Genomic DNA, 60,948 nt, shown 5'->3' with positions numbered 1-60,948 from the left:
GTTTAAAAAAAATAAACAAAAAGCCCCCCCACACCACAAGTTTTGTTTGCAATTTTGCATAGACACGCAGTCCATAAGAAACGAAAAAAAAACCAAAACCCATGAATATGTCAATAGCATTATAGGTTATGATGGGTACATGTTGTATCCATAAACAGAAAAAAAAAAACCATAACCAGATACAGCACGTATGTGCAACAAAGCCATCTGAATGAGGCCTAACAGAGCTGTGTCTACGCACCATATATGTACCTTACAATTTCTTTAATTTGAAAAAAAAAAAATAATAATTATATATATATATATATATATATATATATAAATAAATTATCAATCAATATCTATAAAAATATATATATATAAAAAAATCTGCATTTTGTCCATCTTCATTGTTTTATATTTTGAAATTAATCGCAAGAAGAGTTATGATATATACAAACCAGTGTAAAACATCTGTGACATACAGTATAAAGGATCATAGATGGATTGTATGTTGATGTGGGTGCATCTCATGAGCTGTGCATCAATAACTTAAAAATAAAAAAATCCAGTGAAAGGTCCCCTTTATTTAAACTGTGATTTTTACATGAAGGACTTTGGATCATCAGAAAGTAATAACCTCAAAGGGCTGCAGCATTTGTGGTTACAGTGAACCTTTTACTTAATTCTTAGCGGAGTACCTCCTCTAATATCTGCTGCCCCTAGCAAATAAAATAAAAAAAAAATTAACTTCAACTATCTAATTGTGTATCTTCTCTTTCTTTAACAGGGAACAGAACGTTGGAACAGAGGGACACAAAACAAACAACCCCCCCAAACTGTTCCAGAATTAGTTAAACAGAAGAAATTGGATTAGATACTCTGATTAAAAGGGATATTCCAATCTCCAAGATTCTATGTCAATATGTAGTAGGTGTAATATTATTATTATTATAAAAAATAATAATAATAATAATAATACCTCCAATTAAAAATTTAGTATAGTTCTCCTGATATAGCCATGTCTCTTACCTCATATATAGGGCATTACAGCTTAGGTAGTTGCTTGTGGTCGTAACCAGGGCTAACTATCACTATATGAATAGATGTAAACATGGATACCGTCAATGCCCGGCAGATGAGGTAAGCAGCAAAGCAAATCAGAAGAACTATACTATATTTCTAATTGGAGGCATTTGCAAACATTGTTATTATTACATATTGGAATAGGATCTTGCGGGATACCCCTTTAAATTTAAAAATTCAGGGAAAGGTCCTCTTGAACGACAAATGGTGCAGCCATCTGAGTTGATTCATTTCTAAAGATCCAAGGTCCTATGTGTAAAAAAAATTAAAATACTTTAATACCTTTTCTACAAAGAAAAGAGAAAACTTGTTTTTTTTTTTTAAAAGAAGGACTTTAACTATTTTCTAACACACAGAAAAAAAGGCAGCTATATACAATTTGTACAAAATTCACAATAAAGCCGCACGATCTTCACTTCACCCTGTACTTGTAGAAAGCGCAGAGCATGGCCGTGAAGTTCCATCCCAGAGCCAATGACAAGACATATAGCAATATCAAAGCTGCAAATGGATAAAGAAGCACAACGGTGTTTTTCAAAAACGGCAACGCTGAGGAGAGAAAACAGAAAAGTGTACTTATAGGGCAATTCTCACAATAAGCAATGGTCTTTCACTTTACATAATCTATCTATGCAGAATACCCTCAACCATAATAGATTACAGTGGAACCTTGGTTAACGATAACCAAGTTACTCGTTCAGCAAAGCAAGATTTCCCATAGGAAATCATTGCAATGCAGACAATTCCTTCCACAATTTGTTAAATGTCCCATCCTGGTCCCCTGTTGTGCCATTCTATACATAGGGATCACAGTAGGCAGGGAGCGTCGCTGCTGCAGGATGCCGGCTGCTGGAGAAACCACATGTGCCCGCTGCTTAAAGTCAGTGAATATTCATTAGCTGCTCCCTGCCCACCTCTCTCTGCAGTCAGTGACTAGAAGCGGGTGTGAGGAGCAGCTAATGAATACTTGTTTAATGTAAACAGCGGTCACACGTGGGAGCTCCAGCCCCCAGCTTCCTGCAGAGGCTGGGGAGACTGTGTGTCCGCTGTGTAGGAGGCAGGAGCAGGGGGCCGCTGCACGCATGTATGGCCCGGGGGGGGAAGTGCAGATCACTGCAGTGTCCGGGCCAGAGCACGGCATACCTTCACAGCACAGCCGCAGTCTGCTGAGGGCTCACATTACTTTCACTTTGCTCCTGCCTCTGCTCTAGAAACAGTCTCCCGTAGCTGACAAGGACCTACAGTGATGTAATGCAGAGGAGTGGGCCAGAGCAGCACAGAGCAGCACAGTGCCCTGCCTCTTCATTACATCGCTGCAGGTCCTTGAGATATGGGAGACTTTGTTTGTAATGCCAGGACCAAACTGAAGCATGGTGAGCATCACATCAGTAAAAGTAAGGCAATAAATTAGTATAGTATATAAAGGCATTACTGTACACCTGGATGGGGTTGGAATATATATATATATATATATATATATATATATATATATATATATATATATATATATATATATATATATATATATATATATATATATATATATATATATATATATATATCCTTACACACAAACACATACACGCGCACACACACTATGTGTAACTATATACACACAGACACACACACACATTATATACACACACACACACTATAACTATAACTATACACACACACACACACACACAATCCAGATTGGAGAATCACACACAATGATGGGGAACATACATATTCCACGATGGGGGCCATATATACCTGGAAGGTACCCAGAATGGAGGATATGAGGACAGAATTTGGGGATATTATTACCTCAGTAACACTGTCAGCAGTAAAATAACAGTGTGTCATGACCACATTCTTTTACTTTAATTTTATTTTTTTCTATTTTTTCCTCCTCTAAAACAAGGTGGCGTCTTATAGTCCGAAAAATACGGTACATACATACATACATACATAGATACATAATGCTCACCTTACCTTCCGTTCCATTGCCGGCCTCCTGGAACTTGCAGTTCGCCGGTACAGGCTGTGTATTGGGTAACCATCACGAAGAGGGAGGAACTTCCACTGCCAGAGCACTGACGTCAAAAGGCAGGAGCCGCTTGCCTCTGATTGGCCAGCACGCTGCCTTTGAGTAGCGTCTGACAGCGGAAGCTCTTTCCTCGTCGCGATGGTTGCCAACACACATCCTGTACCGGCGAACTACAAGAACCATGAGGCCGGCGATGGAACGGAAGGTAAGGTAGGCATAATATGTGTGTGCGCGTGTTTGTGTGTGCTTGTGTAGACTGCACGAGCGGGTTAACACGTGGTGGATGTACGGAACCGGAAGTGTGTGTGGTGAGTATTTTGCTCATACAGCAAAGCTTGCTCGTAAACTGAGTTACAAATTTACAGCAAGCTTTGCTCGTTAAGCGAAATACTCGCTAACTGGGTTACTCATTAAGCGAGGTACCACTGTATATATATTCATATTCAAGTTGAGGGCATTATGCTCTTTTGCAAACCTGGGCTATGCTGTATGGATTAAAGAGGTTATGCAGGACTATTGTCTTTTTTCCTATTGCCTTAATGTGTTTGAATGGCCCACTCAAAGTCCAGACCTAAATCCTATTGAGAATCTGTGATAATTGTTGAAAAATTGCTTTTCACAGATGCTCTCCAGAGCCATTTGCAAAGAAGAATGGGCAAAAATTTTCAGCCTCTGGATGTGCAAAGCTGGCAGAGACGTACCCCAAAAGAGTTGCAGCAGTAATTGCAGCAAAAGATGGTTCGATAAAGTAGTGACAGGGGAGGCTGAATACAAATGCACGTCATCATTTTCAGATTATATATCTGCCCTAAGGATCATACCCTATGGGAGCATACCTAGGTGAGTACAATCCCTGTGTTACTCTAGTAATTATCTTGTGCTGTATCTACGCTGTCTGAGTTTTCGGTGCCCAATATGATGTCAAACATGTAGTGACTTTATTACTAAGCTAGCCTTGTGGCACATACTGTACATCCTTGTATTTCTTGCATCCTTTGTATGGGGTTTTATATATGTACGCATTTAGCGCCTATAGTTTTTTCCACATAGACTATATAATTATCAATAATTTGCATGTATGCATCTATATTTTATTTGAATAACTTAAGTACCATTGAAGAGGTTCTTACGTATGCATTAACATATCCAGCATATTTATCAACAGTGGTGCCCGTGATATATGAGCTTTATTACCATGTATGAACAATAATTACGTGTACTCCCCCATTGATTTTTGTTAATATGACAACTATTTTTAATTGGTTTTAACACTAACTAATACTAAAAGAATAATTATTTGTATCACATTTTGTTCTTTGTAGTCATTTTTACAGATTTATATACTGAACTACTCTTTGTCTACGGGCCCTTTGGTGCTAACAGACACTCCTCTAATCTATAACATGGAAAATATGAGCGGCCACCAGACAAATCTATGCCAAAACGCTTAGGGCTGCACAGAAAGGCATCGAGGGCCGCATGTAGTCCTCAGGCCACAGGTTGTTAACTCCTGATCTAAAAGTGTAAGTTGGTTCACTGACAGACGATATTATGGGAGAGAGGATACCACCATTGGAATTTTAATGGTCAGTCCTTTTGTTCGTTGGGGACATAAGCTATTGCCGGGGGAGTCTGGCAGCAAATGTCTCAGAGAACACAGGAGCGCGCAGTCAAATATGCCTGTCTGATCATTACCATCTTTGACTATTGGCTGGCTGAAGCCAAAAAAGGGAATTTTGTTTACTTACCGTAAATTCCTTTTCTTCTAGCTCCTATTGGGAGACCCAGACAATTGGGTGTATAGCTTCTGCCTCTGGAGGCCACACAAAGTATTACACTTTAAAAAGTGTAACCCCTCCCCTCTGCCTATACACCCTCCCTTGGACCACGGGCTCCTCAGTTTTGGTGCAAAAGCAGGAAGGAGAAAACGTATAAATTGGTCTAGGGTAAATTCAATCCGAAGGATGTTCGGAGAACTGAAGACCATGAACCAAAAGAACAATTCAACATGAACAACATGTGTACACAAAAGAACAACTAGCCCGAAGGGCACAGGGGCGGGTGCTGGGTCTCCCAATAGGAGCTAGAAGAAAAGGAATTTACGGTAAGTAAACAAAATTCCCTTTTTCTTTGTCGCTCCATTGGGAGACCCAGACAATTGGGACGTCCAAGAGCAGTCCCTGGGTGGGTAAAAGAATACCTCGATAAAAAGAGCCGAAAACGGCCCCCTCTTACAGGTGGGCAACCGCCGCCTGAAGGACTCGCCTACCTAGACTGGCGTCTGCCAAAGCATAGGTATGCACTTGATAGTGTTTCGTGAAAGTGTGCAGACTAGACCACGTAGCTGCCTGACACACCTGCTGAGCCGTAGCCCGGTGCCGCAATGCCCAGGACGCACCCACGGCTCTGGTAGAATGGGCTTTCAGCCCTGAAGGGAGCGGAAGCCCGGAAAAACTGTAGGCCTCGAGAATCGGTTCCTTGATCCACCGAGCCAAGGTTGACTTGAAGGCCTGAGAGCCCTTACGCTGGCCAGCGACAAGGACAAAGAGCGCATCTGAACGGCGCAGGGGCGCCGTGCGAGACACGTAGAACCGGAGTGCTCTCACTAGATCCAAAGAGTGCAAATCCTTTTCACACTGGTGAATTGGATTAGGGCAAAAGGAAGGCAAGGAGATATCCTGATTTAGATGAAAAGGGGATACCACCTTAGGGAGAAATTCCAGGACAGGACGCAGAACCACCTTATCCTGGTGAAAAACCAGGAAGGGGGCTTTGCATGACAGCGCTGCGAGCTCAGACACTCTCCGAAGTGATGTGACTGCCACTAGGAAGGCCACCTTCTGCAAAAGACGTGAGAGAGAGACATCCCTCAGCGGCTCGAAAGGTGGTTTTTGAAGAGCCGACAGAACCCTGTTAAGATCCCAGGGTTCCAGCGGACGTTTGTAAGGTGGGACCATGTGGCAAACCCCCTGCAGGAACGTGCGGACCTGCGGAAGCCTGGCTAGACGCTTTTGAAAAAACACGGAGAGCGCCGATACTTGGCCCTTGAGAGAGCCGAGGGACAAACCCTTGTCCATTCCAGATTGAAGGAATGAAAGAAAAGTGGGTAAGGCAAACGGCCATGGAGGAAAACCGTTAACAGCGCACCATGATAGGAAGATTTGCCAAGACCTGTAATAGATCTTGGCGGACGTTGGCTTCCTGGCTTGTCTCATGGTGGCAATGACATCCTGAGATAACCCTGAAGACGCTAGGAGCCAGGACTCAATGGCCACACAGTCAGGTTGAGGGCCACAGAATTCAGATAGAAAAATGGGCCTTGTGACAGCAAGTCTGGGCTGTCTGGAAGTGCCCACGGTTGACCCACCGTGAGATGCCACAGATCCGGATACCACGACCGCCTCGGCCAGTCTGGAGCGACGAGAATGGCGCGACGGCAGTCGGACCTGATCTTGCGTAGTACTCTGGGCAGCATCGCCAGAGGGGGAAACACATAAGGCAGTCGAAACTGCGACCAATCCTGGACTAACGCGTCCGCCGCCAGAGCTCTGTGATCCTGAAACCGTGCCATGAAGGCCGGGACCTTGTTGTTGTGCCGTGACGCCATGAGATCGACGTCCGGCGTTCCCCAGCGGCGACAGATCTCTCGAAACACGTCTGGGTGCAGAGACCATTCCCCCGCGTCCATGCCCTGACGACTGAGAAAATCTGCTTCCCAGTTTTCTACGCCCGGGATGTGAACTGCGGAGATGGTGGAGCCTGTGGCTTCCACCCACTGCAGAATCCGTCGGACTTCCTGGAAGGCTTGACGACTGCGAGTGCCGCCTTGGTGGTTGATGTAGGCGACGGCAGTGGCGTTGTCCGACTGGATACGGATCTGCCTGCCCTCCAGCCACCGATGGAAAGCCAATAGGGCTAGATATACTGCCCTTATCTCCAGGATATTGATCTGAAGGGACGATTCTATCGGAGTCCAGGTTCCTTGAGCCCTGTGGTGGAGAAAAACCGCTCCCCAACCTGACAGGCTCGCGTCCGTGGTGACCACAGCCCAGGTTGGGGGTAGGAAGGATTTTCCCCGCGACAGAGATGTGGGTAGGAGCCACCACTGAAGTGATGTTTTGGTTGCAAGGGAAAGAGACGTTCTTGTCGAGAGAAGCCGCACTCTTGTCCCATTTGCGGAGAATGTCCCATTGGAGTGGCCGTAGATGGAATTGCGCGAACGGCACTGCCTCTATAGCTGCCACCATCTTCCCCAGGAAGTGCATGAGGCGCCTTAAGGGGTGTGACTGACTCCGAAGAAGTGATTGCACCCCTGCCTGCAGAGAAAGCTGTTTGTCGCTCGGTAGCTTGACTAACGCTTGCTGGGTATGAAACTCCATCCCGAGGTAAGTCAGTGATTGGGTCGGTGTCAACTTGGATTTCGGGAAGTTGATGATCCACCCGAACCGCTGGAGAGTCGCCAGAGCGACGATAAGGCTTTGTTGACACGCCACCCGAGAAGGGGCCCTGACTAGGAGATCGTCCAAGTAGGGGGATCACCGAGTGGCCCTGAGAGTGCAGGACCGCCACGACGGATGCCATGACTTTGGTGAAAACCCGTGGGGCTGTCGCCAGGCCGAAAGGCAATGCCACGAACTGAAGGTGTTCGCCCCCGATGGCGAAACGCAGGAAACGTTGATGTTCGGGTGCGATCGGTACATGGAGATAAGCATCCTTGATATCGATCGATGCTAGGAAGTCTCCTTGTGACATCGAGGCGATGACCGAGCGGAGAGATTCCATCCGAAACCGTCTGGTTCTCACATGTTTGTTGAGTAGCTTGAGGTCCAGAACGGGACGGAATGACCCGTCCTTTTTTGGCACCACGAACAAGTTGGAGTAAAATCCGCGACCACGTTCCTGAAGGGGAACGGGGATCACAACTCCTATCTTTAGAGCGTCCACTGCCTGAAAAAGTGTGTCGGCCTGAGCGGGGGGCGGAGAGGTTCTGAAGAAACGAACCGCAGGACGAGAGCTGAACTCTATCCTGTAACCATGAGACAGAATGTCTCTCACCCATCGGTCTTGAACATGTGGCCACCAGGCGTCGCCAAAGCGGGAGAGCCTGCCACCGACCGAGGATGCGGCTAGGGGAGGCCGAGAGTCATGAGGAGGCCGTCTTGGAGGCAGTGCCTCCTGCGGCCTTTTGGGGGCGTGACTTGGACCGCCACGCATAGGAGATCCTCTGGCCTTTCTCCGGCCTGTTGGACGAAGAGGATTGGGGCTTGGCGGAGGGAAGAAAGGACCGAAACCTTGATTGGATTTTTCTCTGCTGAGGTCTCTTAGGTTTGGACTGGGGTAAGGAGGAGTCCTTTCCTTTGGATTCCTTAATAATCTCATCCAATCCTTCGCCAAACAAACGGTCGCCAGAAAAAGGCAAACCAGTTAAGAACCTCTTGGAAGCCGAGTCTGCTTTCCATTCGCGCAGCCACATGGCCCTGCGGACTGCCACGGAGTTAGCAGATGCTACAGCCGTACGGCTAGTGGAGTCCAGGATGGCGTTCATGGCGTAGGACGAAAAGGCTGATGCCTGAGAGGTCAAAGATGAAACATGCGGAGCAGAATTCCGTGTGACAGCATTAATCTCAGTCAGACAAGCCGAGATTGCTTGGAGAGCCCACACGGCTGCAAAGGCTGGGGCGAAAGACGCGCCCGTGGCCTCATAGATGGACTTCACCAAGAGCTCTATCTGTCTGTCAGTGGCATCCTTCAGGGATGAGCCATCTGCAACAGACACAACGGACCTAGCAGCCAATCTGGAGACTGGAGGATCCACCTTGAGAGAGTGAGCCCAACCCTTAACGACTTCAGATGGAAAGGGGTAACGCGTGTCAGTGTGACGTTTAGCAAAGCGCTTGTCCGGGACCGCTCTGGGCTTCTGGACAGCATCCCTGAAGTTAGAGTGATCAAAAAACGTATTGCGCGTACGTTTGGGGAACCGAAACTGGTGTTTCTCCTGCTGAGACGCCGACTCCTCTACAGGAGGAGGCGGAGGTGAGAGATCCAACACCTGGTTGATGGACGAGATAAGATCATTTACTAAGGCGTCCCCCTCAGGTGTATCAAGGTTAAGGGCGAAGTCAGGGTCAGAGCCCTGAGCTCCTACGTCCGCCTCGTCTTCCTGAGAGTCCTCAAGCTGGGATCCCGAGCAGCGTGAGGAAGTCGGGGAAGAGTCCCAGCGAGACCGCTTAGCCGGCCTGGGACTGCGGTCCGGCCAGGAGTCCTCCGCCTGAGACCTAGGGGCCAACCTGGGAGCGCGCTGCGGCGCGGACCGAGAGGGGCCTGGAGGAGACAAGCTAACAGGGGCCGGGGCCTGTGGAAGGTCCGGTCTGGACTGCAATGCCTCAAGGAGTTTAGAAGACCATTTGTCCATAGACAGTGCAATGGATTGGGAAAGTGACTGAGAGAGTTTCTCAGCAAAAGAGGCCAACACCGGTGACTCTGTCCCTGCAGCCTTCTCAGGGGGAGCAGGGGGGTCTACATGAGCCGAGGGGCCCACCAGTGCCCGAGGCTCCGGCTGAGCAAGCGAGGCAGGGGTCGAGCATTGCTCACAGTGAGGGTAGGTGGAACCCGCAGGTAACATAGCCCCACAAGAGGTACAGGCCGCGAAAAAAACCTGTGCCTTAGTAGCTTTGCTCCTTGTGGACGACATGCTGTTGTGTCCTAGGAGAGTGACCACTGAGGGTATATGGGAAAAGGGTATACAGCCTGACCGAACAGATATATATATATATATAATAAATATATATATATATCTATATATATATCTCTATATATATCTATTCCGGCACCCTAGGGGGACCACCCGGCACCCTAGGGGGACCAGCACCGGGTGACTGGTGTGGCTTACCGACCGCTAACGAGCGGAGTGTGTCCTCCAGATTCCCTGTCGTGGATCCCCCGGAGCTGCAGAGCTGCTTCACTGAGAAGCATCCACCGGCAGAATGCCAGAAAATGGCCGCCGGAGCTCTCAGGGGAGGAGTGGGGCCGAGGGCGGCGCCAGCAAAGAGCGGGAATCTGGGGTCCCCACAGTGGTCAGTGAGGGGGGAGGAAGACATGCAGGATGCTCCAGCCCTCACATCCGACGTCATGTCGGTAATCCCGCCCTTACCCCTGACAGGCAGGCCCGGGGGCGGGATTTTCGCGACTAGGCCGCGGTGAAGCCAGGGACTAAATTTGAAGCCGCGCCCGACAAGCAGGCACGGTCGGCGCGGAAGTCCACCGGCCTCCTCAATTTCACAACTACCGCGGCTTCCGGGAAGAAGGTGCACTCACTGCACAGTCCCCTATGGGGACACAGAGTACCTTTAAGTTGCAGGGCCCGGTCCCTGAGGTTGAAGAGGCTCCGGTCTGGCAGGTTCCACCAGGGGCTGCGGATGGAGCACGGTCCCAGCAAATGGATGACCGCTCTGGATCCCACTTCTCCCAGAGCCGCATAAGGGATGGTGAAGGAGACGGCATGTGGCTCCAGCCTCCGTACCCGCAATGGGTACCTCAACCTTAACAACACCGCCGACATAGTGGGGTGAGAAGGGAACATGCCGGGGGCCCCTGGGGGCCCTCTTTTCTTCCAACCGACATAACTAAGTATGAGAATGCATGAGTGGATGTGTGCCTCCTTCCACACAAAGCATAAAACTGAGGAGCCCGTGGTCCACGGGAGGGTGTATAGGCAGAGGGGAGGGGTTACACTTTTTAAAGTGTAATACTTTGTGTGGCCTCCGGAGGCAGAAGCTATACACCCAATTGTCTGGGTCTCCCAATGGAGCGACAAAGAAAAGGTAGTGGAGGCTAGCAATCATTTCTATCCTACTCTACACATGGCAAAGCAGGGAGGCTTCTGCTGCAGCTAGTTGTCTAACAGCCAAACTCAGGACAAAAGAGAGGAGATGGCAAAGCTCAGTGTATATACATTAACGCATCAGTTTTAGTTTTTAGATAAAAAAAAACAACAAAAAAAACATTTTTTTCTCCCATGTCTATTTTACCTTACTGTTGCCTACATTTTTATTTCTCATCCCTTTAAAAAAAAATTGTTAGTAAACTGTCACATCTTTCTCTTTTTTTATCCACTGAAACTCAGCAATGGATCAAAAAAAGATGAAATATGGATGAAAAAGTGAAAAGATCTTCTGCTTTTAATAGATCCGCACAGACCTAAATGGCTAAATCTAACCCACAAAAGTGGATCAGAAAAGGCTATGCTCGGAGCCTCAAGGATCGGACACATGGATCGTTTTTGTCATGAAGGTGTAAATGCAACCTAAAAGAGAATTCTACACAACAACCACTTTAATATTGGCACAGCGGAAAACAAAAAAACAGCCCGTTACTTACCGCTATAGCCAAGGAATGTTATGTAGATGTAATAACCTATGGCAATCAACCAGAATGTGTTCCCAACAATATATCCAACAAACCATTCTGACAGGATCACATCTGCAAAATAAAGGAAATAATCCATGAACTAACAGGCCAGTATTATTACCCCTGGAAAATCCAATTAGAAAAAGAAATTAAGAAAATACTGTATATATATTTGTTTTTTTCTGAGATATCACTGATGTGCTCTACACAGCATGATTATCTCTTCATTCGGGAAAGTGTGTGTAACATCAATATAATAGATAGAAAATGCACATATTGCAGCAATTTCCTTACATTTGATAAAAAATAACTGGATAAAATGCAGAATGACCAACAGTGGGTAGAAGGCATTCAGATGGACATCAAAGGCATAGCCCCACTCCACATCATAATCCCGTCCCTGATGTTTCACCAGGTACTTGTTAGAAATAAACCTGAAAAAGAGAATACAACAAATAATGTTACGTGTATGGCAATCACACCTTCTATCCATAACTCTAGTTCTTTAATGATGGCTTAAAGTAGACCCCTAAAGAAAAAAAAAACCAAATTCATGTGATTTTACTTTCAAAGATGCATCATCTGCGATAGAGAAGGGGGCTAATTTAGGTAGTGGACATAGACAACCCCCTCCAAACACATCTCTGCTACAAATATAGAGGGCGCTCGACTTTGGACAACTATTTTAGACCCTTAAGGGGGCTTTACACGCTATGACATCGCTAATGTGAACTCGTTGGGGTCACGGAATTGGTGACGCACATCTGGCCACATTAGCGATGTTGCTGCGTGTGACACCGATGAGCGATTTTGCATCGTTGCAAAAACGTGCAAAATCGCTCATCAGTGACATGGGGGTCCATTCTCAAAAATCGTTTCTGCAGCAGTAACGAGGTTGTTCCTCGTTCCTGCGGCAGCACACATCGCTCCGTGTGACACCGCAGGAACGAGGAAGCTCTCCTTACCTGCCTCCCGGCCGCTATGCGGAAGGAAGGAGGTGGCGGGATGTTACGTCCCGCTCAGCTCCGCCCCTCCGCTGCTATTGGGCGGCCGCTCAGTGACGTCGCTGTGACGCCGCACGGACCGCCCCATTAGAAAGGAGGCGGTTCGCCGGTCACAGCGACGTCGCCGGGCAGGTAAGTATGTGTGACGGGTTTAGGCGATGTTGTGCGGTACGAGCAGCGATTTGCCCGTGTCGCGCAACAGATGGGGGCGGGTACCCACACTAGCGATTTTGGGACCGATATCGCAGTGTGTAAAGCCCGCTTTAGTCTTTATATTAAACATACATGTTAAAAGCATGATTTTAGGCATTTAATGTTAAGTATTACAGATTCTCCTCCTGCACTCTGTAGGCCATGTTCACACTGAGTACTTGAAGAGTTTTTTTTCTACCTCACTGGGAGTGGGACAATCCCACCAGCGATCCCGACCTGGCCGGGATCACTGGAAAGTCGCTGGGTAGCTGTCAAACAGGCAGATCTGGCCAACGACATGGCAGAGCCCGGCTTTCCTTCCTCATTCCTATACAGAGGCTCAACATAGCCCTTCCCTCACTTAGGAATCTAACCCTGTTACACATATACCATCGGGCCAGACCATCCCCACTACTATTTCCGTGTATAAGGACTCCCTGCAACTCTTGCTTCAGCCCTTGGGCCTCTAGCAACTTTGCAGTCTGCTGCAATTGACTGACGGTATATAGGAGCAGGTGGACCTATACACTTATTTATATGGTGACCCCACTCACCTTCACCTCTTCAGGTTCTACACTCCTTCATCCATATTGGATGTTATTCTGAGCCACCTGACCACCTTGGACACTGTCCAGTGATACACCAACCTCTCTTTGTCTTCTCTTGTTTATTCCTAAGGTATACTATAAACACGGCCTGATATTCATCCCGTGTGGATAATACATTGTGTACACGTACCTCATAGAACTATTGTCCTTGAGAAAGACCCCTGAAGGGTCGATACGTTGGACTTTTTCTTTTCATAAAAATACCTTATTAATAAACAACGTGAGTTACTGACCACAGAAGCTGTTCCAGCTTCTTTTCTGGTGTGCCAAAGCTATTTTTTGAGGATTTGTAGCGATCAGCGACCTCACAGCAGGGGCCAGGTCGCTGATGCGTGTCACACACTGCAATGTCGTTGTGGAGGTCGCTATTACATCACAAAACCGGTGACGTTACAGCGATATCGCTAACGATGTTGCAGTGTGTAAAGGGGCCTTAATAGAAACATGAGCACCACTTCTGTATTTATAACACACTACTGGTTTTGGCTTCCAAATATGGAGGTAAACCCTCCCCCCCCCAAAAAAAAACCCCTCACCAAACACAAGATGTGCACGTGGCCTTATAGGGAACCTGTTATTTGTAAAAACGCTATTAACCTGCAGATTTGGGGTTAACCTGCAGGTTAATAGTATTTGAAACCTGCCCACTGAAACCCGCTGCTGGGAGGAAAAGAACTTTAATCCTCCCGGCAGTGTTCAGTCACCGCTCTGTGTATGGAGAATGGCAGCTGTAAACCCAACCCCATGACTGACTGACAGCTGGTTCTTATGATGAGCGGCATGAAATGTATGAAGTATGAAAAGCAATAAAACTATGGAATGGTAAACAGCAAATGCTTCATCATCAGTTTATGAATAGGAAAGGCATATGTTCATACATACAGTAACTAAAATAAAAGATACTATGGGGGCAGAGGTCCAGGTTTGGGCATACAACTACCCAAAACTTATATGTATCAGCCTTCAAGCACAACTATCAAGATCACAGCGATAAACCAATGCAAAGCAAATAAAGAAGAAAAAAATTATATCTAACACTTCATTGTATAAGCATTCTAAACATATAACTACTAATTTAGTGGTGAAAAATACATGGGCTAGATGCAATACAAGAGTCAGGAATCAGAGAAGAGATGCAGGGACAACTGGATACATATACCTGATTTACCATATAATCAGTAATTTCTCCCACCAGCTTTAGGGCTCAGTGACTGATCTTGGGAGGCACCCTAGGAGGACAGGTTTCACATTTTGGTGATCTATTGCCATAATTAGCATCTCCTGTACGGTTGAGCTTACTTCTCTAGGAGTATATGCTTAGCTTGGGAGTTTGCTGCCCTCTACTGCCATCTTGTGGTACGTGATATATCTTGAAAGGATTTCTGATTCAAAAAATTATTTTGTGTCTTGCCCATTAATATTTTACTACTACATTTGTAATTGTTTTACATGATACAAGAAAGCATTTTCATGTTTTAGTTATTAGTTATATCATTATTTAGTATATTAGTGATATTAGCATCAGCACCGTGCACTGTTTAGGCCCGCTTGATTGAGCATAGCTTAAAAGGGGTTGTCCGGTCTAAAATGACAAGTCTGCAATCACTTTGTGTATCACTCTATGTGACTCCAGATTTATGAATCCTCAACACGCACACTGAGTCTCCCATAAGGTCTTAACAGATGCTTTATTTCAGTGTGGATTTCTCTTATAACTGGAACTGATATATTAACCTCAGGTAGAGGGAAAATCAGCCTCCTGCCGACAAAGCAGAGGCTCTTAAGCAGTAGCTCCTACTCCCTATACCTAGCAATCACATGATCACTGGAGAAGGAATCTTCATCAGCGCTTCCCAATTGGTATTCACAAGCAAATGTTCAGAGCAGTGCATACAACCATCGAAAGGGCAAACAAGGTAATAAGCCACGTTAGCCTTTTCTGTGGGGAGTCTGGCTGTGTCTGACGCCAGCTCCATGCCCCCACAGCTGCTCAATCACCTGCAAGCTGCTAAGTAGGGCTGAGTTCACATGTCCAGTAATCATCCCTTAAAATGGACACAGCAGCAATTCATTGGTAAAACGTTGTGCAAACACCTTTGTCTGTTTTGAAAATATTAATATATGCAGGATTCATTTACGGTATTTAACATTAGAGCCTATGGAAAACAGATCCGTTAACTGATTGCTATTTTGCTTTAAATTTTTGTTTCATTTGTAAAGAATATTTTTTTTGCTTACTGGATCAGTTCAAATGGAAGATAAATAGAAATCAGATCCAATTTTCATAGTCTCCAATGTTAAAAAAAAAAAAAACAAACAACAACAACAACAACAACAACAACAACAACAAAAAACATGGATCCTAAGAAAAATTTTTTTTTTTTTTATAAATTTACAAAAAAAAGTTGTGTAGAACTTTTTTGCCAATAGATTGCTGCTGGATCTGTTCTAACGGATGATTACTGGACATGCGAACTCAGTCTTAGGCCAGTGTCACTTGCGAGTGCCTCGTGAGTCTCGCAGTGTATCACCCGTCACGGACACACACATCTCTATGCATATATTTGCATTTATTTATGAAAAAAATAAATAAAACATTTTACCTTTAAACCAGAGTGTTATAGCACACAGAATTGTTACAAACTAACATCTACCACATGTCTACTTTACATCAGCATCTTTTCTTTTAACATGTTTTTCTGGTATGAAGTATGAAATTTGTTTTTTTTTTTTTTTTTTTAATGATCACATCATATTTGAAGTGACTTTGAGGGGTGCAGTTTTCACTTTTGGGTATTTTCTGTCAAATAGTTACAGTGCTCAAAACCACATTCAGGAAGTTTATTAAGCCTTTAAAGTGAACCTGTCAGGTCTAATATGCACGAGCAGTTCCATTTGCATATTGCTAAACCCTGCCTAACTGTCCCTGTATATACTAACAGATAAAGAGATCTTTAGAAAAAGTATTTCTAAAGATCTTTTATCGTATGCTAATGAGCGAGGGGACTAGTCCCAAGGGCGTTACTAACATGGTAATAGAGCAGACTAGCCAGGGGAAGTATGTCCCTGAGGGTGTGCTAACATGCTAATGAATGTGCAGTGTCAGAGGATGATCTCACTCACCTCTCCACCGCTATCGCGTCTGACGCTGGATTTCAGCTTCGTGTGTATGATCCCGGAGTTTCAGTCATGTGCACTACTTCCGTTTGAAGCCAGGACCCATACACCCGGCTTCCTAGTGTACATGCCCGAAACTCCAGGGTCATGCGCACTGAGCCGAAATCCAGTGTCGGAAGCAATGGTGGCGGAGAGGTGAGTGAGATCATCCTCTGACGCTGCGTATTCATTAGCATGTTAGCACGCCCACAGGGACGTACTTACATGCTAATGGAAGCGACTAGCCAATGGACCTAACGCCCAGGGGACTAGTCACTGGCCTCATTAGAAACAGTTTTTCTAAAAGATCTTTTACTGTATGCTAAAGATCTCTTTATCTATGCTAGTGTATATACAGGGACAGTTCAGCAGGGATTAGCAATATGCACCTACAACTGCTCGTGGTTCTGAATGCATATTGCACCTGACAGGTTTCCTTTAAGTTTTTCACACAAATTAAAACAATGTGGAATACATTTTTTTTTTACTTTTTTTACTCTCTCTCCCTCCACAAATATATTGTTTTAGCCCCATATTTTTAATTTTCCCAAGACTAACAGGAGAAAAAAAAAAAAAACAGTTTGTACATCAACACCCCATATGTGGAAAAATACTGTTTGTGTGCACGGTAGGGCTCGGAAGGGAAGGAACGCCATTTGACTTTTGAAGTTCAAAATTGTCTGGAATAGATAGCGGACGCCACATCGCGTTTGCAGAGCTCCTAATGTGCCTAAACAGTGGAAGCTCCCCCACAATTGACACCATTTTGGAAGCTACATCCCTCAAGGAAATTATCTTGATTTTTGTTGAGCACTTTGAACCCCCGGGGGCTTCCCAGAATCATATAAAGTTTAAACTATGAAAATAAAAAACAAAAAAAAAAATTCCCATAAAAATGTAGCTTTAGCCGCATTTTTTAAATTTACAAGGGTAACAGGAGAAATTGCACAACAAATCGTATGCTACATTTTCTCCGAGCTAGAACAATATGGGGAAAACTATTGTTTAGGCACATGGCAAGGCTCAGAAGGGAAGAAGTGCCATTTGACGTTTAGAGCGCCATTTTAGCTGGAATAGATTGAGGACGCCATGTCACATACGAAAAGCCCCTGACATGCCAAAACAGCAGTAACCCCCAGAAGTGACTCCTTTTTGGAAACTACACCGCTCACGAAATTCATTTAGGGCAAATAGTAAGCTTCGTTCACCCTCGGGTGATTCACAGAATTGTATAACAATATACATTTATGCTTTCCAATAAAACATTGCTTTGATCAAGTTTTTAATTTTCAAAAGGGGTAATAGGATAAAACAAATGGTACAGTTTGTTATACAATTTCTGCTGAGTTCACAAATTGCCTCAAAAGTAGTTTTCAATCACATATGGGCTCAGTACAAAGCTCAAAAGTGAAGGAGCGCCACATTGGAGTGCAGATTTAGTTGGAATGGTTTGCAGGTACCATGTCACATTGGCAGAGTGCGGAAGGTGTCAGACCGACAAAACAATCACTGTTCTTGGGGAGACCAGCCAGAGAAAAAACACTGCCGGCAGCCAACGAGGGCGCTCAACACAGTGAAATCCTAGGTGCATTGCCCCCTGAGAAGTATGCAAATCAAAAAAGGTCAGTGGAGCCTCTGTTAGGAGTCTCGACACAGAAAATAGCCAGATCCCTGACGTTTTACAGATGGGGTCACTCCGGAGGCGGCGATAGCAAATGTGTACTTTGCTTATTTTTACATAAATGAAGGGAATTTTGTTTACTTACCGTAAATTCCTTTTCTTCTAGCTCCAATTGGGAGACCCAGACAATTGGGTGTATAGCTACTGCCTCCGGAGGCCACACAAAGCATTACACTTAAAAGTGTAAGGCCCCTCCCCTTCTGCCTATACACCCCCCGTGGGATCACGGGTTCCTCAGTTTTAGTGCCAAAGCAAGAAGGAGGAAAGCCAATAACCGGTTTAAGAACAAATTCAATCCGAAGGAACATCGGAGAACCGAAACCAGTCAACATGAACAACATGTGTACCCGAACCAACAAAAATCCCTAAGCAAACAGGGCGGGTGCTGGGTCTCCCAATTGGAGCTAGAAGAAAAGGAATTTACGGTAAGTAAACAAAATTCCCTTCTTCTTTGTCGCTCCTAATTGGGAGACCCAGACAATTGGGACGTCCAAAAGCAGTCCCTGGGTGGGTATAATAACCCCTCGTGATAGGACCGTAAAAACAGCCCTACCCTACAGGTGGGCCGTCGCCGCCTGAAGGACTTGTCTACCTAGGCTGGCGTCCGCCGAAGCGTAGGTATGCACTTGATAGTGTTTGGTAAAAGTGTGCAGACTCGACCAGGTAGTCGCCTGGCACACCTGCTGAGCCGTAGCCTGGTGTCGTAATGCCTAGGACGCACCCACGGCTCTGGTAGAATGGGCCTTCAGCCCTGAGGGAACCGGAAGCCGAGCAGAACGGTAGGCTTCAAGAATTGGTTCCTTGATCCACCGAGCTAGGGTGGATTTGGAAGCTTGCGACCCTTTGCGCTGACCAGCGACAAGGACAAAGAGTGCATCCGAGCGGTGCAGGGGCGCCGTGCGGGAAATGTAGATCCTGAGCGCTCTCACGAGATCCAACAATGCAAATCCTTTTCACATTGATGAACTGGATGAGGGCACAAGGAAGGCAAGGAGATATCCTGATTAAGATGAAACGGGGATACCACCTTAGGGAGAAACTCCGGAATAGGTCGCAAGACCACCTTGTCCTGGTGAATCACCAGGAAGGGAGATTTGCATGACAGCGCTGCTAGCTCGGACACTCTCCGGAGAGACGTGACCGCTACTAGAAAGGCCACTTTCTGTGAAAGGCGAGAAAGGGAAACATCCCTCATAGGCTCGAAAGGCGGCTTCTGAAGAACAATTAGAACCCTGTTCCGATCCCAGGGCTCTAACGGCCGCTTGTAAGGAGGGACGATATGACAGACCCCTTGCAGGAACGTGCGTCCCTGAGGAAGTCGTGCTAGGCGCTTCTGAAAAAATACAGATAGCGCTGAGACTTGCCCCTTGAGGGAGCTGAGCGACAAACCTTTTTCCAACCCGGATTGCAGGAAGGAAAGAAAAGTAGGCAAACTAAATGGCCAGGGAGAGACTCCCTGAGCAGAGCACCAAGACAAGAATATTTTCCACGTCCTGTGGTATATCTTGGTGGAGGTAGGTTGTCTGGCCTGTCTCATGGTGGCAATGACCTCTTGAGACAATCCTGAACCCGCTAGGATCCAGGACTCAATGGCCACACAGTCAGGTTCAGGGCCGCAGAATTCTGATGGAAAAATGGCCCTTGAGACAGCAAGTCTGGTCGGTCTGGTAGTGCCCACGGTTGGCCTACCGCGAGGTGCCACAGATCCGGGTACCACGACCTCCTTGGCCAGTCTGGTGCGACGAGGATGGCGCGGCGGCAGTCGGACCTGATCTTGCGCAGCACTCTGGGCAACAGAGCCAGAGGTGGAAACATATAAGGAAGCCGGAACAGCGACCAATCTTGAACTAAGGCGTCTGCCGCCAGAGCTCGGTGATCGTGAGACCATGCCATGAAAACTGGGACCTTGTTGTTGTGCCGAGACGCCATTAGGTGGACGTCCGGCATCCCCCAGCGGCGACAGATCTCTTGAAACACGTCCGGGTGAAGAGACCATTCCCCTGCGTCCATACCCTGGCGACTGAGGAAGTCTGCTTCCCAGTTATCCACGCCTGGGATGTGAACTGCGGATATGGTGGAAGCCGTGTCTTCCACCACGTCAGAATCCGCCGGACTTCCTGGAAGGCTTGCCGACTGCGAATTCCTCCTTGGTGGTTGATGTATGCCACCGCTGTGGAGTTGTTCGACTGAATACGGATCTGCTTGCCTTCCAGCCACTGCTGGAAGGCTTGTAGAGCAAGATACAGTGCTCTGATCTCCAGAACGTTGATCTGAAGAGTGGACTCTTGCTGAGTCCACATACCTTGAGCCCTGTGGTGGAGAAAGACTGCTCCCCACCCTGACAGATTCGCATCTGTCGTCACTACCGCCCAGGAGGGGGGTAGGAAGGATTTCCCTTTCGACAATGAGGTGGGAAGCAGCCACCATCGAAGAGAATCCTTGGCCGCCTGAGAGAGAGAGACGTTGCTGTCGAGGGACCTCGACCTCCCGTCCCATTGGCGGAGAATGTCCCATTGTAGTGGACGCAGATGAAACTGCGCGAAAGGGAGTGCCCCTATTGCTGCCACCATCTTCCCTAGGAAGTGCATGAGGCGTCTCAAGGGGTGTGACTGACCGTAAAGGAGAGATTGCACCCCTGTCTGCAATGAACGCTATTTGACAAGCGGAAGCTTCACTACCGCTGAGAGAGTATGAAACTCCATGCCAAGATATGTTATCGACTGGGTCGGGGTTAGATTCGACTTGGAAAAGTTGATGATCCCCCCGAAACCCTGGAGGGCCTCCAGCGCCACGTTCAGGCTGTGTTGGCATGCCTCTTGAGAAGGCGCCTCGACCAGCAGATCGTCTAAGTAAGGGATCACGGAGTGTCCCTGAGAGTGTAGGACTGCAACTACAGCTGCCATGACTTTGGTGAAGACCCGTGGGGCTGTCGCCAGACCAAAAGGCAGGGCTACGAACTGAAGGTGGTCGTCTCCTATAACGAAGCGTAGAAAACGCTGATGCTCTGGAGCAATCGGCACGTGGAGATAAGCATCCTTGCTGTCTATCGATGCTAGGAAATCTCCTTGAGACATTGCGGCGATGACGGATCGGAGGGATTCCATCCGGAACCGTCTGGTTCCCACGTGGTTGTTGAGAAGCATTAGGTCCCGAACGGGACGGAAAGACCCGTCCTTTTTTGGTACCACAAACAAATTGGAGTAAAAACCGTGACCTTGCTCTTGAAGAGGAACAGGGATCACCACTCCTTCCGCCTTTAGAGTGCACACCGCCTGCAGGAGAGCATCGGCTCGGTCGGGAGGCGGAGACGTTCTGAAGAATCGAGGTGGAGGACGAGAACTGAACTCTATCCTGTACCCGTGAGACAGAATGTCTCGCACCCAACGGTCTTGGACCTGTGGCAGCCAAATGTCGCCAAAGCGGGAGAGCCTGCCACCGACCGAGGATGCGGAGGGAGGAGACCGGAAGTCATGAGGAAGCCGCCTTGGTAGCGGGTCTTCCGGCTGTCTTTTTTGGGCGTGACTGAGCCCGCCAAGAATCTGAACTCCTCTGATCCTTTTGAGTCCTTTTGGACGAGGATAATTGGGACCTGCCCGAACCTCGAAAGGACCGAAACCCCGACTGTCCCATCCTCTGTTGGGGTTTGTCTTGTCTGGGCTGAGGTAAGGATGAATCCTTACCCTTGGACTGTTTTATGATTTCATCCAAGCGCTCACCAAACAGCCGGTCACCAGAAAATGGCAAACTGGTTAACCTTTTTTTTTGGAAGCAGAATCTGCTTTCCATTCCCTTTGCGTAAAACCACGGAGTTAGCAGATGCCACTGCCGTACGGCTCGTAGAGTCCAGGACAGCATTAATCGCGTAAGACGCCAATGCAGACATTTGAGAGGTTAAGGATGCCACCTGCGGAACAGATGTACGTGTGACCGTGTCAATCTGTGCAAGACCAGCTGAAATAGCTTGGAGTGCCCATACGGCTGCGAATGCAGGAGCAAACGACGCGCCGATAGCCTCATAGATGGATTTCAACCAGAGCTCCATCTGTCTGTCAGTGGCATCTTTAAGTGCAGCCCCATCCTCCACTGCAACTATGGATCTAGCCGCAAGCCTGGAGATAGGGGGATCCACCTTGGGACACTGGGTCCAGCTCTTGACCACATCAGGAGGAAAGGGATAACGTGTATCCTTAAGCCGTTTGGAGAAACGCTTATCTGGATAAGCGTGGTGTTTCTGGACTGACTCTCTAAAGACAGAATGGTCCAGAAAAATACTTAATTTCCGCTTGGGAAATCTGAAATGGAATTTCTCCTGTGAAGCTGACTCCTCCACTTGAGGAGCTGGGGGAGAAATATCCAACATTTTATTGATGGACGCGATAAGATTGTTCACTATGGCGTCACCATCAGGAGTATCTCGGGATCAGAATCCTGATCAGCTATTTCCGGCTCATCACACAGAGAATCCTCCTGCTGAGAGCCTGACCAGTGATATGATGTAGGGGGCCGCTCATAGCGAGCTCTCTTAGGCTGTCTGGGACTGTCGTCCGTGTCAGAGCCGTCACCCTGGAATGCATGGGACCCCTCCGGAGCCCGGAGCTGTTCCAAATGAGGGGGACCAGGGGACAGTGATTCAACCGTGCCCATGGTCTGCGTTACTGGTCTAGACTGCAAAGTTTCTAGGATTTTAGTCATAGTCACGGATAATCTATCAGCAAAGCTGCAAACTCTGTCCCCGTCACCTGGACAGTATTCACAGGTGGTTCTCCCTGGGTCACCTCTAGCAGAGGCCCCGGCCGAACAAGTGCCACAGGGGCTGAGCACTGCACACAATGGGGGTCAGTGGAACCTGCCGGTAGAGTAGCCCCACATGCGGTACAGGCAGCATAGAAAGCCTGTGCCTTGGCACCCTTGGTTTTGCGGACGACATGCTGTTGTCTCAGAGCAATCCAAGAGGGTATATAGTGAAGAATTACCAGCGCCAGTACAGTGCAATGTATAGCATAAAAATACAAATGAACACTGCAGCACAAGTGGGGTAGGCACCAGAGGTGTCGCTTACCGCCCGCTGAAAGCGGGTGTGTGGTCGCTAGAATCCCGTGCCTGGGTCTCCCATAACTTGTCTCCCCTTCTCCAGCTCAAACAGCACGTCAGGAATGGCTGCCGGCGTTCAGTGAAGAGGGGCGGACCGTGGGCGTGCCTCAGACGAAGAGCGGGAAACCAGCGTCTCACTGTGTTCAGTGTGAGGGCTGGAGTATGTAAAGTAAACTCCAGCCCTCGGCGCTGACGTTCTGCACAGCGTCCCGCCCCCACTCTGACTGGCAGGCCTGGGGGCGGGAACGAAACGAACTAGGCCGGAAAAAGCCGGGGACTGTAGTAGTAAGCGCGGCCGTCAAATATGCACGGCGAGCGCGGAAGTCCCCGGCGAACCACAAGTCCCAGCCGCGCCGCAGTTAAAACTGACAACAGCGGCCGGCGCGACCGTTTCCAAACCATTAACTCCTTCAGCTAGCTGAAGATAGTGTGGCACACGCGCACAGCGCTATTGTCCCGGGCGCACTAACACACCCAGCAATGCTGGTGTGTGTGTGCGCGATTTGCACGGGGACACAGAGTACCTTAATGTAGCAGGGCCATGTCCCTGACGATACTCAGCTCCATGTCCAGCAGATCCCAGGGGCTGTGGATGGAGCACGGTCTCAGTGCCTGGAGACCGGTAAAATCCCACTTCACCCAGAGCCCTAAGGGGGATGGGGAAGGATGCAGCATGTGGGCTCCAGCCTCCGTACCCGCAATGGGTACCTCAACCTTAACAAACACCGCCGACAAAGAGTGGGGTGAGAAGGGAGCATGCTGGGGGCCCTAGTATGGGCCCTCTTTTCTTCCATCCGACATAGTCAGCAGCTGCTGCTGACTAAACAGTGGAGCTATGCGTGGATGTCAGCCTCCTTCGCACAAAGCTTGAAAACTGAGGAACCCGTGATCCCACGGGGGGTGTATAGGCAGAAGGCGAGGGGCCTTACACTTTTAAGTGTAATGCTTTGTGTGGCCTCCGGAGGCAGTAGCTATACACCCAATTGTCTGGGTCTCCCAATTAGGAGCGACAAAGAAAAATACATTTGCTATTTTTTTCATTTTTTTTGTGATCCCTGGTGTAATGTACTGTAATGCACAAGCATAGCAATGAAGTATATCTGTCAGACTCTGCTTCTGGCTGGGTCTAACAGGCCACCGTACATGGCAGGCTTTGCGGTCATCACTTGACCTCCGGATGCCAGGACAATCCTCAGCTCCCCCGTGATCATGTCACAGGAGTGCTGGTGGGGTGAGAGAAGGAGCTCACTTCCTCTCAAACTTCTATATGCTGTGAGCGCTATTGATTGCGGCATATGGAAGATAGCAAAGGGTTAACCTCATCAGGACCTGATTCAATCAAGTCCCGATGATGTTGCCAGTCAGAACCAGAGTTCTGCACCGGAATCTCTGCGCTAGGGGGACTCTGGGGGACTCTGGGGAGGGGGGGGGGGAATGCGGGCCCCACCTGACTGTAGAGAAACGTTGGTGCTACACAAAGTCCAGCTAGCAATGAAGTTTATCCACCATGGCCAGTCGGGAAGAGGTTAAGGCATTGCTATTTTATTTTTTGAAGAAATCATTGTTGGCATAAGGGTATGTTCACGTTCGGCATTTTTTTTTTTTTTTTAACCACAAAGATGCAGGTTTTTTTGTCACCAGCCCCCCAAAAAAACAAAAACAATAACCAAACTGAAAACGCACCGCGGCAAAATGCATCAAAAACGCAATGCGTTTTTTTACACATTGTTATTGTGTTTTGCCCAATGCGTTTTTTTTTTTTTCAGTCAAATCTATTGACTGGAAGGGCTCAAAAACGCTGGAAAACTACAAAAAATTGACATGCTGCATCTTCAAAAACGCAGCCAAGATGTAGCCAAAAAAAAAAGATGCCCAGTGTGGACAGCAAAATAGAAATCTCAGACTTTGCAAGGAGAAGAAAATGCATGCATGTAGGTGCATCTTTGTGACCTCAAAAACACAGCAAAAGATGCCCTGTGTGAACATAGCCTAAACACAAGCCAGGTGTTGATTTAAAGTATGCCAGAAACGCAGAAAAAAAACCAAACTATTTTTAACATAATAATGAAATGTTAAAGGGAACCAGTCACCAGATTTTTCACTATTAAACCAAAAATATCCCCTTCTGCAGCTCCTGGGCTGCATTCTATGAAGGTGCACCTTGTTGCTGGCCCCCTTTTCAGACCTCCAAAACAACTTTATAAAATATTATCTTTTCGTATGCAAATTAGTTTGGTTGGCCAGATGGTCGGGCTCTATTTCTCCTTCTGTCCCCCTCCTGCTGCTGTTCGCCGTCCCCCAGTCATGATTTGCATGGATGACTATGGCCCCGCCATCCTCCACGCTGATGCCGAAGTCTCGCGCAGGCGCGGTTAGCAGAGGCCACTATCATGAGCCTGAGCAGAAACCATCCCGGTGACGTATTTGCGCAGGCTCGAGATTATGGGCTGGTACTAGGATGATGGTGAGGTCATGCACAGCGCCGCCCATAATCTCGAGCCTGCACAAATACATCACTGGCGCGTGAGAGGGATAGTTTCTACTCAGACCCACGATAGTGGCCCCTTCTAACTGCGCCTGCGCGAGACTTCGGCATCAGAGTGGAGGATGACGGGGCCGTCGTCATCCATGTGAATCAAGACTGGGGGATGGCGAACAGCGGCAGGACGGGGGACAGAAGGCGAAATAGAGCCCGCCCATCTGGCCCACCAAACTAATTTGCATACTAAAAGGTAATATTTTATAAAGTTGTTTTGGAGGTCTGAAAAGGGGGCCAGCAACAAGGTGCATCTTCATAGAATGCAGCCCAGGAGCTGCAGAAGGGGATATTTTTGGTTTAATAGGGAAAAATCTGGTGACAGGTTCGCTTCAAATATGAACCCAGACAAACGAATGCAACCAGTCTGTACATGTCTGAAAACTTGTGAATTATCTGCATTCATAGATGTCAATACAAATGTAACGTACTACTGTGGTATATCATGTAATGGCTTTGGAACCCAACATGGAGTGTGATATGCTTCTACAATGTACCCAGGCATTTACTTACCACATGAGGGTGGCGATCAGTAGCCCAACACCAACACAGTCAATAAACACAATCCACAGGAGAAGCTTTAAGGTTTCCACAAAAGACATTTCCAAAACAAACCCAAACATTAAAGTGGACGCTGTGCAAAAAGAAGAAGAAATATATAAGGTAAATATTAAGCAAACAGTATGGGGAGGATTCCAATCCTTACCAAATACAAGTCTAATAAAGGAAAATCTCACAATTCAAGAATGGAAGAGAATATTTGGCCAAATGCTGCTTGCTTGGCTCATTGTGTAGTACCTATAAACTGCAATGGAGCGAGTGACAGACCAATCAGCTATCGGTGGTAAAAAGATGAAGGTATCAGAGTTAGGACGTGCCTCTTTGAAGAATTTATGGCATATTCTGTTAACATGCCAGAAATGTTTCAAGTGGCTAGACCCCTTTAATGGTGTCCCAATGTAGGATTAATAGTACATCCAGTGTCGGGTGCCTATGTGTAGACCAGGCACAGGAGCAGATTCCAGCAGTGTTACACAGCCGCCATCTGCCAGGCATGGAAGCGATCTGCAATTGCTACTGTTTCACCATTTAAATGCCACTGTCAATAACTGACTGTAACAACTGAATGATGTGATTTCCAGTCTCCCACCGAGATCATGTTGCCAAAGGCCATAATGGATATACTGTGTTTTTCGCTTTATAAGACGCACCGGATTATAAGACGCATCCCCAAATTTGGTGAAGGAATAGAGAATTTTTTTTAATAAATGGGATCCGTCTTATAATGCCAGTGTCTGTCTAACAAATCATATAGAGTATATAGCATAGCCCCCCATCTTAAAATTAGCCCCCTTAATCTGGATATGGCCACCTTTTATTGAGTACAGCCCCCTGTGGCTGGCACACGCGGCCCCCTGTGGCTGGCACACGCGGCCCCCTGTGGCTGGCACACGCGGCCCCCTGTGGCTGGCACACGCGGCCCCCTGTGGCTGGCACACGCGGCCCCCTGTGGCTGCTTTTAGTAAAATAAACTATTTTCTCACCTTCTCCAGCACTGTGCTCCCTCGTGTCTCCCTCCTTGGGGTTGAGCTCCGGCCTCCTGCATTTCCTGGTTCACGGTCCCGGTCATGTGATCGGCACAGCAGTGTGACATCTCTGCGTGCCTGATCACAGCGGCAGGAGGGAGACCGGGGAGACACACTGGAGGGGGTAAGTAAAGAGTTTATTATTTTAATATGGGCAGCAGCATGGGGGCCATAGCTAACACAAGGGGAGGGGGCATGTGCGATCAAAGGTAAGCACAGGCAGATAATATGCGAAGCTCCCCCAGTCCATCGCCGCGGTGCAGTTTCAGCACCATGGTGATGAACAGCGGCTGTGCATATTATATGAGCGGGTGCAGGAGATCAAACGCTGCCGCCCGCAGCTTCACAAGCCTCTACCAGCACCCCCCAGCACCGCTCCAAAGCGGCCCCCACCTCCCCTGGACCCTGCAGTATATAATCGTATATTCGGTTTATAAGACGCACCCCCTACTTTCCCCCAAAATTTGGGGGAACAAAAGTGCGTCTTATAAAGCGAAAAATACGGTAATCTTAGCTCTCTGGTGTGTCTGGATTTCATAAGAGCCCATCATTTTTTTCATATACTGAAATATTGCAGTGTATAGCTAAAATGGGTACAAGACCCCTAAATGAATAAATAAATAAATAAAATAAAAAATAATCTCACCTTGCAAAAAAAAAAAAAAAAAAATTTGCCAAGTGTCTCAAAAAAAAATGGTGACACATAAAACCCATTTTTTTTCTTTTACAAATTACTTTTTTCACCACAAGTAAAAACAGCGAAGAAGAAAAAAAAACAAAACAAAAAACAAACTGTGAACCCAAGGGGTAAGACAAAAAGTACATATTAAGGGAATCGGTCAGCAGGTTTTTGCTACCTCTTCTGAGAGCAGCATAATGTAGGTAACGAGATCCCCATTCCAGCGATGTGTCACTTTGCTGACTGGGTGCCGCAGTTATGACACAGAGTTTTTAGATGCAGTACAGCTCTAAGCTGTCCTGCCTGCACCACAGCTTTCTATGTACATCGTATATTGTCAGTGACTGCTAATCAGTGCTGGGGGCATTGTCAGACAAAGGGGCACATGGGCACCTAGTCCAGATAGTGACACATCACTAATCTGTGTCTCAGCCTCTACGTCATGTTTTCTTCATATTACATGACAAAAACTTGCTGACAGAATAATTAACTTTAACAAAATTGGCCTAAATTAAAACGGAATAGTTAATAGATAACTATAGAAAAATCCCGCAACAGACAACCCCATGTGCTAATACAACATACCGCATAGCCAAATACTTAGCAGGACTAGGAATGCCGGGTCATCTCTCGCCCACTGGTCCTTGGTCTGTTTTCTGTATTGGAAGTTTCTGTATACTTTCTGCGGAGAAGTGAAAAGATAAAGCATCTGCCAGAGTGCGAATTCGAAGTCCATGTGTCTGAAGTGCACAAGCCTCCGCAGGTACTTATAGCGCTTGGCTCCGGCTGTGTGTCGTGCTGCATCCCGAGAACTTAGTGCGCCGTTGCCTTGTGTCCGAGAATTCACTAATGTGGTGGGCAGCATCTTGTGGGCAATGATGTGGCTTCACATATAGCCTGCAGAGAGAATAGGAAAGCTGACGTGCACATTCAGACATTTACAACAGGCTGTAAATAATGAACTAAGATAGTGATGAAAAAAGTAAAAAGCATAATACGACCGGCTGTCATCTGGATACCTGTTTACGCAGGCAGATCAGAAGTAATTAATGCCTACTGACTGATCTTTACTATATCGCTCAGTGCACACAGGCTGCCATTGCCCTCTGCAGTACGGGTCCTGTTTACACCAGTCGATGCACCGCTAACAGCAATGATCTTTTATGCTGCATTGATGGTCATTTCACCGATGAACGAGTGCTTTGTGCATTCATGGGTGATTGGCGGCCTGTTTACATGGTAAGATAATCATGTTTTTAACTACAATCGTTCAAGATTATCTTGCAGTGTAAAGGCCCCATCACACACAACGAGATCGCTAGCGAGATCGCAGCTGAGTCACGGTTTCTATGACGCAGTAGCGATCCCGTTAGCGATCTCGTTATGTATGACACCTACCAGCGATCAGGCCCCTACTGTGAGATCTCTAGTCGTTGACGAATGGTCAGGACCATGTTCTTCAAAGGCGATGTCCTGCTGGGCAGGACGCATCGCTGTGTTTGACACTGTGTGACAGGGTCCCAATGACCGCTGAGATCGTTATACAGGTTGCTACTGTGACCTGTATCGTTACTAAGTCGTTGGTAAGGTCTGACTGTGTGACATCTCACCAGCGACCTCCCAGCGATCCCTATCAGGTAGAATCGTTGTCGGAATCGCTGGTAAGTCATTGTGTGTGACTGGACCTTAAATGCCCTTCACGATAGGTACTAATAAAATCTCTAACATCAGATAAACCCTGAAAGGAACAGAATAATGATACCCTTACCTGTTCAAGTATTGTGAACCACAAGTCCCAGCAGATCTTAGTGAAAGGTCATGAGGTGTGATCCTAAACAATAAAAGCAAAGACATTTGAAATCTATTTAATACAGGAGAATCAGACTCATTATGTAGTAAGATGTTTCTATAAGTAGGGCTGTGGAGTCGGTCAGCCAAGCATCTGACTCCTCAAACACTCAAGCATTTTTCCGGAAGATCTTCCCCCTTGACTTCTATTATACTTTGTACACGAGTCGCGCACGTCTGACTGCTCATTACTGAGCACAGTAGCGTTTGCTCATCACTGGAGAAACCCCTTTAAAAAGACTTTCACAGGGTTTTTGGTACTTCACCTGTGGGTAGCAGAATGTAGGGGAAAAAGCCCCTAATTTCAGCTATGTGTTGCTTAAGGCTGTTTTACACCTTACAATTAAGCATACGATATCGTATGCGATGTGACACGCCCCCATTGTATGTGCGGCACGTTCAATTTGTTGCCCGTGTCGCACAAACGATTAAATCCCGTCACACGTACTTACCCGTCCATACGACCTCGATGTGGGCGGCGAACGTCCACTTCCTGGAGTGGGAGGGACGTTCGGTGTCACAGCGACGTCACACGGCAGCCGGCCAATAGAATCGGAGGGGTGGACATGAGTGGGACGTAAACATCCCGCCCACCCCCTTCCTTCCGCATTGCCGGCGGGAGCCGCGGGACGCAGGTAAGCTGCAGTTCATCGTTCCCGGGGTGTCACACACTGCGATGTGTGCTGCCTCAGGAACATTGAACAACCCGACGTTCAATTTTTAGAAATTGAATGACGTGTATTCGATCAACGTTTATTCGTTCAATCGCACGTAGGTTTCACACACTACAATATCACTAACGATGCCGGATGTGCGTCACTTACGAAGTGACCCCGCCGACACATCGTAAGATATATTGTAGCATGTAAAGCCCGCTTTAAAAGGTTACTTGCTGTAGTTTAGATAAAACAGTGTTTTAGCAGCAGGAGATTATCACTAGAGGACTAGTAAACCTGCTGCTATGTAGTCCTCTAGAGTAATGAGCACTATGTAACACCACCCCCACCAACTGGCAGCTTTCTGTCTATGCACAGCGGACACAGAAAATTGTTGATCAGTTGTGCAGGCGTAGTTATACAGCGCTCATCACTGAGAGGACAAGCAGAGCTGCAGGAGATGAATCTCACAATTAGTGAAAAATACAAAAGGAAGCCCAGGCAGTGACACATTGCTGGATTTGGGGCTCTGGTCCTACATTGTACTAGCAAAAAAACCTGGGGATAAATTTGCTTAACAGAGTTGACTCATTATTGTTATATTGATGACCGATCTTAAGGGCTTGGTCATTCAAATCAGATTGGTAGGGTGGGCTGTCTCCCATCACTCCAACTGGTCAGCTATTCTCAGGGCCAGTGGCAGCTGGATGTTAGGAGTGGCATGAACCGTGCAGTGGCTGTGGCCGAGTACTGCAGAACTGACTGTATTGAGGATATGCAGTACCTGGCAGTGGTCACTACACAGTTGATGGAGCTGTGCTATTCAGCTTCACAACTAGAAAGTTGAATAAACAATACCATGATGTCTGCGATTCAATGTTTTATTTAAAGATATCCACAATTGTCTTATACGTAAATGAGCTGTTAAGATCCGGACACTGATCTCCCTGAGAATCTGCCTCCAGGGATTATTTTATATGAAAGGGGGTTACCAGTGTGAGACATGTAAAGCAAGAAAGCAGACTGACAGTCATTACATGTCTCACACTGGTAGCTCCTTCTTTCATATATAAATAAGCCCTGGCAGCAGATTCTCAGGAGGATCTGTGTCCGGTCCATAGATCTTATCAGCTCATTTACAAAAGGCAAATGTAGATTCCCCTGGAATAAACCATGGGGTTGTAGCTATCAATGTATCATTTTATTCAGCTTTCTATCACCTTCATGCCCATATAGACGACTTAGGAGAGCTGATCCTACTGACAGATTCCCTTTAGAAATCCACAAGATATGGCTCTGTGTATGGCAAACACACACTTCTGAATAAGCCCTAATACTAAGGGAAGATATCCGATTTCCTAAAGATCTGCATAAGGCTACTTTCACACATCCGGTTTGAGCACTGTGGCTCAATCCGGCTGTGAAACCTATGCAACGGATGTGGCGAAAATACCGCATCCTTTGCATAAGTTTTTACATGCGGCCCGTCCGTTTTTTTCCGGTTGCGGCATGCTACTGAGCATGCGCAGTGGAAAAAACCGCATGTGGCGGCCGGATGCGGGGTTTTTTCCGCATCGCGCCGCATCCGGCGTCCATAGGCGTGCATTGAAAAATGCGCCGCAGCGGCCGGATGCGGCGCGATGCGGGTTTTTTTGTGCCGGAGCAAAAAACGTTGCAGGCAACGTTCCATCCGGCCGCGGCATCGGCTAAATCTGCCGCATGCGGCAAAAAACGGACCGAACGCAAGCCCATGCGGCACAATACGGCACTAATGTAAGTCTATGCAAAAAAAAAAACGCAACCGGCGTCAAAAAAAACGGTTGCGGTTTTTCTGCAGAGTGCCGCAGAGCAAAAACCGGATGTGTGAAAGTAGCCTTAGGGCATTGATGGCGAACCTGTGGCACTCCAGCTGTTGCAAAACTACAATTCCCATCATGTCTTCACAGCCAAAGCTTTTGCTTTGAATGGCCAGGCATGATGGGAATTGTAGTTTTGCAACAGCTGGAGTGCCACAGGTTCGCCATCACTGCCTTAGGGTATGTGCGCACGTTGCTTTTTACCTGCTTTTTTGCTGCTTTTTCTTCTGCGCTGTTTAATGCCAAAATGGATGTGTTCTTCTATTCAAGCAAAGTCTATGGGAATTTGGGTTTCTTGTTCACACTATGTTGTTCAAAATGCTGCCTTTTTGTGGCAGAACTTTGGTCAAAAACTCAGCTTTGCAGTGCAAAACCCAAATGGCAAAAACAATTGACATGTTGCTTCTTTGAAAAGCTGAGTTTTTGACCAAAGTTCTGCCACAAAAAGGCAGCATTTTGAACAACATAGTGTGAACAAGAAACCCAAATTCCCATAAACTTTGCTTGAATAGAAGAACACATCCATTTTGGCATTAAACAGCGCAGAAGAAAAAGCAGCAAAAAAGCGGGTAAAAAGCAGGTAAAAAGCAACGTGCGCACATACCCTTAGAGAACTCTTAGGCTATGTGCCCACGCTAGAATGTCCCTGCGGATTTTTTTGCCTGAAAATCCGCGACTTTCGCGGCAAATCCGCACCCGCGGATTTGCCGCGGATTTGCCCCGGATTTTGATGCGGATTTTTTTTTTTTTTTTCCCATTCAAAGCCAAAAATCCGCACCAAATCTGCACCAAACAATTGACATGCTGCAGATTTTTCCGGATCAAAATCCGCGGCGGAAAAATCCGCAGCATGGGCACAGCATTTCCAAAATGCCATTGAAATGGCTTGGAAGTGCTGCTGCTGCAGATTTTCGGCAAATCCGCGGTAAATCCGCGGCAAAATCCGCGGTAAATCCTGTAGCGTGGGCACATAGCCTTACAATGTCACCTACTGTCACTTTTCATGTTTCTCCTATTGGAATGCTGCTCTTTACTGTAGCTCCAGCGCACAGATAGTGCTATGTGCCAATCAGCTAATGCAGCAGACTTTGGGAGTTCATGTTAGCGATCTAGGATACCTATAAGTTTAGTTGCTAATAAGAGAGATTTTACTGCCTTCTTATGCTGTGCGCACGCTGTGAATTTACCGCGGATTTGCTGCAGAAAATGTGTCTAACATTTCTGCAGTCATTCCCCAGCAAAACCTATGGGTATACAAAAAATGCTGTGCGCACACTGAGTTTTATTATACCTGCGGATTTATCCGCGGATTTTCCGCTGTGGAATTAATGAGCATGTCACTTCTTTTCTGTAGGTACCTGCGGTTTTTGCCACAGATAATGGTAAAAATCCGCAGTGACCAACCTGCGACAAAACTGCACCAAGATGCGGCAAACCTGCGACAAAACTGCATGCGGATTTCGTTGTGGTTTTGGTGCGTTTTTTTTTTACTGCAGGTGCGGGATTCTTTCAGAGGGACCGGATTTTCCTTAAGAAAAAGTCACTTTCTAGTGCGGACATAGCCTTAAAGGGATTTTCCTAAATCACTATACACTTAACTATTCACAGGACAGAAGATAGACGTAGGATGATCGGGGTCCGACCACTGAAATCACACCGGGCACGACCCCCTTGAGAGTTCTGCACTGTCATACATGTATTTGGCAGGAATACTGCTTAGGACTTGAACAATATTTCATCCATAAGAAGTGTGCAGGTCACAGACCAGGAAGGCCACACAATGTTAGCTGACGCTACCATGGTGACCCCAGAGCAAGCACAATATTACATGACATGCCACTGTTAGCCCATTCAGCTCCATTCTGATACAGGCCAGGCTTGTGATGAATCCAGGAGACCACCAATAGAAATGCAGCTCTGAAGTCACCAGCCCCTCATATCATAGTGGGCTTTCTATTAAAGAAATGCTGCAGACCCCTGTAGGGCAGAGCTGCCTGTGTCATGTGACTGGGCCCCCAATAATCCTAAGGGACATGTGTCCTGGTGGGCCACACGTCCCGCAGCTCACCTGGTAAGCCCCGCACACTGACTGCTTCCTGCAACACAGCCCAGACCACGTAGAGCCCCGTGACGTCAGAACAGCCGGAAGTGTACTGACAGCCGGGAGGGCTCATGGGAAATGTAGTCCTCTGTACGCGGAAGTGGAGCGTTCCTATGTGGGCGCGCACGGTGATGACGTGTAGACTTGCTACACCGGGAAGGATTTGGGTTTATTTTACGACAGAAGTACTCGCTTTGCATTCTGGGAAAAACATGGCGCTGCCCATGTAACAGTGTCAAATGTAGCAAGAGAGCAGGACAGGAGCAATGCCTAAGTTCTATGAGGAGAAGGAGGGGGACTCGCATCCTTGTGCTGGGGTGAAGGAGGATCTGAAGAGCTGCCTGCTGGACACTGCCTGTGTATTGGTATGTCCTCCTAGTGCCAGCCTGTGATCAGCTGTACCGGTCAGACCCTGGCATCAGGAGACGCTGCACTGGCCTGATCTGTGCCATAGCTGGGGCCGCCATAAGCAGTGAGGTGACCTGCCAGCTACAGGTGCCCCACAGTATTACCTGCTCCGGGGGCTGTCAGCAGAGCCACACTACTGAGGGACTGAACAAATTCTTCGTTTTTTTAGTTTTTTAGTCTCATGGTTTTTTTTTTCTGTTGTTTTTTTTTACAAGTGTCATAGCTTTCTTTTTTTCTTTCTTTTTATTTAATCTTGTTAAGTGTGCTGTAAAAATGACCTGGTAATATCCTGCAAGACAGTACGAATATGGCAATAAGCTTATAATGAGCTAGAGATAGATAGAGGTGTGTGTGTGTGTGATATATATAATATATATATATATATATATATATATATATATATCAGCTCTGCAGGCCAATATTTGTTATTTAAAATGCAAAAACTGAGATGCAATTGAAGTTCAGACTTTCAGGTTCAATTACAGGGGTTAAAGAGACTATCCTGACTTTTAGAAATTACAACCATTTTTCTACAAAGCCTCCTCATTTCAGGGTCTCAAAAGTAATCTGACAAATTTACCATAAATAAAATGTTCATTTTTAATACTTTGTAGAGAACCCATTGCCTGCAATGACTGAAGTGTGGAAGCCATGGGTTTCATCCTTTGTGATGCTTACCAGGCCTTTACTGCAGCTGACTTCAGTTGTTGCTTGATTGTGGCTCTTTCTACCTTACATTTTGTCTTAAGCCTGTAAAATTCATGCTCGATGGGGTTGTGATCTGGTTATTGACTCGGCCATTGCAGAATATTCCCAGTCTTTGCTTTCACAGTCTGTTTTGGGTCATTGTCTATCTGTACTGTGAAGCGCCGTCTAATCAACCTTGCTGCAATTTGGTTGAATTTAAGCAGAAAGTAAATGTGAGGGTGTAGGACTTTCCATGTGTGATGTGTAGCTCTCCAGAACATTGCTGCTATGTCACACTTTTTATGACCATTGGAGGCCCCCAGACACTAAAGGGGGCTTTACACGGTACAACCGATTGTGCAATTTCACAATCGATCGTACCCGCCCCCGTCGTTTGTGCGTCACGGGCAAATCGCTGCCCGTGGCGCACAAAGTCTGTAACCCCCGTCACACGTACTTACCTCTCGTGCGACCTCCACTTCCTGGAGTGGGAGGGACGTTCGGCTTCACAGCGACGTCAGACGGCCGCCGACCAATGGAAGCGGAGGGGCGGAGACGAGCGGGACGTAAACATCCCGCCCACCTCCTTCCGTCACATAGCCGGCGGCCGCGTGACGCAGGTGAGCTGCTGTTCATCGTTCCCGGGGTGTCACACGGAGCGACGTGTGCTACCACAGAAACGATGAACAACTAAATTAAACGATATTATGGAACCTAGCTAGCAGTACACGACTCACGATTTGTGAGCGATACTGCGTCGCTAGGAGGTGTCACACAGGCCGGCATCGCCAGCGATGCCGGATGTGAGTCACAAAAACCGTGACCCCGACGATCTATCGCACGATAGATTGTCTGATGTAAAGCAGCCTTAAGGGCCGTTTCACACATACGGCATTTCGCCGGATCCGGCACACTCCACTACATTGTAATACAGTACAATGGCATTGCGGCAAGCTTTGGTCACATGACAGCATGTGATTGGAGCTTGTCGCGATACCATTGTACTGTATTACACTGTACTGGACTGTGCCTGATGTATGAAATGGCCCTTAGGCAATTAAGTCCTAAGCATGTGTGGCCTAGAAAGCCCACTGTGATGTGAGGGGCTACTGCCTTTATTTTGACCTCCACTCCAGTTATTTTTTGTTCCCATTGCTCAATATATTGTAAAATGAAAATCACTCAAAACTAAAATTTGTCTCTCAAAATATAAGTTCTCCTATGGCTATGTTGATGGAAAAATAAAAAAAATATGTATTTTGAAAAGTGAAGAGAAAAAAATGAAAGATAAAAATGCATCTCCATGGGGTTAAGAGAATGACCTGTTTATGGCCCAGTTGTATACAAACTTAGGCTATCTGCCCACGTTGCGTCGAGGTAGTTGCAGTTCTAAACGCACCCTTTGGCAGAAATGGTAGTTGCTAAAGTTGCTTTTGACCACAAAAACGCTATAAATACGCTTGCGTATTTACCGCATTTTGGCAGCGTTTTTACCGCGTTTTACATGTTGTTTCATTGCTTAAAGTGAGATGCGTTTTGAAAAAAATGGAAAAAAAAAGATAACAAATATCAAGATTATAATCAAACAGAATAGCTGATTTTATTAAAATGATAAATGTTTGTTAATATTTATGTATAAAATAACGTTAAATTAATATTTTTCTTAATTTTAATTGTCGGACTATGTGTGTGTTTAAAGGGACATATGCTTTTAATATAATGTCAAAAACACAGGCAATTAAATTGTCAAAAACGCTTCTTTTCTGCATCCAAAAAGCATGTAAAATGCTAGGATTTTGATGTTGGTTGCGTTTGGCATCTTCTCATTGACTCTAATGTTATTAAAACGCAGCTCAAAGGGCAAAAACAATGTTGCTTCTTTAAATGCTGAGTTTTGCCCAAAAATATGCAAATTAAAAGCAGCGTTTTGAACAGCAAAGTGCGGACAAGAAATCCCCATTTCCCATAGACTTTGCTTGGAAATCAAAACGTATGCATTTTGGCATTAAAACGCTGCAGTTGAAAACGCTGCGGAAACGCAGGTAAAAACGCAACGTGGGCACATAGCCTTAGACAGTCCCGTCTAGGGTACATGTGCAGGTTAGGCTACTTTCACACTTGCGTTCAGCGCAGTCCGTCACTATGGAGAATAGCGCAGTCCGTTAACGCACTGCGCTAGTCTTCATAGACTTGTATGGACGACGCACTGTAACGCAAGTGTCAGTGTTGCATCCACTGGACGACGCAGCGTCGTTATTTTGACGCTGCGCCGGGCGGATGGAACGCTGCATGTAACGTTTTTTGAGCAGAGGAAACCTTTTATTTTTCACTGCGCATGCTCTTCTTTTTTTTTTTTTTTTTTTTTTTAAATCAAACTTTATTTTATTTCTCGGTGGCCGAACGTTCAGCTGAGCCCTCGGCCGCCGGCATGTCAGGGCACTCAGCTGAGCGCTCGGCCGCCACCATGTCAGGGCACTCAGCTGAGCGCTCGGCCGCCGCCATGTCAGGGCACTCAGCTGAGCGCTCGGCTGCCGCCATGTCAGGGCACTCAGCTGAGCGCTCGGCCGCCGCCATGTCAGGGCACTCAGCTGAGCGCTCGGCCGCCGCCATGTCAGGGCACTCAGCTGAGCGCTCGGCCGCCGCCATGTCAGGGCACTCAGCTGAGCGCTCGGCCGCCGGCATGTCAGGGCACTCAGCTGAGCGCTCGGCCGCCGGCATGTCAGGGCACTCAGCTGAGCGCTCGGCCGCCGGCATGTGAGAGCGCTCGGCTGCCGGCTATTAAGAGCGATCAGCTGATCGTTCACAATAGTCGGCTGCCGGTACTGTAAAGAAGAAAATAAATAAATAACGCTTTTCGTTCTTTTGTACGATCCGTAGAATCTGTTGTGCCACTATATGCAGCGCATCCGTTGCATCCGTCACACAACGCAATGCTACGGAAGCCGTCCAACGCAAGTGTGAAACTAGCCTTAGTTGAGCAGGCGGTGACGGCGGCTCCAGCCGAGCTGACTCCCGGCTCGCAATAGTCTTACCTGCCTGTGGGACGGTTCTTCTTTTTTAGGAACTTGGAGATGTTTGGTATGCCTGCCCAAGGGTAAAATGTGCTATTACTCCATATTGGCTGTTAATTGACAGCTGGAATAGTGCTCTGATGTTTCGATTCTGACGTAATGATGTCCCTATACCAGTCAGTCTCGCTCCCTGTACACCATGTAGAAATGTGGCTCTGAACAATCTTGTGTTTATGTGGGCCTATGAGAATATCCACACTTCTAACCTTCAGTTCTGTTAGGTGATAAGCAGCTGTCTAGTGTCCAGCAGCAACGTGTCTCCCTCTGCCTATACATGTGCAGCACATATGTGTATTGTGAGGTCAGGAAGATGTCGATCTTATGCATATGGCCACATTAGTTTGGTCATAAAACTTAAAGGGGGTAACCGGATCTACAATTTGTTGTTGTGTTTTTATTTCTGCCAGAAATGGCGCCACATCTTTTCACAGTTTTCATGTTTCTTTGCTGTTAACTGGGTCATTCACTACTAAACAATCCATTCTTAACCGCTCCACAGTTCATTATTAAAGGGTATATCCGCGACTTTACAACAAATAGAAAAAATGTGCTTAACCCCTTCACCCCTGGGTGATTTTCCGTCTCCTCCCCCCCCCCTTCTTCTGAAAGCCTTAACTTTTTTTATTTCTCCAGCAATCTTGCCAGATAAAGGCTGCTTTTTTGCGGGACAAGTTGTACTTTTGAATGAAACCATGAGTTTTACCATATAGTGTACTGAAAAGCGGCAACAAAATTCCAAGTGTGAAAAAATTGCAAAAAAAAAAAAAAAGTGTGACTGCCTGATTGTTTGTTTTTGGGATATGTTATTCACCGTGTTCACTATATGGTAAAACTGATGTGTTGTTGTGATGCCTCCGGTCGGTACGAGTTCGTAGACACCAAACATGTATATGATTACATTTATCTAAGGGGTTAAAAAAAATTCACAAGTTTGTTAAAAAAAAGGCGCACTTTTTGCGCCATTTTCCGTGACCTGTAGCGGTTTCATTTTTTGGGATCTACGGCTCAATGATGGCTTATTTTTTGCGTCTTGAGCTGATGTTTTGAATGGTGTCAATTTTATACATATGCTACTTTTTGATCGCCTGTTATCGCATCTTGCGCAAAATTTTGCTGCGACACAAAAATGAAATTTTTTTTCATTTGGAATTTTTTTCCCGCTACACCGTTTGCCAATCAGATTAATTGATTTTATATTTTGATAGATTAGGTGTTTTTGAATTCTGCGATATCAAATGTGTGTATATTTTTTATTTTTTAACCCTTTAATTTTCATTGGGGCGAATGAGGAATGATCTTAAACTTTTAGGTTTTTTGTTTTCATTTTTTTTTTATTTTTATACTAGTACCCCTAGGAAACTATAAGGCTATGTGCCCACGGGAGTTTGTTCCTGCAGATATATCTGCAGGTACATCCGCATGTTTCTCGCAGCTGTTCGCTGGAATCCGCAGCTGTTTTTAGCTGCGGTAGTACAGCGAAATATCTGCGGTAAACCTGCGGACATTACCGCGGATTACCTGCGGAAGTCCCGGCCTCTATCTCTGTAATGGAGGGCTGGGATTTCCGCAGGTAATTCTGCAGAAATATTTGACATGCAATTATGTGCGGCTGCAGGACATCCGCAGCATGTTCCGCTACCGCACGTATCTGCAGCATGGACACAGCACTCCCCATGTCCCATAGGATAACATGGGGAGTGTCTGTACATGCTGAAACCTGCGGATTTATCTGGAAAATCCAGAAAATCCGCGGATTTTCCGCAGATAAACCCGCAGGTTTAATCTCCCGTGGGCACATAGCCTTAGGATCAGCTACATCTACTTCTACATTCATGTGGCCAGAACTGGTAAATACCTCCTTAGTGCAGGTTGTCAAGCACTTCCAGCTTCTGCTTTTGGCAGCTTTCATTACCTGTGTGCTGCTGTTTCGCTATGTGTGGTAGCTGGATAGTTTGCTTGTGTTACTCCTAAAAACCTACTGATCCATTAAAACGTGCATTATTTTTATGAACCCATGTATAGAAGACATTAAAATTAAAGTGATTTTATACACCTCTATTGAGTTAATTTTCAGCCATCAAAAGGATAAATATACATGATTTTATAATTGGTGGGGCCCGACCTATATAACCCCAACTAATCCTGATTAAGAAGAGGGCCACAGCACTGATTTTGTCAGTTTCATACACATTAAAGGGGTTGTCCGGTCTAAAGTGTTAAAGGGTATCTGTCACCAGGTTTTTGCTCCTCCATGTGAGAGCAGCATAACGTACAGACAGAGACCCTGATTCCAGTAATGTGTCACTCACTGAGCTGTTTGCTGTCATTTTGTTAAAATCACTGTTTTCTTTGCTGCAGATCTAGCAGTTATATGAATGTGCATCTCTATAACCCCGCCCACACCTCTATCATCTTTCTGCCCATATACAGTATGCACAGAAAGCTTTCAAGCAGTGGTGGAGGCGGGGTTATACAGAGCTCATGAATATGCTTAACTACTACTCTTATGATAATCTCCTGCTGGTTAAACTCTGATTTTTACCAAAACTACACTAAGGCTACATGCGCACGCTGCTTTTTTTGCTGCGTTTTTGGTGCGTTTTTGGCTGCAGTTTATTTGTCAGAACTTTCTGACATTTGACTTCCCAGCAAAGTCTATGAGAAGTCAGATTTGCCATGCGCACGTTGCAGTTTATTTGTCAGCGTTTTATTTGTCAAAAGTTTGTGACAAAAAAAATGCAGCATGTTCATTCTTCCTGCGTTTTTGTCAACATTTGTCACAAAAACGCAGGGTGTGAAAAACGCACCAAAAACGCACCTAAAATTACAAGCATTTTTTGTGACATTTCCAGGCCCTCTCTGACAAGGTGCAGTTTTGGCTGCAGTTTGTGAACACAAAAAGATGCAGCGTGCGCATGTAGCCTAAGCAGCCCAGTTAGCGGTCGCTCACATCAGCGGTATTTTGCCGCAAAGCCGGATCCGTTACAAATGCATTTCAGTTCCATTCATTTCCAATGGAATCATGGCAATATGGATTCCGTTGGAAATGAAAGGAACTGAAATGCATTTGTAACAGATCCGACTTTGCGGCAAAATACCGCTGATGTGAGCGACCGCTTAGTGACACGTCTATGGTATCAGGGTCTCTGTCTCTACATTATGCTGCTCTCAGACTAGGTGGCAAAAACCTGGTGACAGATTCCCTTTAAGTCCGCAGTCACTCTGTATACCGCTCTGTGACTGCAGACTTATGAATCATCTCAGGGCACGTACTGTACTGTGCACTGCAAGGATTTGCTGATTTCTGAGCAGGGAACAGCGATCACATGACCACAATTGTGCGATATGCATATTCTCAGCCAAAACCTGACTAGTGGGCGTGGCTCAATACAAGTGTATGGAATGGGCTCCTACTAGACTGACTGCAGACTTATCATTGTAGACCAGATAACTTCATTATAATGATTAGTGATAGCGGAATGTGTTAAGCTGGTGTCACACATAACGACAACGACGTCGCTGCTACGTCACCATATTCTGTGACGTAGCAGCGACCATAGATGATCGTTAGTAATTTGTCAAACATGTTATATAAAGCAGCGACAGAGCACCGATCATAGCAACGTCGACGGTCGTTGTGTGGTTTCAGACGTAGCGTAGCGATCGTCGCTGCTGCGGTGTCAAACACAAGGATTATCAGCTTATCAGCATGGCGCAGCAGGTTAGCAGCGATCAAAAAATGACCTGGAACATTCAGGAGCGAGCAACGATTTCGCAGCAGGGGTCTGATCGTTGTTATGTGTCACACACAGCGACGTCGCTGTTGAGGTCGCTGCTACGTCACAGAATATGTTGACGTAGCAGCGACGTCGTTGTCGTTATGTGTGACACCAGCTTTACAGTAATACTACAAAGCTCAACACAAGTTCTGCTAAGGCTGGGGCCACACGGGGATTACTGCGATCCACTCGCATGAGACTCTGCTCACGCTGGCAGTATAGCAGAGCAGAGTGTCATGCGAGTTTCCCTGCAACTGAGGTCCGATCATGCGAGCCGACCTCAGCTGCGGGGGGCGGGCCGGCACTGAGGAGGGGCGAGCCGGCACGGAGGAGGGGATGTAGGGTTTTATCTCCCTCTCTCCTGCATAGCCGGCTATTGCCATTCTCGCACTGCACTGGCAGTACACCAGTGTACCGTGAGTGCAGTGCTATTTTTCTCTCGCCCCATAGACTTGAATGGGTGCGAAAAAAGAGAGTCTCGCATTACAGCCGCAGCATGCTGCGATTGTTTTATCGGTCCGATTAGGGCTGAGAAAATAATCGCTCATGTGCGCTGACACACAGGCTAGAATTGGTCCAAGTGGAATGCGATGTTTCTTTTTTTTTTTTTCTTTCTAAATTTTATCGCTCTCCACTCGCACTGATTTTCATGTCGTGTGGCTTAGGCCTAATGGCTACAGCTCTCAGGTGTTGCTGCCTCCCAGAAACCGGGAAGAAAGGAGACTGCAGAGTTGTGAGCTGCTCAAGAGACCCCTTGAGAATACCTCTTTATGAATGACTCTTTTGAGGAAGTTTCTTTTTCATTTTAAAGGCTTTAGCCCTAGACTGCTGTAGTCCATATACTCTTTTGAAGGGTTATTCCCATCTTTACTTTTCATAGCTGAAAAGGGACTACGGGAGGGGAGAGAAGGGGGGGCAGTGTTTGCTTTCTGATACAGCGTAGCTAAGTGAGCTGCGTTGGTTTGGCTTCCAATTTGTGAGAATTGTATAGCTGACCGTGCCATGCACTTGGCTGTTTTCCTAAAGCCCATTTCTGATGGCGAAGATCCAGAAGCAGTTATTCCTGTCTTGGCCTTAAAAGGAGAAAATGGCAATGAGCCTCTAAAGCATATGGACATGATAGAAGTGTTACTTGGCATAGGCATTTATATAACAGGGTTGTGATTAATATATGTATATACTTTATTTGACCTGCCGAGTCACTTCAGCAGAATATGAAGTGATGACAGCCTCTGAAGAATAACATTAAATTGTGGGGTGTTCAATACATCTGTGTGAATTGGACCTACGTTGTATAATACCCATTGAGCTCTTCTTATGGAGCTTTTCTTATCTTTTATAAATGTTGTCTTTTTGTACAGGAAGGAAAGACCCCCAAGGAGTGTCTGAGAGAAGGCCACTGCAAGGCTCTGCAGGTCACCTTCTTTGAATGTAAAAGATCAATAGTAAGTGCCTTCTAGATGTAGGACGTTCATTCTTATTTGTTTAGGATGATTCTTTGTGTCTATTTTACTGCTTTTCACTTTTTGTCTCCATATTTGAGATTTGCTTATCTTGACTTACCGTTTACTTTAACCCCTTCATGACCGGGCACATTTCCGTTTTTCTGCTCTTTTTTTTTTTTTTTTTTTTCCGTCAATCTTGCTTGTTTTTTTGCTTCCTTCCGAGAGCTGTAACTTTTTTTGTTTCAATCTTGCCATATGAGGGCTTGTTTTTTTGAGGGATGAGTTGTACGTTGTACTTTTAAATGAAACCATAAGTTTTTACCACATAGTGTACTGGAAAACATCAAAAAAATTCCAAGTGCGGAAAAATTGCAAAAAAAAGTGTGATTACATGATTGTTTTTTGGGATATTTTATTCAGTGTTCACTATATGGTAAAACTGATGTGTGGGTATGATGCCTGAGGTCGGTACAAGTTCATAGATACCAAACATGTATAGGTTTACTTTTGTCTAAGGGGTTAAAAAAAAATTATAAGTTTGTCCAAAAAAAGTGGTGAACGTTTTGTGCCATTTTCCGAAACCCGTAGTGTTCTCATTTTTCAGGATATGGGGCTCAGTGACTGCTTATTTTTTTGCGCCTCGGGCTGGTGTTTCTAATGGTACCAATTTTGCACAGATGCTGCGTTTTGATCACCTGTTGTTGCATTTTGTGCAAAATTTGCGACGACCAAAAAATGTAGTTTTGGCGTTTGGATTTGTTTTGCCGCTACGCCATTTGCCGATTAGATTCATTGATTTTATATTTTTATAGAGCGGGCGTTTGTGAACGCAGTGATACCAAATGTGTGTATATTTTTTTTTTAAGCCTTTAATTTTTAATGAGGCGAATGAGGGGTGATTTGAACTTTTAGGTGTTTTTTCAATTTTTAAAACTTTTTTTCAATTTTTTTATTTTACTAGTCCCCCCCCCCTAGGGGGCTATAAAGATCAGCTGTCTGATTGCTCTGATCAGGAGAAATGCTCCAGTCTTGTTACAGCTGCTGCTCTATCGGCTGTAACAGGAACTACAGCATGATAGTGAGTGACAGGAGTCATCAAATGACCTTGTGCTACCTTGACAACTATTGGCTCCCCATGATCGTGTCACGGAGTCTCCAATGGCGGCAAGGAAAGGCATGTTCCCCTCTGCGGTGCTTTAAGTTTCGCTGTCACATTTTGACAGCGCGATTTAAGGGGTTAACAGCCATGGGTGGATCGCGGATCCACCTACGCCTGTGAGGCACACATATCTACTTTTCAAATCAGCAGACGTGCGGGGATCACCACCGGCTCACTAAAGCAACCGGTGGTGATCACCCCTTCATGATTTGGGACGTACCGGTATGTCCTCGGTCGTGATTTATTAGTATGTTTTATAAATACCTTCTTCAAGGAAATATACACAAATGTGTATACTGGATTGCATCTGTTAAAGCTTCAAGATTCTCTGTTGTGCTTAAACTGGAGTGATGACTCCTGCTATTTACTAGTGCTATGGCAGATCCTTTTCCGAACATATCCAGACGAGTTTTATAAAGTACATTGATTGTTTAGATCTTGACCCTTTGCTCAGTAGAGTGACTCCTAATTGCCGACTCCACTAAAATAAATTGCATTGAACCCTTTATCAGATTTTCTTTTATCAGGTTTGATCCTTCAACTGTTTTGATCATCTGTTTCTCATAGCTGGACAACAGAGCACGTTTCCGTGGAAGAAAGGGCTACTGACGTGAGGAAGATGATCCCGATGCTGCAGTATCCAGCAGTCCTCTTGTATTATGGGGGTACTGTATAGTGAAGATGGGTACTACTATGACTGCTCACCCTGCAATCGAGTAGGGGTGAGGAGTAAGTGTGAACTTTGCTAATGATTCATTCCTAATAAAATATATATTGAGATTTCTTTTCATTGATAACTGCAGATATCTCCACTTTCTTTTTCTCATTTTAATGCTGTCTTCTTACTAATTCTGTTAGGAGTGTTGTAATAATAACTTTATGGCAGATTCATGTAGCATCACCGATGTGAAAAATGGCTGCATCAAAAAGGCCAGGTCCTCCCCACATGTAAAAAAATTACATAAACTGGTTAAAGGGAACCTGTCAGCAGAAATTTCCCCTAAAACCTCACAGATTCCCCCTCTGCAGCTCCTGGGCTGCATTCTAGAAAGGTCCCTGTTAGTATTGTGCCCCCTTTCTGACCAAAAAAAAGAGTTTATAAAGAGGTACCTTTCTTTGTCGCTCTATTGGGAGACCCAGACAATTGGGTGTATAGGCTATGCCTCCGGAGGCCGCACAAAGTATTACACTCAAAAGTGTTAAGCCCCTCCCCTTCTGCCTATACACCCCCCGTGCTCCCACGGGCTCCTCAGTTTTTTGCTTTGTGCGAAGGAGGTCAGACACGCACAGCACAGCTCCACAGATTAGTCAGCAGCAGCTGCTGACTATGTCGGATGGAAGAAAAGTGGGCCCATATAGGGCCCCCAGCATGCTCCCTTCTCACCCCACTCTTGTCGGCGGTGTTGTTAAGGTTGAGGTATCCATTGCGGGTACGGAGGCTGGAGCCCACATGCTGCTTTCCTTCCCCATCCCCCTCAGGGCTCTGGGTGAAGTGGGATCCTATCGGTCTCCAGGCACTGAGACCGTGCTTCATCCACAACTCCTGTGGAGACTGCTGGATAGGAGCCGGGTACCGTTCAGGGACATGGCCCTGCTACGTAAAGGTACTCTGTATCCCTGTGGGGACCGCGCACGGCAACACCTCAGCTTTGCTGGGTGTGCTAGTGCACCGGGGGACCGGGTTAAACTGTGCCATTACACACTCAGCGTCGCTGAGTGTGTTTATATGTAGAGGCTACCGCGCTAACCGCCGCTGCCATGGGAAACTGCGGCGCGGCTGGGACTTGTAGTTCGCCGGGGACTTCGGCGTTGGCCGCGCTTTTACGGCGGCCACGCTTATACTCGAGTCCCCGGCTTGGCTTGCGGCCTAGTTTCACTTTCTCCCGCCCTCAACCCTGACAGGCAGGGGAAGGGCGGGACGCTGCATGGAAGAGCAGCACTGAGGGCTGGAGTATGATTTCCATACTCCACCCCCCTCACTGTGCACAGTGTGAGCACCTCGGCTACGCCCACGGCTCCCTCCTCTCGTCAGGACGCCGCAGCCATTTCCTGTCAGCTCCTACGACGCTGCAGAGAGGGACAAACCCTGAGAGACCCAGACACGGTCTCTGGTGGCCTCATAACCGCTTTAGGCGGCTGGTAAGCAGCACCTGTTGGTGCTAGCCCCATGGTGCTGTAGTGTACTGATACATTATCTGTTTTTAGTATATATTTTACACTGTATGAGCACAGTTCATTCTGGCTATATACCCTAGTGTGTTACTCAGGGAAAACAATAGCATGGCGCCCACAAAAGGCAGGGGTGCCAAAAACACAGGCTTATTATGCTGCCTGCGTCGCTTGTACGACCCAGCTGCCGGCAGGTTCCATTGACCCTCATTGTGTGCAATGTTCGGCCCCTGTGTCACTTCTTCAGCCAGGGCCTCTGCTAAGAGGGGCCCAGGGGGAGCCACCTGTTGACACTGTCCTAGTGACAGGGACGGAGTTTGCAAAACTCTCTGAGACTATGGCTAAGATACTAGAAGCCTTGCAGTCCAGGCCGGTATCTCAGCAAAGGGACTCTGTTGAATCATTGTTCCCTGACCCCCTCAGTTGGACCAACAATGTCCTCCCGGGGTATCTCATGCATCCCAGGCTGAGGGTTCTGACTTAGACCCCAGCCCCAGACCGACTAAGCGGGCTCGCTTAGAATTTCCCTCGACATCATATTGTTCAGGGTCTCAGCGGGGGGAATCTCTGGTTGATAATGCGGAGACAGCTGATCAGGATTCTGATCCTGAGGGCGCTCTCAATCTTAATACTCCAGACGGGGACGCCATACTGAACGTTCTTATTGCGTCCATCGATCAAATGCTGGATATTTCTCCCTCAGCTCCTCCGGCGGAGGAGTCAGCTTCTCTTACACAGAGTATGTTTCTAGACCACTCTGATTTCAGAGAGGCAGTCCAGAATCATCATGCTTGTCCAGATAAGCGTTTTTTTCTAAGCGCCTTAAGGATACACGTTATCCTTTTCCCCCTGACGTGGTTAAAGGTTGGACTCAGTGTCCCAAAGTGGATCCTCCAATCTCCAGACTGGCGGCTAGATCCATACTTGCAGTGGACGAGGGGGCCTCGCTCAAGGATGCCACTGACAGGCAGATGGAGCTCTGGTTGAAATCCATCTATGAAGCTATCGGAGCTTCTTTTGCCCCAGCATTCGCAGCTGTATGGGCGCTACAAGCTATCTCAGCAGGTCAAGCACAAATTGAAGCAGCCACATGCACGGCCGCGCCACAAGTGGCATCCATTACCACCCAGACCTCGGCAATTGCGTCTTACGCTATTATTGCTGTCCTGGACTCTGCGAGCCGTACGGCGGTCGCGGCCGCCAATTCGGTGGTACTCCGCAGGGCCTTGTGGCTACGGGAATGGAAGGCAGATTCTGCTTCCAAAAAAGCGCTTAACCAGTTTGCCAATTTCTGGCGACAGGCTGTTTGGCGAGCGTCTGGATGAAATCATCAAACAATCCAAGGGAAAGGATACATCCTTACCCCAGTCCAAACAGGACATACCCCAACGGAGGAGAGGGCAGTCGAGGTTTCGGCCCTTTCAGGGCGCGGGCAGGTCCCAATTCTCCTCGTCCAAAAGGTCTCAGAAAGTACAAAGGAACTCTGATGCATGGCGGTCTAAGTCACGTCCTTAAAATGCCACCGGAGGCGCCGCTATCAAAGCGGCTTCCTCATGACTTTCGACCTCCTCTAGTAGCATCCTCGGTCGGTGGCAGGTTTTCCCGCGTTTGCGACACATGGCTGCCACAAATAAAAAACCGCTGGGTGAGAGACATTCTGTCTCACGGTTACAAGATAGAGTTCACCTCTCGTCCCCCGACTCGATTCTTCAGGTCATCCCCGCCTCCCGAGCGAGCCGAGGCTCTTCGGCAGGCGCTGCGCACTCTGAAGGCAGAAGGAGTGGTGATCCCGGTTCCTCTTCAGCAACTGTGCCACGGTTTTTACTCCAACTTGTTTGTGGTCCCAAAGGAGGACGGGTCTTTCCGCCCGGTCCTGGACCTGAAACTGCTCAACAAACATGTAAAAACCAGACGGTTCAGGATGGAACCCCCCCGCTCCGTCATCGCCTCAATGTCCCAAGGAGATTTCCTTGCATCGATCGATATCAAAGATGCTTATCTCCACGTACCGATTGCTCCAGAGCACCAGCGCTTCTTGCGCTTCGCCATAGGAAATGAACACCTGCAATTCGTGGCACGGCCGTTCGGCCTGGAAACAGCTCCACGGGTTTTTACCAAGGTTATGGCTACTGTAGTAGCGGTCCTCCACTCTCAGGGTGACTCGGTGATCCCGTACTTGGATACTGATCAAGGCACCCTCTCAAGAGGCATGCCAACACAGCCTCGACGCTACCCTGGAGACTCTCCAGGGTGTCGGGTGGATCATCAATTTTACAAAGTCAAATCTGACACCGGCCCAATCGCTGACATATCTTGGCATGGAGTTTCATACCCTCTCAGCGATAGTGAAGCTTCCGCTGATCAAGCAGTAGTCACTACAGAAAGGGGTACAATCTCTCCTTCAAGGCCAGTCACACCCCTTGAGGCGCCTCATGCACTTCCTGGGGAAGATGGTGGCAGCAATGGAGGCAGTCCCTTTCGCGCAGTTTCACCTGCGTCCCCTTCAATGGGACATCCTACGCAAATGGGACAGGAAGCCGACGTCCCTCGACAGGACCGTCTCCCTCTCTCAGGCGACCAAAGCTTCCCTTCGGTGGTGGCTTCTTCCCACTTCATTATCGAAGGGGATAGCCTTCCTACCCCCATCCTGGGAAGTAGTCACGACAGACGCGAGTCTGTCAGGGTGGGGAGCGGTTTTTCTCCACCACAGGGCTCAGGGTACGTGGACCCAGCAAGAGTCCTCGCTTCAGATCAACGTTCTGGACATACGGGCAGTGTATCTTGCCCAGAAAGCGTTCCAGCAGTGGCTGGAGGGCAAGCAGATCCGACTTCAGTCGGACAATTCCACAGCGGTGGCATACTTCAACCACCAAGGCGACACACGCAGCCGGCAAGCCTTCCAGGAAGTCCGGCGGATTTTGATGTGGATGGAAGCCACGGCATCCACCATATCCGCAGTTCACATCCCAGGCGTGGAAAACTGGGAAGCAGATTATTTCAGTTGCCAGGGCATGGACGCAGGGGAATGGTCCCTTCACCCGGACGTGTTTCAGGAGATCTGTTGCTGCTGGGGGGTGCCGGACGTCGACCTCATGGCGTCCCGGCACAACAACAAGGTACCAATGTTCATGGCACGGTCTCAAGATCCCAGAGCTCTGGTGGCAGACGCCTTAGTTCAGGATTGGTCGCAGTTTCAGCTCCCTTATGTGTTTCCTCCGCTGGCACTGTTGCCCAGAGTGTTACGCAAGATCAGGACTGACTGCCGCCGCGCCATCCTCGTCCAGACTGGCCAAGGTGGTCGTGGTACCCGAATCTGGGGCATCTCACGGTCGGCCGACCGTGGACACTACCAGACCAAACAGACTTGCTATCTCGAGGGCCGTTTTTTCCATCTGAATTCTGCGGCCCTCAACCTGACTGTGTGGCCATTGAGTCCTGGACCCTAGCGTCTTCAGGGTTATCTCAAGACGTCTTTGCCACTATGAGACAGGCTAGGAAACCAACGTCCGCCAAGATCTACCACAGGACGTGGAAAATTTTCCTGTTGTGGTGCTCTGCTCAGGGTTTTTTCTCCCTGGCCTTTTGCCTTGCCCACTTTTCTGTCCTTCCTTCAATCTGGACTGGAAAAGGGTTTGTCGCTCGGCTCCCTTAAGGGACAAGTCTCAGCGCTCTCTGTGTTTTTTCCAGAAGCGCCTAGCCAGGCTTCCACAGGTTCGCACGTTCCTGCAGGGGGTTTGTCACATCGTTCCGCCTTACAAGCGGCCGTTAGAACCCTGGGATCTAAACAGGGTTCTGATGGTTCTTCAGAAACCACCATTCGAGCCAATGAGAGATATTTCCCTCTCACAACTTTCGCAGAAAGTGGTTTTTTCTAGTAGCAGTCACTTCTCTTCGGAGAGTGACTGAGCTAGCAGCATTGTCGTGCAAAGCCCCTTTCCTGGTGTTTCACCAGGACAAGGTGGTTCTACGTCCGGTTCCGGATTTTCTCCCTAAGGTGGTATCCTCCTTTCATCTCAATCAGGAGATCTCCTTGCCTTCTTTTTATCCTCATCCAGTTCACCAATGTGAAAAGGATTTGCACTTGTTAGATTTGGTGAGAGCACTCAGACTCTACATTTCTCGTACGGCGCCCCTGCGCCGCTCGGATGCACTCTTTGTCCTTGTCGCTGGCCAGCGTAAAGGGTCACAGGTTTCCAAATCAACCCTGGCTCGGTGGATCAAGGAGCCAATTATCGAAGCTTACCGTTCGGCTGGGCTTCCGGTTCCATCAGGGCTGAGGGCCCATTCTACCAGAGCCGTGGGCGCGTCCTGGGCTTTGAGGCATCAGGCTGCGGCTCAGCAGGTGTGTCAGGCGGCTACCTGGTCGAGCCTGCACACTTTCACGAAACACTATCAGGTGCATACCTATGCTTCGGCGGATGCCAGCCTAGGTAGACGAGTCCTTCAGGCGGCGGTTGCCCACCTGTAGGAAAGGGCCGTTTTACGGCTCTCTTACGAGGTATTATTTTACCCACCCAGGGACTGCTTTTGGACGTCCCAATTGTCTGGGTCTCCCAATAGAGCGACAAAGAAGAAGGGAATTTTGTTTACTTACCGTAAATTCCTTTTCTTCTAGCTCTAATTGGGAGACCCAGCGCCCGCCCCTGTTTTTTTGTGTACGCATGTTGTTCATGTTGAATGGTTTCAGTTCTCCGATATTCCTTCGGATTGAAGTTACTTTAAACCAGTTTTTAATTCTTTTTCCTCCTTCTTGCTTTTGCACCAAAACTGAGGAGCCCGTGTGAGCACGGGGGGTGTATAGGCAGAAGGGGAGGGGCTTAACACTTTTGAGTGTAATACTTTGTGCGGCCTCCGGAGGCATAGCCTATACACCCAATTGTCTGGGTCTCCCAATTAGAGCTAGAAGAAAAGGAATTTACGGTAAGTAAACAAAATTCCCTTCTTTTGGCTTCGGATTCTATAAATCTGACACGGGGGCGGGCAGCCTGATGGCCGTTATTTTGCCCCCTGGTCCTGTATGCCGCCCCCATCGCTGATTTCCATACTTTTGGACGCCGCCCACTGCTCCAGCCATCCCCGCGCATGCCCAGTGCCAGTCTCACGGGACTGAGCACTGTGACTGCTGGTGACGTGTGCGCAGGCAAGTGATTATGGGCGGGACTGTGACTGTTATCAGCAAGTACCCGCCCATAATCTCGTGAGCGCGCAAACCTCTCCAGCGTCACACTGTGCTCAGTGTAGATGCTAGACTGTATGGGCTGCTTTCAGGTATGACATCCCTTTTGTCACGTGATAGTATTTTGAACACACCCCTATCACGTGACAAAGGGACGTCATCCCTGGAAGCAGCCCATACAGTCTAGCATCTACACTGAGCACAGTGTGACGCTGGAGAGGTTTGCGCGCTCACGAGATTATGGGCGGGTACTTGCTGATAACAGTCACAGTCCCGCCCATAATCACTTGCCTGCGCACACGTCACCAGCAGTCACAGTGCTCAGTCCCGTGAGACTGGCACTGGGCATGCGCGGGGATGGCTGGAGCAGTGGGCGGCGTCCAAAAGTATGGAAATCAGCGATGGGGGCGGCATACAGGACCAGGGGGCAGAATAACGGCCATCAGGCTGCCCGCCCCCGTGTCTGATTTATAGAATCCGAAGCCAAAAAGGTACCTCTTTATAAACTCTTTTTTTTGGTCAGAAAGGGGGCACAATACTAACAGGGACCTTTCTAGAATGCAGCCCAGGAGCTGCAGAGGGGGAATCTGTTAGGTTTTAGGGGAAATTTCTGCTGACAGGTTCCCTTTAAAACGATAGAATAGTTCCCAGTGGTTGAGTTTGACAGCTAGGTAGCAGATCATCAGTCAGCAGCTTTCCATCAGCCATCCTGGAAAGGTGAAAGATGAAGCAGTGTGAAACACATCTACTAAGCAATATTCATATCGTAGTGACAGAGTGCAGGATCCAGTACATTGATTTACCGTAAATCTCCTTCCTCTGCTGTGATCTGGACAGCCCAGGGGGAGCGTCCAGGTCACAGCAGGGAGCGGTCATGTAATAAGTATAGAGTCAGAGTCCGACCATCAGAGTGAATGCACAGGGGGCTGCCATAAAGGAGGTGAGTAACTGTCATTACACACAGTAAATCCAAGATGGCAGCGCCCAGTGCTTCAGTAAAACTAGCATTAAATAAAAACTAAATAAACAGTTTAATTTTGTATTAAAAATACTTTTTCATAATCACTATTATTAATAGAAAAATAAAAAAACATGGCACTTTCCCTTTAAGTTTTCCGGTATGGTGTATGATACTTCATCAGATAGATCATTTGTGATTGAACCTGTGACTAAGGTCTCAATCTGATCTCCATTTATTATGTACATGTGGCTTTACATGCTACGATATCGCTAAAGCGATCTCGTTGGGGTCACGGAATTTGTGACGCACATCCGGCCACTTTAGCGATGTCGTTGCGTGTGACACCTATGAGCAATTTTGAATCGTCGCAAAAAACGTTCAAAATCGCTCATCGGTGACATGCCCCCCTCTTCCCAATTATAGTTGCTCCTGCAGGTACGATGTTGTTTGTCGTTCCTGCGGCAGCACACATCGCTGTGTGTGACACCGCAGAAACGAGGAACCTTTCCTTACCTGCATCCATTGGAAAAGGAGGAAGGATGGAGGTGGGCGGCATGTTCCGGCCGCTCATCTCCTCCCCTCCTTTTCTATTGGGCGGCGGTTCAGTGACGCCGCTGTGACGCTGAACGAATCGCCCTCTTAGAAAGGAGGCGGTTTGCCGGTCACAGCGACGTCGCAGAGCAGGTATGTGCATGTGACGCTGCCGTAGCGATAATGTTCGCTACGGCAGCTATCACCACATATCGTGCCACCAACGGGGGCGGGTGCTATCGCATGTGACATCGCTAGCCGATGCTAGCGATGTCGCAGCGTGTAAATCGGCCCTGTTTTTGGTTATTTTGTGAACTTTGTCCATTTGTGAGCCAAGTTGGGGATCAGAATTACCCATGGAAGTGCATGAATTCATGAAAAATCACTGACCGCACACATTGCCATACTTGTGCTGTCTGTAGTTTATCATTGCACTAGATAGGAGAAGCTTTGCAGTTTATTTTATTTTTTGTCATACAAGAAATTTACTGATGGTAAAATTGACCAAACTCATGGAAATTGGGCCTTTTTTTTTTAATTTTTATCTATGTGCACAAGAAAATTCACTAATGTCTGCATGAGGCTGAAGACTCTGAATAGTGCCTCCAGCTATAATGTGAACATAGTTGTTAAGGTTCTTTCATTTTGCATTTTGTGAAAGGTGTCATTTTTTTTGTTGGACAAATTTACCATTAAAGGGAATCTGTCTCCAGGTTTTTGATCCCTCATGTGAGAGCAGCAAGTGTAGAAGCAGAGACCTCAGTTCCAGCGATGTGTCACTTACTGAGCTGTTTGCTGTCAGTTTTGTTTGCTGGGGCTCGGCAACATCTGTTTTGAGAACATCTACTCTTGCCCTGGTGTACTCTCTGCAGAATACTGTGCTCCAGCATGGTTAAATAGCTGTCATGTAAACCTAATTGACACTGAGCTGAACAACTTTTTGCGTATAATATCTGGTGCTATTAGACCTTCACCTGTTCACTGGTTACCTGTGCTGGGTCATATCGCACCCGCATATCTAAGAAGACAAAAGCTCCTACTTAAAGAGTACACTAAAGTAGTGAATAATGAAAAACTTCCAATACATCAAAATATCAGAGATGTGATAATACAGCGATTGAAATCAAGACCCCCACCCATCCGAACTGCAATCACCTTGCATGAACAAGACTTCAACTTAGGGCTGCTTCTCACTTGCGAGTTTCTCGCAGTAGAGCAATGCGAGAAAATCTCGCATTGGAATCGGACACATGTTAGTGAATGATTCAGCTCTCATCTGCGATTTTTTTTTTTTTTTTTTTTTCTCAGTCCAAATCGGACTGAGAAAAAAATCGCAGCATGCTACTTTTTTGCGAGTTTCTACTGCGAGTTTCTCCAATGCAAGTCTATGGGAGCGTGTAAAAAAACGGATGTCACGGGACGGCAATCACACCATCCTAGTGACATCCGATTTTCTAAATACATTTCTCGCATGTTTCCTAAAACACTGGAAACGAGCGATGTCTCCCAACGTCTGTCAATCACTATTCTCTGTCAGTCGGTCTCTCCCTCTCGGTCTCTATTCTCTCTCTGTCGGTCCGTCACTATCTCTGTCCCTCTCTCACAGTCTGTCAGTCATTTTCCCCTCCTCTCTCATACTCACTGTTCCCCGATCTCCGGCGCGGCGCTGCACGGCATTCACACTGCTGCGGCGGCTTTTACTATTTTTTAAACAATCTCGTATTCCCTGCTTTCCCCGCCCACAGGCGCCTATGATTGGTTGCAGTGAGACACGCCCCCACGCTGAGTGACAGGTGTCTCACTGCACCCAATCACAGCAGCCGCTGGGCGGGTCTATACTGTGCAGTGAAATAAATAAATAATTAAAAAAAATGGCGTGCGGTCCCCCCCAATTTTAATACCAGCCAGATAAAGCCATACGGCTGAAGGCTGGTATTCTCAGGATGGGGAGCTCCACGTTATGGGGAGCCCCCCAGCCTAACAATATCAGTCAGCAGCTGCCCAGAATTGCCGAATACATTATATGCGACAGTTCTGGGACTGTACCCGGCTCTTCCCGATTTGCCCTGGTGCGTTGGCAAATCGGGGTAATAAGGAGTTAATGGCAGCCCATAGCTGCCACTAAATCCTAGATTAATCATGTCAGGCGTCTGAGACACCCTCCATGATTAATCTGTAAGTTACAGTAAATAAACACACACACATGAAAAAATCCTTTATTAGAAATAAAAAACAAACACATTCCCTCATTACCAATTTAATAAGCCCCAAAAAGCCCTCCATATCCGGCGTACTCCACGGACCTCCAGCGTCGCTTCCAGCATGAAGGTGACAGGAGCTGCAGAAGACACCGCCGCTCCGGTCACCTCCAAGCAGCAACTGAGGTGAGTAGCGCGATCGGCTGAGCTGTCACTGTTGGAGGATCCAGCGGTGGCCGCGATTAACCTCAGTGAGAGCTCAGCTTAGGCCTTGTGCGCACTGGGAAATGAAATTTCCTTGAGAAAATTCCGCATGCTCTCAAAGATTACCGCACCCGCGGTAAAAAACCACGGGAAACCTCACCCGAAAACCGCATGCGGTTTGCCGCGGTCTGCTGCGGTTTTATCGCGGTATTATTCGCGGTATTGCCGCGGTTTTGCCGCGTGCGGGTTGGGATGTGCTTTATTGCATTCAATGCAATAAAGCACATTGAAAAAAAAAAAAAAAAAAGTAATTTAATTCTGAGATAGTAGATAGATAGAGGGATAGAGGACAGATCGCTGCATTTCCCACGGTCGGCAGTGAGTTCACATTACCGGCCGTGGGAAATGACCGGTAATTACCTCTGCTGTCTGCTGCTTTCATTCAGCGCTGTGTCTGTGACAGTCGCGGCTGGATGTAAGCAGCGCAGGACCTGTGGATTACGCCGGAGCTTTGGTGCGGGAGGGGTTAATAAAATGGTGAACGAGGCTTGTTTGTTTTATTTAAAATAAAGGATTTTTCGGTGTGTGTTTTTTTCACTTTACTTACGGGTTGATCATGTCAGCTGTCTCAGACTCCTGGACGAAGCTTTCTTGCGAAACGCGTCGGTGCAGGGCAGTGTGGTCGGGACCGGTACTAATGGCTACAGCGGGTCTGTATTATCAGACAAACACCTTAATTTCTATCTAATTCTGGGCTTGTCCCTATATCATTCTTTGGCTCAATGTCTATGCTAAACTCCATGGTTCATGGTGTTATCTATAATTCTGACATATAACTGTGCATACCTGACTGTCCGCTAAATTTGTTACAGCCTTGGTTGCATATATGGATTCATGTATTTGGCTGAATCATTTATATCTATGTATATCAATCAGCTGTACCTTTGCTGGCTGTAAAGATGTGCTTTTTTAGATGTAATACCTATAATCATGTCTAGTTCATGACTACCTGCAATTATGTCTGCAATTTTGGCTGATTAATTTGTCTACATTAATTATAACAGGGAGGCTAAATATTGACCACCCTTATATGTATTTACAAAACTTCATGCCAATAAATTGCACTACTTTGCTGGCTGTCAGGACTAGTTTAGATGCGATACTTATGATTTTTGGATTGAAGTCCTCATATCTATTGTATTTGATATGGGTAACACTACTTTAAGCTGCTATACAAGTGCTGTAATTTGATGATTATTATCCTTCCAGAGATAATTGAGCCTGTGATGTACAATCATGACCGCTGTATTATATTTCATGTGGATGATATTATTGACTGACCACACTGCCCTGTTGGTTTTTAATATGGTGGTTTGCACATGTTTTTAATAACACTGTCTATCTATATTGTGTGCCCTCATAAAATACTAATTTTGTTAATAAAGATTTGTATACAATTTTTCAAAAAAAGACGTGTCCATTTGGATTGTCATTTATGGGTTAATTAATAACCAGTGATCATTTGTAGGCTTCAATGTAAATCTTGGGATCATGGTTTAAAGATATTGAAATTCATGATATTATGGATCTTATTCAATTAATGGTGGTTTTGCTGCCATGATCAAGCCTGGAGTTAATGGCGGTGGTCCCCCACCATCATTAACCCCTTGTATTACCTTGCTGCCACTGCTACACGGCGGCAAGAAGAGCCGGGGACACGCCGGTATTGCCGCATAATGCATGCGACAGTGCCGGGGCAGCTGCGGCTGATATTCTCGGCTGCGGGAGGGGGAGTGAGGCAGGGGACATTAACCCTGCCCCTCTCCCTCCCCAGCCTGAGAATACCGGGCCGCCGCTGTGTGCTTACCTCGGCTGGAAGGTAAATATGCAGCGGAGCCCACGTTCTTTGTTTTCTATATTTCCGTTTTCTTTCTATGTGTGTTCTATGTGTCTGTGTTCTGTGTCTGTGATCTATGTCTGTGATGTGTGTGTGATCTGTGTGTGTGTTTATTCTCTGCACGGCTTCCTCTTCCTGTAATGACATCACTTCCCTGCAAAACCGCAGACAAGCGATGTACATTACCGGAGGTAAACCGCGAAATACCGCAGGGAATAACGCAGGAAAACGCAGTGAACCGCACAGAATTTGCTGCCTGCGTTATTCCCTGCGGGATTTCATGATTAACATTGGAGTCAATGGAGTGAAATCCCGCAGCGATGTGCGGAAAAGAAGTGACATGCACTTGTTTTTGCTGCGGGATTCCCGCAGCAATACATGCAGCTGTCAAATTCTGCCTAGTGCGCACAGGATTTTTTTTCTCCATAGGATTTGCTGGTGATTCACTGCAGAGATGTTATGAACATTTTCTGCAGCGAAACATGCAGCAAATCCGCGGAAAATCCGCGGCAAAATCCGGTAAGTGCGCACATAGCCTTAGAAGAGAAATGGCGAGAACTTGAGGTCAGTATAGTAGACGGTTATCCCCAATTGTTCCTCAACTTACAAAACCCTCCACCAGGCTTCAATCTGCCAAGGAAAACATGGGTTACTCTAAATCATATCAGAACAAACTTTGGCGTCTGTGCAGATCTTATGTATAAGTGGGGAAAATTTGACCCTCCGACCTGTGACTGTGGAGCAGATCGGCAAACCATCCAGCACATTGTTGAGGAGCCCCCTGAGATCCTACCATGGTGACAAGAAGGATTTCTATACTGGAAATGATAACGCTATTGCATATATAGAAAATCTTGATATTCGACTTTGAGTTTTATCCTTTTGATATCTTTCAATCATTCTCTATTTTCTGGTTTTTATTTTTAGATGATGGTAAGGTATACGTTCATACGATTAAATAAATGCTGTCATTTTGAAAAAGTCAATGTTTTCTCTGCTGCAGATCTAGCAGCTATACAGAGCTCATGAATATGCTGGACTACCTGGCAGCAGGCCAAGAAGTCCCATAATGATAATCTCCTCTTAATTAAACAGTGATTTTATCAAAACTACACTAAGCAGCCCAGTAAGTGACACGCCACTGGAATCAGGATCTCTGGCCCTACATTATGCTGCTCTCAGATTAGGTGGCAAAACCTGGTGACAGATTCCCTTTTAAGTGATACAATTAATATAAAATAATTATAATTAATATGTTCATATTAATATTGAGCAGAATTCATTTCGCCTATTGGTTCGGCCCTTCAGAGCAGTAAAGGTCTCTCATGTGGCCCCTCAGGGAAATTATTTGCCCACCCCTGATGATACTATATGTTATGTATGGCATGTTCATGCTTTTTTTATTTGCCCATGTCACACATATGAAATGTAACACTCCCACTCAAAAATGCCCAACCATTATGAACCTAGATATACTGTAATAGTAACATAGCATTGTTCAAGATAGTAACACTTGTCAAAACGTGGAACTGATCACAGCAGAGAGGAGAGACCCATTGACATATTTAAGCATAAAATATATAGAATTAAATACAGACCTAAATGAGCCTTTGTACTAGTCTCAAACAATCATGGCCGAAAATGTTGGCTGCCATAAAATTCTAGAAGATGCAGAGTTTCTCCTAGAAAATTATTTCTTTTCCAGCTACATTGCTAATGGCCGGTATGTACCACATATGGTGGTGTGAACCTGGAGTTCACGCCTGGAGTACTTGTAGTGCCACATGTTTCTGCTAAGGTATTCTCAGGGCAGGTTCACAGGTGGATGATGGATGGGTGGTTCTGGCCACCTACATACCACGCCCATGGGTGTGTTTGACATGTGTCTGACAGGAGTTTGTTGTTTGGCACATGTCAGACTGTGTGGAGTCTGAAGAGGCTGTGTGTGAGAGGCCTCTGAGAGACTGTAGCCATTAGGGATAGTGCTGAGCTGTTGACGGAGCCTCTGGGAGAGATCCTGTGTGAGACTGACAGGAGTCAATGTGAGGAAGCTGCCAAGCTTCCATGAAGAAACCTCATGGAGAGGTGTGTGGACTCACATTAGTGAATGTGTGGAGACTGCTAAACTCCTGAGAGGAATGGACTAAGAATCTGTGGGATAATCCTGACCAGGGTCAGCATGATCACTGTGGGTGAGTCCACTGTTAAACGGACTGGAAAACCGTGTTTGTTTATTTTGCATGTAAAGCTGCAAGATGCTCATGTTTTGTTTGAGGAGCAGTTTATGCAATATCTATATATATAATTGCCTTATTCTTTCTGTCTGTCTGTCTGTCTTGCTCCAAAATTGTGTCCTTACGGTGACAACCAGCGGATTGGCCGCTGGCCTCGGCATGGCCCCGCCCCCCCAGCACGGATTGGCCGCTCGGCTCGCCCTGGCCCCGCCCCCCCATGGATTGGCCGCTCGCCCCGGCACCCTGCACGCATTGGACGCTTGGCCAGGCCCCGCCCCCTCATGCATTGGATGCTCGCCCTGGCCCCGTCCCCCCGCACGCATTCCCCGAACCCACACTGAGACGCCCGACACCCAGGTGACTGCTGCAGCACCCGAAGCCCACACCGCAAGACAAAGTGGAGAAAAGCCGCTAGCACACGTGTGCCGGAGCCGGCGTAGGCTGGTATCCATAGTACACATCGGGTAACTATAGAAACCGCTTTCCTTAGTTACCGATGTGTAATGGTTACTAGCTTACCCCGGCACACGTC

At 47.0% G+C, this 60,948-nt stretch overlaps 2 protein-coding genes across 2 annotated transcripts; one reads left to right on the top strand and one right to left on the bottom strand.

The window, feature by feature from the left end:
• Positions 1-347: 347 nt before the first annotated feature.
• On the bottom strand, positions 348-34,562 carry UNC50 (unc-50 inner nuclear membrane RNA binding protein). Its single transcript, XM_075336396.1, has 7 exons — positions 34,465-34,562; positions 29,805-29,867; positions 28,622-28,933; positions 26,285-26,405; positions 11,798-11,937; positions 11,474-11,575; positions 348-1,614 (listed from the first exon to the last, which is right to left on the bottom strand). The coding sequence occupies exons 3-7, from the start codon at positions 28,899-28,901 to the stop codon at positions 1,478-1,480; spliced, it is 780 nt and encodes a 259-aa protein (XP_075192511.1). The 5' UTR covers positions 28,902-28,933; positions 29,805-29,867; positions 34,465-34,562; the 3' UTR covers positions 348-1,477.
• A 74-nt stretch (positions 34,563-34,636) lies between these two features.
• On the top strand, positions 34,637-45,843 carry COA5 (cytochrome c oxidase assembly factor 5). Its single transcript, XM_075336397.1, has 3 exons — positions 34,637-34,862; positions 43,804-43,887; positions 45,614-45,843. The coding sequence occupies exons 1-3, from the start codon at positions 34,764-34,766 to the stop codon at positions 45,653-45,655; spliced, it is 225 nt and encodes a 74-aa protein (XP_075192512.1). The 5' UTR covers positions 34,637-34,763; the 3' UTR covers positions 45,656-45,843.
• Positions 45,844-60,948: the final 15,105 nt, after the last annotated feature.

This window comes from Anomaloglossus baeobatrachus, chromosome 2 (assembly GCF_048569485.1).
Source record: "Anomaloglossus baeobatrachus isolate aAnoBae1 chromosome 2, aAnoBae1.hap1, whole genome shotgun sequence".
NCBI classification, from domain to species: domain Eukaryota; kingdom Metazoa; phylum Chordata; class Amphibia; order Anura; family Aromobatidae; genus Anomaloglossus; species Anomaloglossus baeobatrachus.
The sequence above is the reverse complement of the archived record's forward strand: the minus strand, read 5'-3'. Positions and strand labels throughout refer to the sequence as shown.

Bases quoted from the DNA above. Each gene is read 5' to 3' on its own strand.
- COA5 (XM_075336397.1), top strand. From the start codon at position 34,764: ATGCCTAAGTTCTATGAGGAGAAGGAGGGGGACTCGCATCCTTGTGCT. The intron at 34,863-43,803 runs GTATGTCCTCCT...CTTTTTGTACAG, and splicing joins TGGACACTGCCTGTGTATTG to GAAGGAAAGACCCCCAAGGA. The intron at 43,888-45,613 runs GTAAGTGCCTTC...TGTTTCTCATAG, and splicing joins TTGAATGTAAAAGATCAATA to CTGGACAACAGAGCACGTTT.
- UNC50 (XM_075336396.1), bottom strand. From the start codon at position 28,901: ATGCTGCCCACCACATTAGTGAATTCTCGGACACAAGGCAACGGCGCA. The intron at 26,406-28,621 runs GTATGTTGTATT...CTTTTTGCACAG, and splicing joins GCTAAGTATTTGGCTATGCG to CGTCCACTTTAATGTTTGGG. The intron at 11,938-26,284 runs GTAAGTAAATGC...TCTCTTTTTCAG, and splicing joins CTGATCGCCACCCTCATGTG to GTTTATTTCTAACAAGTACC.